Source organism: Zingiber officinale, chromosome 5A (genome assembly GCF_018446385.1).
Source record: "Zingiber officinale cultivar Zhangliang chromosome 5A, Zo_v1.1, whole genome shotgun sequence".
NCBI lineage: Eukaryota > Viridiplantae > Streptophyta > Magnoliopsida > Zingiberales > Zingiberaceae > Zingiber > Zingiber officinale.
Window position 1 is genome coordinate 125,437,434 of NC_055994.1, and position 70,806 is coordinate 125,508,239.

General features: G+C 38.1%; 6 protein-coding genes across 10 annotated transcripts in view; 2 read left to right on the forward strand and 4 right to left on the reverse strand.

Moving 5' to 3' along the window:
- Positions 1-35,871: 35,871 nt before the first annotated feature.
- On the reverse strand, positions 35,872-39,108 carry LOC121981614 (eukaryotic translation initiation factor 5A-2-like). Of its 3 annotated transcripts, XR_006111885.1 has the most exons (7): positions 38,947-39,107; positions 38,696-38,823; positions 37,492-37,614; positions 37,349-37,405; positions 37,164-37,238; positions 36,105-36,258; positions 35,872-36,028 (listed from the first exon to the last, which is right to left on the reverse strand). XR_006111885.1 is itself a non-coding variant. In XM_042534218.1 (6 exons), exons 2-6 carry the CDS (start codon positions 38,816-38,818, stop codon positions 36,157-36,159), a joined length of 480 nt encoding a protein of 159 aa, XP_042390152.1. In that variant the 5' UTR covers positions 38,819-38,823; positions 38,947-39,107; the 3' UTR covers positions 35,872-36,156. The 3 variants fall into 3 exon arrangements, 2 of the variants coding, with proteins under 2 accessions (XP_042390152.1, XP_042390153.1); XM_042534218.1 differs by having other exon boundaries at positions 35,872-36,258; XM_042534219.1 differs by lacking the exon at positions 37,164-37,238 and having other exon boundaries at positions 35,872-36,258; positions 38,947-39,108.
- A 3,163-nt stretch (positions 39,109-42,271) lies between these two features.
- LOC121981612 (eukaryotic translation initiation factor 5A-2-like) lies at positions 42,272-45,769 on the reverse strand. Of its 3 annotated transcripts, XR_006111884.1 has the most exons (7): positions 45,583-45,769; positions 45,328-45,455; positions 44,146-44,268; positions 44,003-44,059; positions 43,819-43,893; positions 42,538-42,694; positions 42,272-42,461 (listed from the first exon to the last, which is right to left on the reverse strand). XR_006111884.1 is itself a non-coding variant. In XM_042534215.1 (6 exons), the coding sequence occupies exons 1-6, from the start codon at positions 45,752-45,754 to the stop codon at positions 42,593-42,595; spliced, it is 657 nt and encodes a 218-aa protein (XP_042390149.1). In that variant the 5' UTR covers positions 45,755-45,769; the 3' UTR covers positions 42,272-42,592. The 3 variants fall into 3 exon arrangements, 2 of the variants coding, with proteins under 2 accessions (XP_042390149.1, XP_042390150.1); XM_042534215.1 differs by having other exon boundaries at positions 42,272-42,694; XM_042534216.1 differs by lacking the exon at positions 43,819-43,893 and having other exon boundaries at positions 42,272-42,694.
- A 135-nt stretch (positions 45,770-45,904) lies between these two features.
- LOC121981613 lies at positions 45,905-47,334 on the forward strand. The gene is made up of 2 exons (XM_042534217.1): positions 45,905-46,246; positions 46,553-47,334. Exons 1-2 carry the CDS (start codon positions 46,067-46,069, stop codon positions 46,976-46,978), a joined length of 606 nt encoding a protein of 201 aa, XP_042390151.1. The 5' UTR covers positions 45,905-46,066; the 3' UTR covers positions 46,979-47,334.
- Positions 47,335-48,914: 1,580 nt separating this feature from the next.
- LOC121981615 (translocon-associated protein subunit beta-like) lies at positions 48,915-51,354 on the reverse strand. The gene is made up of 6 exons (XM_042534220.1): positions 51,071-51,354; positions 50,370-50,468; positions 50,180-50,288; positions 49,409-49,480; positions 49,280-49,285; positions 48,915-49,187 (listed from the first exon to the last, which is right to left on the reverse strand). Exons 1-6 carry the CDS (start codon positions 51,262-51,264, stop codon positions 49,074-49,076), a joined length of 594 nt encoding a protein of 197 aa, XP_042390154.1. The 5' UTR covers positions 51,265-51,354; the 3' UTR covers positions 48,915-49,073.
- Positions 51,355-55,109: 3,755 nt separating this feature from the next.
- LOC121983208 lies at positions 55,110-55,965 on the forward strand. The gene is made up of 3 exons (XM_042536163.1): positions 55,110-55,299; positions 55,381-55,656; positions 55,759-55,965. Exons 1-3 carry the CDS (start codon positions 55,163-55,165, stop codon positions 55,823-55,825), a joined length of 480 nt encoding a protein of 159 aa, XP_042392097.1. The 5' UTR covers positions 55,110-55,162; the 3' UTR covers positions 55,826-55,965.
- Positions 55,966-68,231: 12,266 nt separating this feature from the next.
- The window catches only part of LOC121981617 (respiratory burst oxidase homolog protein C-like), a 3,408-nt gene continuing 833 nt past the window's right edge, over positions 68,232-70,806 (reverse strand). The window contains exons 2-7 of the mRNA XM_042534221.1: positions 70,701-70,749; positions 70,511-70,624; positions 69,610-70,431; positions 69,220-69,534; positions 69,047-69,129; positions 68,232-68,964 (exon numbers count right to left, since the gene is read on the reverse strand). Coding sequence (XP_042390155.1) covers positions 68,331-68,964; positions 69,047-69,129; positions 69,220-69,534; positions 69,610-70,431; positions 70,511-70,624; positions 70,701-70,749 — 2,017 coding nt within the window. The 3' untranslated portion in view covers positions 68,232-68,330. The remainder of the gene's footprint in view (positions 68,965-69,046; positions 69,130-69,219; positions 69,535-69,609; positions 70,432-70,510; positions 70,625-70,700; positions 70,750-70,806) is intronic.

Consider the following 70,806-nt stretch of genomic DNA (forward strand, 5'->3'; position numbering starts at 1 on the left):
AGGTGAAAATCTTAGTGAGTGAAGCTAGGTGAAAGTACTGGTGAGTGAAGCCAGGAAGAGGAAAATCTAGGTGGGTGAAGCCATGTGAAAATCCTAGTGAGTGAAGCTAAGTGAAAGTACTGGTGAGTAAAGCCAGGAAGAGGAAAATCCTGATGGATGAAGCCATGTGAAAATCCTAGTGAGTGAAGCTAAGTGAAAGTCCTGGTGAGTGAAGCCAAGCAGATGGTAAGTCCTGGTGAGTGAAACCAGGCACGTGGAAATCTAGGTGGGTCAAGGTTGACTAGACACATGGTGTTGGGAAGTCCAAGTAGGTCAAAAAATTGACCGGATACTTGGCACGAGGAAATCCAGATGGGTCAAGGGTGACTGGACATCTGGTGGAAGTCTAAGTGGGTCATGGAGGACCGGATACTTGGCACAAGATGGTAAGTCCAAGTGGGTCAAGATTGACCGGTCACATGGCACGAGGAGAAAAGTCCAAGTGGGTCAAAGAGATTGACCGTACACTTGGTGAAGGAGTCCTAGCAGGTCAAGGTTGACCGGATGCTAGGCATGAGGTTCTAACAGGTCACGGTTGACCGAATGTTGGATTTGGATACCCTAGACTTAGTTTAAGCAAGTCAAGGGGAGACCAATAAATCAACCGATCGATTGAACAGTGGTTCAATCGATCAGCCGATCGATTGGCACTATGCTGTGATAAGCAGTGGTCCAATTGATTGGTCGATCGATTGGGAGCCTTTGTCATAGGCACATAATGCTTCCCAATCAATCAGCCGATCGATTGGGCACCTCCAATTGATCGATCGATCGATTGGGGGCTATTTTTTCTCACGCGATTGCGAGAAAGACTAAATCGATCAGTTGATCGATTCGGGCATTTTCCAGAGAGCATAGAAGAAGGCTGAATTGATCAGCCGATCGATTCAGCCTCCCCAATCGATCAGTCGATCGATTGAGAGGCGATCGTTGCGTAGGATAAAGTCGTTGGCGAGCGTCTTTCTCCGCAGTTCTTCCACTCCACTTCCAGTGATCACTCTCAGAGATTCACGCCAGTTCTTGAAGCTTTCTTGGAGCAAAGTGTTGCTGCACTTCCAAGATCAAGAGGTGTTCTACACAAGAAGAAGAAGCTATGGTTAGGGTTTCATGTTGTAAATCTTGTAAGATTTTACTTGTATTTGCTTCCCTTTTCTTTCTTCTTGTATTGAGAGTTTGTACACTGCTTCTCCGCCTTCGATAGTTACCGAGAAGGAGTGTTTTGATTAGTGGAGTACATGTCACATGTGGATCCTTGGATTAGTCACCTCTTCTTAAGGTGGATACCAAGTAAATCCTATTATTAGTATTGTGAGCATGTTGTGAAGACTATCCACTGCAAATCATCATCACGGAGCAAGCAACCAAAGCGCGACGAGCTATTCACCTCCCCCCTCTAGCATTAAATGATCCTAACAAGTGGTATCAGAGTGAGGTCACTCTTTACCAAAATCATCGCTGAAAGGGGCAACAAGGCTAGAGGGTGAAGAAGTTAAAGCAAGTTCATCAAAGTCAAAGAATTCAAAAACTCAACTTCAAGATGGAATTCCAAGATGGACTTGGATTCGATACAAGGGTGCCTCCACCATTCACAATGATGAGCTTCGATTCTTGGAAATCAAGGATCAAAAACTTTCTTATGATGGGCATAGAGCAATGGTTTGCTCTAATGGAAGGTTTCCAAGCTCCAACAAATAACAAAGGCAAAATTCTCAAGCAGAGCAAGTGGAGCCAAGAGCAAGTCCAAAGGTGCGAGGCGAATGACAACGTAACTAAATTATTGGTTAGTTTATTGTCAAGCACAATTCTATGCAAAATTGAAGAATTTGAAGATGTAAAAGAATTATGGAACAAATTAGCCAAGCTTCATGAAGAACCCTCCACTACACCTAAATCCAAAGAGGAAAACTCATTGGAGCAAGACCAAAAGGAGGAGGACACCGAGGTTGAGAGATGCTCAACATCGGAAGAAGAAGAAGCTTCATCCTCAACGGAGTGCAACGAGAAGGGCAAAGAGGGAGCATACTCTTTATTCCATGTAGAGGATAAAGATGAAGAGGCCTCCACCTCGAGGATTGAGGGGGAGCGACCTTTTTTGACACCGGTTCAAGAAGAAGGAGAATCTTCTACATTCAGGTCAAGTGGAGAAAAAGATAATGTAACCTCCAAAAGTCATGAATAATCAAATGGAAAATCGAGTGTCATCCCTACACATGAAGGTATAATTAGTTCAATTAAAAATAAAAATCATATTATATGTTTTTAGTGTAGGGAACATGGGCACTACAATAGTAAGTGCCCTAAATTGGTCAAGAAAAAGGGTCAAGTGGTATTTAAGGGCAAGGAGAAGCCCAAGGAGACCGCCTCTACAATAAAGAAGAGCAAGGAGCACATTGTGTGTTTTTCTTGCAACCAAAAAGGACATTATCAGAGTCAATGTCCTAAGGGGAAGAAAGCAGTCAAAGTCAAAGGAGGAAGCACGAGTCAAGAGGGAACTTCCAAGGTAAAACCCAAGGTATCATTTATTGAGTCTATTCCTTTAAATCATGGTAAAAAACATGTTAGTTCTAACTTAGATTATTTTAATGCTATTTACCATAAAAATAGGAGGCATGATAGAATTAATGAAAATCATGTGACTTTTCATACTAAGACTACCTCACCTAAGGTTAGGAAGGTAGATAAACTAGGCAAGAACACTAAGGACCGTAGTTATAAGCCTAGAAATAAAAATACTCAAGGACAAAATGAAAAACCAAAATCTAGGGATTTATGGAAAGAAAATCAAGTCTTGAGGTCAAGTCCTGATAAAATGGAAAAGACCCTAAAAAGGATGGAAAATATCCTAAAAAGGTAAAATGAGTATAACCTAGGTCTGGGAGTACAAAAGTCATCCAATGGTTATAGAGGTTTGGGATACAAACCTAAGGCTAAGAAGAATGTGACTTCTTACCATAGGGTTCCATATAGCTATGGAACCAACTCTAGGTCTAGGAGTCAAGTCAAGGATACAAGGAAAGTTAAGTCTAAGCAAGTCACTAAGAAGGTCACAATGGAAGCAATCCCTAGAGTTGACCAAAAGGAGGTGATCAAGGCTTCTAAGAAGCCTAGGAAGGTAACTATGAAGGTTATCCTTAGTGAGTACTTAGAACATCCAAGGAACACCAATAGGTTTTGGGTTCCTAGGAGCATTTTCTCTACCCCTTAGATGGGTTAGAGAGTGTTAACTCTAATTGGAAGGGTAGTTAATCCAACTTTGATGAAATTGACACTCAGAGAGTAATTTCAAGGTTATTATTAACTTTTGAAAATGAAGTGGATTATTGATTTACTCTTTGTAAGAGTAAAATATGTCATAATTTGATATAATTTTAATTGACACAACAAATTAAGAGTAAAAGAAATGTCAAGTTGGGATTTTGGTATTTTCTTAAGGAATTAAGGGCAAAATTTAGGCATTAATTTAAGATGTTTACTCTTGTAAGAGTAAAATGTGTCAAACCTTGAGGAATTATGCTTAATTTAAATTGGCAACAAATTAAGAAAAGTAAAGAAATGTCAAAATTAGGAGTTTGATATTTTCTTAAGAAAAAGTGGGCAATCTAGGATTTAATTTTAGGTTTAGCTAAGGATTAAGGATACTTAAATAGATAATCTAGGTATATTTTATTTATGCTAAATCTTGTCATGATTGTTTGTCCATTATGTTATGATATCATATTTATCATTCATTATTATCATGAAAAATAACAAAAATACCATGGCATGTCATACATACATCATGTGGCTATAGTATATTTTTTAAAAGTATTCCTTTTTTATGTATGTCATACATCATCATGCATTATTTTTAATTCCTTGCAACTAAGGACAATGGTATCTACTAATGAGTGGTGAATCCCCTAACAAGTGGGATCCTAACAAGTGACATCCTAGGTAGATGATCATAACTCTCAAAATGCCTAAATAGATATACATGATCCCTAGTTTAGGTAAAATCAAAATCTACATCTCACAAAGACCATAAGGTGACTTGTATGTATTTTAATACACTTTAGATACAAGTGAGATGTTAGGATGATGAAAATGATTCAAGATGCTAATTCAGTGCATCTATTTGAGTCTTGATTTTATCAAAACACATAGTTATGTGTACTTCAATTATTGGGAAAGCTAATGTACAAGTCATGTACATTGAGCTCAAAGAACATGGTTGGAAATTGATTTTGAAAAATATTTTAAATATACTTTGGAAAACATCGGTGAAGAATATCTTTTAATAGTAATCATCATTGAAAAGTTAGACACAAACTTGGAAGAAACATTAAAGTTTTTACAAGTTTCTCATTTTGTTGAAAATAAGATGTATTTTTTAGAAAATTATTTTTCCATGATAGTATATATCCTATATAGTGTCTACAAGAGTTTTCATGATTTTTAGAATTTTGTAAAAAATTTAGGGCATTTCTGAAATTCGGCTGAAATTGGATTTTAGAATTTCAGAAACTCAATCGATCAGCCGATCGATTGAGCTACGTTTCTTCGTGAGCAGAGCCTTGCTAGATCGATCAATTGATCGATTCAACCTACCTGGATCGATCAGTGGATCAATTCAGAGGAAATTTTCGTGAGCAGGCGCTCACTCGATTGAAATGGTTTCAATCGATTGAGTCCCAACTTCAATCGATTGAGAAGGTTATTTTTTACTATAAATGTCTGATTTCAGTACTTTAAGTCATTTTTAGTCTAGGTAACCATTCCTAACCCCTTGAAACACATATAGATACATTTAGGGAGAGTTTTCATGATGAAACCAAGGATGGATTGGTTAAGGAAGACTAAGTAGAGGTTTAGGTTGAGGTTTAGTTTCAATATTGGATTTTTGAACCTCAAAACTTCTAAATTTGGATTTTCTAAAGATTTAAAGATTCCAAGTCATTGTTGGTGCAATGACAGAAATTACGAGCATGTCTCTAGGGGTAGTTACTCTTTAAGGATATGAAATTTAATTTTTTTTCCATACACCTTGGAAGGTGGTTAACCTTCCTTAGCGTAAATGCTTAAGGTCAAGCATTTAAACACAATGGAGAGTGGATATCTTCATTGTTTAGTTGTGTATGCTTAAAGGCGAGCATTGGATACAATGAAGGGTATGAGCCCTTCATTATGTTTGCGAAGTGGTTAATGCTCACGGATGAGCATTGGATACAATGAAGGGTATGGGACCTTCATTGTGGTGTTATGAACAACATGTGAGATTGTAAACAACGTTAGATAACTCTTCAGGGGGAGAGTTTTTCATGTGTGCCAATAGGGGGAGAATGTAGAATTTAAGTTAGGTCTTTGCCCCTCTAGGAAAGTTAGGGGGAGAATACAGGGTCTGTACTATGCCTTCATTACCTTAAGAGGGAGTTTGTCCTCTAGGAAAGGGAGAGAATGAAGAAAACCCTCATTCATGTTTTGGCATGTGGAAGAAGTTGATGTTACGGATTAGCCTAACTTAAAGGTATTGTCAAACATCAAAAAGGGGAAAATTGTTGGTACAATATCCCCTGGGTCAAGGTTGACCAGGTTGACTAGGCTTGAGTTGGCTCAAGCCTGAGTCTTGATGTTTGAGTTTCAATGTTTGACAATACATGGAGATTGCAGGTGCAATCATCCGATTGGGGAGATTGTTGGTGCAATTCCTCTCTGGTCAGGGTTTGACCAAATTGATTAGAATAAGAGTCAAGTCGGTCAAGGCTGACCAGATACTTAACTAGGAAAGTCCTAACTAGAGGTTAGTGTTGGTTGCTACTCGGAAAACCTATAGGTTCCACTGTACAAAAATTTTGTACAAAGGTCTGAACCTTTTCCTAGCTACCATGTGTTCTTTTAAATTAAATTTTGGATCGCCTGCGGAACTTAACACGTTTGATCCAAAACTTAATCTATTTGTTCTTTTAGGTTTTGACTTGGATCTCCTGCGGAACTTAACACGTTCGACCCAAGTCTCCTTAAGTTATTAATTCCATTAAATATTAATTTCCATAAAAGGTTCCCAGTACTGACGTGGCGAGGCACATGGCCTTCTTGGATATGGGAGCAACCACCACCGACTAGACAAAACCTTTAATAGAAAGCTAATATTTAATTTCCTAAAATAACTTTAGGTTAACCAAAGAGAACAATCAAATCACAAGGAAAAGAAAGAAACAAAAGAACACAACATCGAAAAACATATTCGAAATACTAGGTGCCTCTTGTATTTGGTATTATTTCCATAAATAACTAGCATGATGGAAATAAAATTACTAGTTATACCTTGTAGAAAAACCTCTTGATCTTCTATTCCTCTTCTAACCTCGGACGTTGTGTGGGCACGAGATGAGAAACCACCAACCACCTTCTTCTCTCCAAGCGGTTCCAAGGAAGAACTTCACCAAGAAGAAAACCAAAATACTAACCAAGCTCCAAGAGATGCTAGCTTTCTCCTTCTTCTTCTTCTCCAAGTAGTATCCACCACAAGAGCTCCAAGGAAGGGAGAGAGGTCCACCACAAGAGGAAGAGGATGGCCACCGAAGAGAAAATAATAGAGGTTGTGTCTCGAAGGCACCTCTTCTTATATTCCTTGGCTAAATTAGAAATTTAATTACAATAAAATTTCTTAATTTTCTTGACATGAATTAATTGAGAAAAATAAAACAAAATTTCCAAATTAACTTGAGATGGCCGGCAACATCATTAGAAAACCAAAGAGGACAAGTTTTAATCAACAATTAAAACTTCCTAATTTGTTTCCGGAAATTTTAAAAAATAAAATTTCTCTTTAAAATCTCTTCATGGTTGATAAAGAAATTTCTATAATTTTAATTTTATCAACATGTGAATAATTTTAAAGAAAAATAAAACATCTCCAATCTAAAATAAGGAAAGAGATCTAATCTCTTTCTTTAATCAGATCTTACAAGAGATATTTTAATTTTAATTCTCTTTAAAATATATCTTCCACATAATAATAAAATTAAAATTAAATTTCTTTTTTTTTATTTCCCTACTAGCTTGGGTTCAAGCTAGGGCCCCACCTTGGTTCCCAAGCTAGCTCCCTTTGTGGGTATAGGTGGGTATAGGTGGGTATAGAACTCTATAAATAAGAGGCTACGATAGGGACCGGAGGAGGAATTGGTTTGGTCTGATAAAATTACGTGTTGCACACAAACATTTATCAATGATAATTCATTCCACTAGAGAACTATCATTGAACTGCACAATCCCAAATTACATTTTGCTCCTTCTTATTATGGTGTTAGTCTTGTTTAAGATATCGAATGTCCACTAATTAAGTGAGTTACTGACAACTCATTTAATTAATATCTAAGTCCAAGAGTAGTACCACTCAACCTTATTGTCATGTCGGACTAAGTCCACCTGCAGGGTTTAACATGACAATCTTTATGAGCTCCTCTTGAGGACATTATCAACCTAGTATCTCTAGGACACAGTTTCCTTCTATAATCAACAACACACACTATAAGTAATACCATTTCCCAACTTATCGGGTTTATTGATTCAATGAACTAAATCTCACCCATTGATAAATTAAAGAAATAAATATCAAATATATGTGCGTGTTATTATATTAGGATTAAGGACACACTTCCATAATCGAGGTCTTTGTTCCTTTATAAAGTCGGATAAAAGCGACCTCAAATGGTCCTACTATACACTCGGTGTACTAGTGTAATTATATAGTCAAGATAAACTAATATCTAATTACCTGACCTTCTAATGTTTGTTCCTTTTCCATTTTGGTTGACTCTTATAATTTATAAGGTGATAACATCATCTTCGTATGTGACACCACATACTATGTTATCTACAATATAAATTAAATGAACAACTAAACAAATGTAGATAATTAGACCAAATGTGATTCTTTATTCATAATAAATGTTTACAAGCTTAGGCTTTCTACATCAACAATCTCCACTTATACTAATGACTTTGCTATCTTCACCATACATCATTCCTTCCATGGATCAAGCTTGGAAGGGCCTTAGTGAAAGGATCGTTATCCGATGCAATCTTGCGATGACAACTTCTCCTCGCCGATATCTCATATCGTGGTACTTGCTATATGTTTACTTGCCTTATGAGCTCGTGGTTCCTTAGTTTGCCTATTATCACAATAAATTGTGATGATCTTAAACCGAATCACATCTAAGTCCATTAAAGTTAGCCATACGCTTCTTTGCGGAGGTTCATACTCTCCATGGTTGAGTCAGCATTCCTCCATGAAATGGCTCCACCTCCTAAAGTAAACACATCGATGTAGACTTCTTATCCCTATCGATTGAAATCCTGTAACCCAGGACGATCTCTGGTAAACTAGCAATAATCTCTAGTCCTTCTGTACTTAATATATGCTTTAATGTGTACTACCACAGATATCGGTCTCGTATGTATATACATTAGGCTTCCTCAAAGGATTTGTCCTCTATCTCTTTTGATGTCTTTGGAGACATCTCTTTAGATAGAGCTACTCCGTCTAAAGGTAAGAAACCTTTCTTGAATCCTGCTAAAGAGCAAGTTGTATCTATATAAGCTTGATGACACAACATTCTTTTCGATCCCTTATAACTTTGATCCCAAGAATGTGTGACATTCTCCTAAGTCCTTCTATCAAATTGTTTGGACAACCATACCCTTACATTTGATAATACCTTGACATTGTTGCCAATTAACAAAATATCATCTACGTATAGTACAAGAAATACCACCACGTTTCCGTTACACTTCTTATATACACAAGACTCATCCGGACTTTGAATAAATCCATATGACTGGATTACTTCATTAAACCGGATGTTCCAAGAAAGCTTGCTTATCCATAAATGGACCGATTGAGCTTGCACACTAGATGCTCTTTGCCTTTTTCAATGAACCCTTCTGGTTGCTTCATATGGATGTTCTCTTCAAGACTTCCATTAAGGAAAACTGTCTTGACATCCATTTGCCAAATCTCATAATCCATATGATGGATAAGAGTATCCGATAGACTTAAGCATGCTCGTGAAAATGTCTCTCATAATCGATTCCCTCTTTTGAGTGTACCCTTTTGCAAAGCCTAGCTTTGAAGGTTTCTACCTTCCCGTCTCCTCTTTTCCTTTTGTAGATCCACTTGCATCCGCTTTTACACCATCGTGGTTCTACTCCCAAACCTTATTAGAGTACATGGACTCTATTTGATCATTGCCTTTTGCCAAGATCTGCATCTATATCTTGGAGTGCTTCATATGAGGGATCGTTCATGTTTGGATCAGTCCAAGACTCTCCAAAACATGAATCTTTGGCCACAACCCTCCCACTCGCGAGGCATTGGTTGTGTATCATGTGTGACACGTGTTGCTCTCTTGTGGTACTTCATCTTGTTAGTAGACATGTCCTCTCTAAGTTCTTCTAAAACAACTTTACTTGGGCTTGTGATCCATTATATAGTCTTCTTAAAAGGCATTGGTGCTTGACCTTGGTCTTAGGACTATAAAATAAACCACCTTTCGTTCCTTTGGGATATCCTACAAACACGAACATAGATTCTAACTTATCGATCGGTTTGACATGACTACAAATCGAATATGTCTTGGGTTTCCATTCCACAATTCTATGGGAGTAGAAGAATTAGAAGGTACTAAGTTCAATTCCTTGCATATCCCAAAAATTTGTAATTGAATAACTCATCATCGATCTAACCATTTCCATAAGAGTCCTATTCCCGCACCATTCGGGTGTCGTAATTGGGATTGAATCACCGATAAGTAATTCCTAAACTCTCTAAGAGATTACCCGATCGACCGTAGTGTCTTGATACTTTTACCTAGTCGTTTCTCCACATCAGCCTTGTATTCTTTGAACTTATCAAAGCACTCAGACTTGCGGCGCATTAGGTAAATGTATCCATATCTTGAATAATCATCTATGAAAGAGACAAAATATTCAAAACCTCCTCTTGCCTGGACAGACATAGGACCACACAAATCAGAGTGAACCAGCTCTAACACTTCTTTGGCTCTATACCCCTTGGCCTTGAACGACCTCTTGGTCATTTTACCTTCCAAGCAGGATTCACAAGTTGGAAAATTTTCCAACTCTAATGAACCCAAAAGTCCATCGGCTATAAGCCTCTGAATCCTACTTAAGTTAATATGACCAAGCCTTAGATGCCAAAGATATGCTTGGTTCATTTCTGAAGGTTCTTTTCTCTTATTAGAATTAGAAGATGAGTTATAAATTTCCATGTTTTGCTTTGTGGAAGAAATTGGATTTAAAATATACAAATTGCCAACTAATGCACCAGAACAGATAATCACTTTATTTCTTTTAATAACTACATCGTTACTGAAAGAAACTGAATATCCATCTATAAACAGTTTAGAAACTGAAATTAAATTCTTTCTAAAACTGGGTACATAAAGATAATTTCTTAAAACCAAATTCCTATTTCTATCAAAAGATAAGTAGACGTCTCCCACTACAACAGCTGCCACCTTAGTAGATTGCCCATGTAGACAGTAATCTCTCCTTCAGATAGTCGTCGGGTTTCTGGAACCCCTGCAAGGAATTGCAGACATGATCAGTGGCTCTCGTATCTACACACCAGGTGCTGGTAGATAACACGCTAAACATGTTTCAACAACTAGATATACTGGTTCCGACTTCCCCATGAAGCACTCTTTTCATTCCATTCGAGTTTATTCACTTTCTTTGTTTCTTCTTCTTTCTTTAGAAGTAGAACCATTTAGTGAATTTAGTTGAATATTGGTCGTTCCGCTAATGAACCTCTTATTCATATTATAGTTCCAAACTTTAGGTAGCGTGGAGATCATATCGATCGGTTTCCATCAATTTCTCCTCAAGGATATCTTTATGCCCATCTTTAGGATATGATCTAGTACCCTCTGCATGGTGGATTATCTTTCTCATGGCTTCTTGCCTGAAGCCTATCTTGATGAAAAGAGTTCCTTGAGATTGTTCATAATATCATATCTGATGTTGCAATACATTTGACATTGAAGCAAATGTAACACCGCCATCTCATTTTTACCCATTTCTATGATATTCAATCTCCTCTTGTAGATTCAGGTGCATCGCAATATTTATAGCTTCAGAAGAACAATGTGTTTCTTTTCCAATCTATGTAGTTTGGTCCAAAGTCTATTTGAAGTATGATGGAGGTTGAAAGACATCCTAAGAATCCAAATAACTTTTGGTCCAAATTTAGAATAATATTGATTCCTCAAACAATACTATTTTAAATTAACCAACATCATAACAGTGAATTTTGTATGTCACGTTAGATACAAATTCAACATTTAAAGGGGTTTAACCCATTAATTTTATTATCTTGTCAACCTAACTTTTGACAAATAAAATTAATAGTTGGTATTGGTCACCAAATAATAGCGACGGAGGATACTATAGATGTTCTGTGTATACCATTATGACACTAAGTCCATTAATAAGATTATGCCCCTTGTTGAAGATCCTTAATTAACTTCCTAGTCATCCAAAATGGAAGTGTCTAGTGATCCAAACAAGCTCATCCGTTATGGAGGAAGGCACTGAGCCAAGAGCTTGTTTGCATCACTTAAAACCAATGGAGACCATGGGATTTATTTAAAACTCTCCCATAGTTATTTATAAATGAGAATTTTAACTATGCTAGCCTACTTAAACTTGTAACTAACATGCACACACAATATAAAGCAATAAATAGAAAATTTAATTTTCAACTATTATGCTTTATCTCTAATTCTCCGGTGTTGTCATCAATATTTGGCCACCCAGGTCTGTCGATCCATCTTGCTCCTAGTTCCCCTGGTCCTTAGAAGGTTCGCTGCAAGATTGATCCGACATAAATAGAATTTACATTTTGATCCTATATTCCATAAAAGGAATGTACATGTATCTAGATTAAAATAAAATCCTAATAAAACTAAATCTGTTTTTAATACAATCATGACACATATAAATTGCCTTGACATGTCCAAGGTCCAATCACACACATAATTAACTAAAGCCATAATAGTTGGATCCTGATCCAAAGTTACATCCTACTATTATCCCTAAATTATGTATGACAATAATTAAACTAAATACCAAATACGAGGCAAAACCCTAGCTCGATACCAATTGTTGGTTGCTACTGAAAACCTATAGGTTCCTGAAAAATTTTGTACAAGGTCGAACCTTTCTAGCTACCATGTGTTCTTTTAAATTAAATTTTGGATCGTGAACTTAACACGTGATCAAAACTTAATCTATTTGTTCTTTAGGTTTTGACTTGGATCTCTCGAACTTAACACGTTCGACAGTCTCCTTAAGTTATTAATTCCATTAAATATTAATTTCCATAAAGGTTCCCATTGCGTGGCGAGGCACATGGCCTTCTTGGATATGGAGCAACCACCAGACTAGACAAAACCTTTAATAAGCTAATATTTAATTTCCTAAAATAACTTTAGGTTAACCAAAGAGAACAATCAAATCACAAGGAAAGAAAGAAACAAAAGAACACAACTAAAAACATATTGAAATACTAGGTAAGCCTCTTGTATTTGGTATTATTTCCATAAATAACTAGCATGATGGAAATAAAATTACTAGTTATACCTTGTAGAAAACCTCTTGATCTTCTCGTATTCCTCTTCTAACCTCGGACGTTGTGTGGCAGCGATCTACCGAGATGAAACCACCAACCACCTTCTTCTCCTCCAAGCAAGGTTCAAGGAAGACCAGAAGAAAACCAAAATACTAACCAAGCTCCGAGATGCTAGCTTTCTCTCCTTCTTCTTCTTCTCCAAGTAGTATCCCCACCACAAGAGCTCCAAGGAAGGAGAGAGGTTCACCACAAGAGGAAGAGAGGGAGAGGATGGCCCCAGGAACAAAGAGGGAGAGAAAATAATAGAGGTTGTGTCTCATGAAGGCACCCCTACCCCTTCTTTTATATTCCTTGGCCTAGGCAAATTAGGAAATTTAATTACAATAAAATTTCCTTAATTTTTCTTGACATGAATTAATTGAGAAAAATAAAACAAAATTTCCCAATTAACTTGAGATGGCCGGCCACATCATTGGAAACAAAAGAGGACAAGTTTTAATCAACAATTAAAACTTCCTAATTTGTTTCCGGAAATTTTAAAAAATAAAATTTCTCTTTAAAATCTCTTCATGGTTGATAAAAGGAAATTTCTATAATTTTAATTTTATCAACATGTGAATAATTTTAAAGAAAAATAAAACATCTCATCTAAAATAAGGAAAGAGATCTAATTCTTTAATCTTTTAGATCTTTTACAAGAGAGATATTTTAATTTTAATTCTCTTTAAAATATATCTTCCACATAATAATAAAAATTAAAATTAAATTTCTTTTTAATTTTATTTGGCCGGCCCTACTAGCTTGGGTTCAAGCTAGGGCCGGCCACCCAATAATATACCTAGCCTGTTCCCCAGCTCCATGGGTATGAGGTGGGTATAGTGGGTATAGAACTCTATAAATAAGAGGCTACAATAGGGAGAGGAGGAATTGGTTTTGGTCTATAAAATTAATCCTGTTCAACACAAACAATTTATCAATGATAATTCATTCCACTAGAGAACTATCATTGAACTAAATCCCAAATTATATTTTGGGCCCTTCTTATTATGAGTGTGTTTCTCCTTTAAGATATCGAATGTCCACTAATTAAGTGAGTTGACAACTCATTTAATTAATATCTAAGTCCAAGAGTAGTACCACTCAACCTTATTGTCATGTCGGACTAAGTCCACCTGCAGGGTTTAACATGACAATCTTTATGAGCTCCTCTTGAGGACATTATCAACCTAGTATCTCTAGGACACAGTTTCCTTCTATAATCAACAACACACACTATAAGTAATATCATTTCCCAACTTATCGGGTTTATTGATTCAACGAACTAAATCTCACCCATTGATAAATTAAAGAAATAAATATCAAATATATGTGCTTGTTATTATATTAGGATTAAGAGCACACACTTCCATAATAACTGAGGTCTTTGTTCCTTTATAAAGTCAGTATAAAAGAAACGACCTCAAATGGTCCTACTCAATACACTCTGAGTGTACTAGTGTAATTATATAGTCAAGATAAACTAATATCTAATTACACTACGACCTTCTAATGATTTGTTCCTTTTCCATTTTGGTCGTGAGCTACTGTTTATAATTTATAAGGTACTGATAACATCATCTTCTGTATGTGACACCACATACTATGTTATCTACAATATAAATTAAATGAACAACTACAAACAAATGTAGATAATTAGACCAAATGTGATTCTTTATTCATAATAAATGTTTACAAAGCTTAGGCTTTCAGTATACATTCCAACAGTTAGGAAGTTGAAAAGTCCTGGTGAGTGAAGTTGGGCAGAGGAAAATCCTGGTGAGTGAAGTCAAGTGAAAATTCTAGTGAGTGAAGCTAGGTGAAAGTCCTGGTGAGTGAAGCCATGCAAAGGAAAATCCTGGTGGGTGAAGCTAGGTGAAAATCCTAGTGAGTAAAGCTAGGCGAAAGTCCTTGTGAGTGAAGTCAGACAGATGGTAAGTCCTGGTGAGTGAAGCCAGGCACAAGGAAATCCAGGTGAGCCAAGGTTGACCAGACATCTGGTGTTGGGAAGTCCAAGTAAATCAAAGGATTAACCGAATACTTGGCACGAGAAAATTCAGATGGGTCAAGGGTGACCGGGCATCTGGTGGAAGTCCAAATGAGTCATAGAGGACCGAATACTTGGCACGAGACGGTAAGTCCAAGTGGGTCAAGATTGACCCGACACATGGCACGAGGAGAAAAGTCTAAGCGGGTCAAAGGAATTGATCGAACACTTGGTGAAGTGTTGGTTGCTACTCGGAATATCATACTGGTTCCCCTGTACAAAAATTTTATACAAGTCTCGAACCTTTCCTAACAACCTATTGTGTTCTTTAGAGATTAAATTTAGAATCGCAAACAGTATTTAACATTATTGATTCCAAATTCAACTTATCTGTTCTTAGAGGTTTTGACTTGGATCACAAACGATGCTTAACATTATTGATCCAAATCCACCCATGTTACAAAGTTGATTAAATATTTATTTCAAAGATCGACTTCCAGGTTAAACATGGTGAGGCACTAGGCCTTCTTGGGTATGGGATCATCCACCACTTCCTAGACAAAACCTTTCAACGAAAATTAATATTTAATCTCCTTATAGTAACCCTAGGTTTAACCATTAAGAACAATCGAATCACAAGATCGAAAAACAAAAGAAACACAAAATCAAAACATAAATTCGATTGCCTAGAATCGTTAGCCTCTTGTGTTTGGTAATTCAAAATCCGTATAAAGAAAACTAGTATGATGAGGAACAAGACAACTAGTTATACCTTTCTTTGTTAACAAAAACCTCTTGATCTTCTATTGTATTCCTCTCCTTCTCTTGGTCGTCGTGTGGGCGACGATCTACTAAGAAGAAATCCACCAAAGCCTTCCTTGCTTCCAAGTTTCGGCCACCACCACAATGCAACAAGGGATGCTAGAAAACAATGCCTCCTTTCTCTACTTCTTCACCTCCAAGCAACTGGCCACCAAGAGCTCCACAAGAGATGATGTCGTCGGCCACAAAGAAGAAGAGAAAGAGAAGAGGAAGGGTCGGCCACCATGGATGAAGAGAGGAACAATAGAATAGGTTGTGTGTCTCATGAAGACACCCCCTCCCTCTCTTTTATAATCCTTGGTGAATCCAAAAATGGAAAGTTTTATAATAAAAATAAAACTTCCTTTTATTCCTCTCTATGGCTGGCCACACCATGTTTAAACAAACAAGGAAATATTTTAAACAAAAATTAAAATCTCTCTTTTAAAAATCCTTTTTTATGGTTAGCTATAAAAGGAATGTTTTATAAATTAAAATCTCTCTCTTTTAAATCCTTTTATGGATATCTATAAAAGATAAGATTTAAAAATAAAACTCCTTTTATATCATGGTTACAAAAAAAGAAAGTTTTCTTAAAAATTAAAATCTTTCTCTTAACATTATATATATCTACAAATAAGGAAAGATATCTAATCTCTTTTTTAATCCTTTGTAGAAAATCTATAAAAAGAAAGATCTTAAAATTAAAAACTCTCTTTTTAAAATCATGTGGATAAAACACAAAAGGAAAGATTTTATCAAAATTTTATTTTTAATAAAATCCCTCTTACCTTTCACACTTGGTCGGTCCCTTGCTTGGGCACCAAGCAAAGCTTGGCCGACCCTAGCCTTAGCTCCAAGCTTGGCTTGGTCGGCCCCTTGCTTGGGCTCCAAGCAAGGATAGGGGTCGGCCCCTAGCATGGGCTAAGATGTTAGGCTTTAGGTGAATATAAGGCTGTATATAAGAGGCTACAATAGGGACCGAGAGGAGGAATTGGTTATGGTCTCCCGATGAACTTGAGCTTCCCGTGTTCGCCCCGAATACCCAACTCAAGTTCATCAATAATAACTCATACCACTAAAGAGCTATTATTGAACTACCGCACCAATCCCAAATTACATTTTGGGCTCCTTCTTATCATGAGTGTGTTAGTCTCCCTGTGTTTAAGATATCGAATGTCCATTAATTAAATGAGTTACTAACACTCACATAATTAACGTCTAGCTCCAAGAGTAGTACCACTCAATCTTATTGTCATGTCGGACTAAGTCCACCTGCAGGGTTTACATGATAATCCTTATGAGCTCCTCTTGGGAACATCATCAACCTAGACCACTAAGACACAGTTTCCTTCTATAATTAACAACACACACTATAAATAATATTATTTCTCAACTTATTGGGCCTATTGATTTATCGAACTAAATCTCATCCACTGATAAATTAAAGAAATAAATACTAAATATATGTGCTTGTTATTATATCGAGATTAAGAGCACATACTTCCATAATAACAGAGGTCTTGTTCTTTTATGTAGTCAGTATAAAAATAAACTACCTCAAATGGTCCTGCTCAATACACTCAGAGTGTACTAGTGTAATTTTATAGTCAAGATAAACTAATACCAAATTACACTACGACTATTCGAATGGTTTGTTCCTATCCATCTTAGTCGTGACCTACTATTTATAACTTATAAGGAACTAATAACATGATCTTCTGTGTGTAACACCACACATCATGTTATCTACAATATAAATTAATTGAACAACTACACTTAGCATATAAATGTAGACATTTATCCAATGTGATTCTTTATTTCAAAATAAATGTTTACAAAAAACTAGACTTTTAATATACTCTCTAACAATCTCCCACTTATACTAAAAGACTATGCTGTCATAAACGTTGTCATACATCTTATCCCCATCCTCTCAATATGCAGATCAAAAGCTTTCACCAGAAGGGCCTTAGTGAAAGGATCTGCTAGGTTATCTGCTGATGTAATCTTGGCGACAACAACTTCTCTTTACTTTACGATGTCTCATATCAGGTGGTACTTGCGCTCAATGTGTTTACTCGCCTTATGGGCTCATGGTTCCTTCGAGTTTGCTACTGCACCACTATTATCACAATAAATTGTGATGATTTTGGGCAAACCAGGAATCACATCTAAGTCCATCAAAAAGTTCCTGAGTCATACAGCTTCTTTGGATGCCTCAGAGGCTACCACATACTCAGTTTCCATGGTTGAGTCTGAAACTCATTTCTGCTTAACACTCCTCCATGCTATGGCATCACCTCATAAAGTAAACACATAGCCTGATGTAGACTTACTATTGTCCCTATCTGATTGGAAGTCAGAATCCGTGTAACCCACAGGGAGCAAATCATCTGCTTGGTAAATCGGCATATAATCTCTAGTCCTTCTCAGGTACTTTAATATATGCTTTACGGCAATCCAATGTCCCTGTCCTGGATTACTTTGATATCTGCTAATCATGCCCATGGTAAAATAGATATCCGGTCTCATGCATAACATAGCATACATTAGGCTTCCTACAGCTGAAGCATAAGGAACTGCCTTCATTTCTTCTATCTCTTTTGATGTCTTCGGAGACATCTCTTTAGATAAAGATACTCCATGCCTAAAAGGTATAAAACCTTTTTTGGAGTCTTGCATGTTAAAACGAGCTAGGATCGTATCGATATATAAAGCTTAGGATAAGCACAACATTCTTTTCTTGTGATCCCTTATTACTTTGATCCCGAGAATATGTGCACATTCTCCCAAGTCCTTCATATCAAATTGCTTGGGCAACCATACCCTTACTTCTGATAACACTTTGATATTGTTTCCAACTAACAAAATGTCATCTACGTATAGTACAAGAAATACCACCACGTTTCAATCACATTTCTTGTATACACAAGACTCATCTGGACACTGAATAAATCCATACGACTGGATTACTTCATTAAACTGGATGTTCCAAGACCTTGAAGCTTGCTTCAGTCCATAAATAGACCGATTGAGCTTACATACTATATGTTATTTGCCCTTTGCAATAAACCCCTCTGGTTGCTTCATATGGATGTTTTCTTCAAGACTTCCATTAAGGAAAGCTGTCTTGACATCCATTTGCCAAATCTCATAATCCATATGAGCAGCAATAGATAAGAGTATTCGGATAGACTTAAGCATAGCTACTAGAGAAAAAGTTTCCTCATAATTGATTCCCTCTTTCTGAGTATACCTCATCGCAACAAGTCTTACTTTGAAGGTTTCCACCTTCCCATCTGTCCCTCTTTTCCTTTTGTAGATCCATTTACATCCAATATCTTTTACACTATTTGATGGTTCTACTAGCTCCCAGACTTTGTTAGAATACATAAATTCTATTTCTGAATTCATTGCTCTTTGTCAAGACGCTGCATCTTTATCTTGGAGTGTTTTGTCATATGTTCAGGGATCAGGTTCATATTTACCTGGGGTCAAGTCCGAAGACTCTCCCAAAAATATGAATCTTTCAAGTTGCCTCACAACCCTCCCACTATGACAAGGCATTGTCTGTGGTTGTGTATCATTTGTGATACGTGTTGCAGTTTCTTGTGATATTTCATCTTGCACTGTTGGTACTAAAGTAGGCGTATCCTCTCTCATTTCTTCTAGAACAATTTCACTCAAGGGCTTATGGTTCATTACATAGTCCTCTTCTAAAAATCGGGCATTTGTGCTAACAATGACCTTCTGATCTTTAGGACTATAAAACAAACCACCTTTCGTTCCTTTGGGATAACCTATAAACAGGCGAACTTTTGTACGAGATTCCAACTTATTAGTATCTCCCTTCAGCATATGTGTTGGACTACCCTATATCCGAATATGACTTAGACTAGGCTTACGCCCATTCCACAATTCCATGAGAATAGAGGGTACTGATTTAGAAGGTACCAAGTTCAAAATGTACACTACCATTTCTAAAGCATACCTCCAGAATGAATTTGGTAATTCTGAATAACTCATCATCGATCTAACAATTTCCATAAGAGTCCTATTCTTTCGTTCTACCACACCATTCTATTGGGGTGTACCAGGTGCAGACAATTGGGATTGAATCCCAACCTCTGATAAGTAATTCCTAAACTGTCCTAAGAGGTACTCGCCACCACGATCAGACCGTAGTGTCTTGATACTTTTACCGTGACATTTTTCCACATCAGCCTTGTACTCTTTGAACTTATCAAAGCACTCAGACTTGCGGCGCAACAAGTAAATGTATCCATATCTCAAATACTCACCTATGAAAGAGACGAAATATTCAAAACCACCTCTCTCCTGGATAGTCATAGGTCCACATAAATCAAAATGAATCAATTCTAACACATCTTTTGCTCTATACCCCTTGGCCTTAAAAGGTCTTTTGGTCATTTTTCCTTCTAAGCAAGATTCACAAGTTGAAAAGTTTTCCAACACTAATAAACCCAAAAGTCCATCGGCTATTAGCCTTTGAATCCTACTCAAGTTAATATGACCAAGTCTTAGATGTCAAAGATATATTTGGTTCATATTTGAAGGTTCCTTTCTCTTATTAGAATTAGAGAATGTGTTATTAATTTCCATTTATTGCTTTGTGGGAGTTATCAGATTTAGAGTATACAAATTGCCAACTAATGTACTAGAACATATAATTACCCTATTTTTCTTGACAATCACTTTTCATCAAAAGAAACAGTATATTCATCCAAAAATAGTTTAGAGACTGAAATTAAATTTTTTCTAAAACTTAGTACATAAAGATAATTTCTCAAAATCAAAGTTCTATTTCTATCAAATGATAAGTAGACGTCTCCCACTGCAACAGCCGCCACTTTCATAGCACTGCCCATGTAGACGGTTATCTCTCCCTCATATAGTCGTCGGGTTTCCTGGAACCCCTGCAATGTATTGCAGACATGATCAGTGGCTCCTGTATCTACACACCAGGTACTGGTAGATAACACTGCTAAACATGTTTCAACTACAAGAGAATAAGATATACCTTTATTGTTCTCTTTCCTATGAGGACAGTCTGCCTTCCAATGTCCAGACTGCTTGCAAATAAAGCACTTGTCCTTCGGCTTCTTTACTCCTGCTTTAAGTCTAGTACCTAGAGATTGTTTCACTTTCTTTGCTGAGCCAGCTTGTTTCTTATTCTTCTTCTTGCCTTTCGACTTAGAAGTAGAAACATTTTTAGCAAAGTGAATTTGAGAATTATGACGAAATAACCCTTCTGCTGCTTGAAGTTTTGTCAATAGTTCTGCTAATGAATAAATCCTTTTATTCATATTGTAGTTCAGACAGAATTGCTCAAAACTTTTGGGTAGCGTTTGGAGAATAATATCGACCTGAGTTTCCCCATCGATTTTAGTTCCAAGGATTTGTATCTCGTTCAAGTAAGTCATCATCTTTAGGATATGACCTCTTACAGGTGTCCCCTCTGACATGGTGGCTATCATTAATTTTCTCATTGCCTCTTGCCTAGCAGCCCGATTCTAGTGTCCGAAGAGTTCCTCTAGATTGTTCATCATGTTATAGGCAGTTGGCAAGTCCTAATGCTGATGTTGCGGCACATTTGACATTGAAGCCATAATGTAACACCGCGTCATCTCATCTGCTTTTACCCATTTCTTATGATACTCAATCTCCTCTTCACTAGAATCACTATTAGGCACATTAGGGTAAACCTTTAACAGTACAAACTTATAGCTTTCAACAGTTAGGACAATGTCCAAGTTTCTTTTCCAATTTATGTAATTTGGACCAGTAAGTTTGTTCTCTTTCAGAATAATAGCCAGTGGGTTGAAAGTCATCCTGAGAATCACAAAATAAGTTTTGGTCAAGACTTTAGAATTTAGAATAATATTGAGTCCTCAAACAATATTATTTAAATTCACCAACACCTCAAAACACAGTGAATTTTATATGCCACGTTAGTGTGAACGTATACAAAATCAAACATTTGTAAAAGAAGGTTTTACCCATTAATTTTATTCTTGTCATCCTAACTTTATGACAAATAAAATTAATAGTTGGTATTCCTTTGATCACACAAATAATAGCAATGACTCCGTTAGGGAGAATACTATTAAATGCGCCTAAGTATATACCATTACTTGATACTTAGTCCATTAAATAGGATTGTGCCCCTTCAGTTGGAGAAGATCACACACTCCTAAATAATTTCCTATAATCATCCATAAAGGAAGTTTGATCTAGCGATCTGCAAACAAACTCATCCGATGTGGAGGAAGACACTCAGAGCCAACGCGTAAGTTTGTTTGCATCGCTTACAAACCAGTAATGGAGCCCGTGGAATTTATTTACTAATCCCTATCCCACTTAGTTTTTTAAGATGAGGATTTTATCATGCAAACACACATCACAGCAAATAAAAGCAATAAATATGGAAAAATAATTTTCCAACTATTATGGCCTCTTCCATTATTGTCCTCCGTGTGCTGCCAACCTTAGCTGCTGCCATCTTTAGCCACCGCAATCAGGTCTAATCGTCGCATCTATCTTGCTTCTTATTCCGTTGTACCTCTGGTCCTAAAATAGCACCACGCCTCGCAAGGATATGATCCACGACAAAAATAGAATTTTACATTTATCGATCCTATATTCCAAGAAGGAATGTACATGTAATCTAGATCAAACAAAAAGTAAAATCCTAAAGCTAATACAGCTCCTGTTGTATTTAATACATACAATCATGCACACACATAAAATACCCTCGACATGTCCGAGGGTCCAATCACATACAAACACATTAGGGCCATAATAGTTGGATCTAGGATGTCTACAACCACAGAGTTAATCTATTTGCACATCCTACTATTATCATGCCTAAAATATGTATGACATGTGCATAATTAAACTGAAAAACCAAACACACAGAGGCAATATCCTAGCTCTGATACCAATTATTGGTTGCTACTCAGAATATCATACTGGTTCCCCTGTACAAAAATTTTATACAAGTCCCGAACCTTTCCTAACAACCTATTATGTTCTTTAGAAATTAAATTTGGAATCACAAACCGTACTTAACATTATTGATTCCAAATTCAACTTATTTGTTCTTAGAGATTTGACTTGGATCGTAAACGATGCTTAACATTATTGATCCAAATCCACCCATGTTACAAAGTTGATTAAATATTTATTTCAAAGATCGGCTTTCAGGTTAAACATGGTGAGGCACTAGGCCTTCTTGGGTATGGGGTCATCCACCACTTCCTAGACAAAGTCTTTCAACGAAAATCAATATTTAATCTCCTTATAGTAACCCTAGGTTTAACCATTAAGAATAATCGAATCACAAGATCGAAAAACAAAATAAACACAAAATCGAAACATAAATTCGATTGCCTAGAATCGTTAGTCTCTTGTGTTTGGTAATTCAAAATCCGTACAAAGAAAACTAGTATGATACGGAACAAGACAACTAGTTATACCTTTCTTTGTTAACAAAAACCTCTTGATTTTCTATTATATTCCTCTCCTTCTCTTAGACGTCGTATGGGCGATGATCTACCAAGAAGAAATCCACCAAAGCCTTCCTTGCTTCCAAGTTTAGGCCACCACTACAATGCTCCAAGGGATGCTAGAAAACAATGCCTCCTTTCTCTACTTCTTCACCTCCAAGCAACCGGCCACCAAGAGCTCCACGAGAGATGATGTCGTCGGCCATAAAGAAGAAGAGAAAGAGAAGAGGAAGGGCCGGCCACCAAGGATAAAGAGAGAAATAATAGAATAGGTTGTGTGTCTCATGAAGGCACCCCCTCCCTCTCTTTTATAATCCTTGGTGAATCCAAAAAAAGAAAGTTTTATAACAAAAATAAAACTTCCTTTTATTCCTCTCTATGGCCGGCCACATCATGTTTAAACAAAAATTAAAATCTCTCTTTTAAAAATCTCTTTTTGTGGTTAGCTATAAAAGGAATGTTTTATAAATTAAAATCTCTCTCTTTTAAATCCTTTTATGGATATCTATAAAAGATAAGATTTAAAAATAAAACTCCTTTTATATCATGGTTACAAAAAAGGAAAGTTTTCTTAAAAATTAAAATCTTTCTCTTAATATTATAGATATCTACAAATAAGGAAAGATATCTAATCTCTCTTTTAATCCTTTGTAGAAAATCTATAAAAGGAAAGATCTTAAAATTAAAAACTCTCTTTTTAAAATCATGTGGATAAAAACATAAAAGGAAAGATTTTATCAAAATTTTATTTTTAATAAAATCCCTCTTCCCTTTCACACTTGGTCGGCCCCTTGCTTGGGCTCCAAGCAAGGATAGGGGGTCGGCCCCTAGTATGGGTTAAGAGGCTAGGCTTTGGGTTGATATAAGGATTTATATAAGAGGCTACAATAGGGACCGAGAGGAGGAATTGGTTATGGTCTCCCAATGAACTTGAGCTTTCCGTGTTCGCCCAGAACACCCAACTCAAGTTCATCAATAATAACTCATACCACTAAAGAGCTATTATTGAACAACCGCACCAATCCCAAATTATATTTTGGGCTCCTTCTTATCATGAGTGTGTTAGTCTCCCTGTGTTTAAGATATCGAATGTCCATTAATTAAATGAGTTACTAACACTCACATAATTAACGTCTAGCTCCAAGAGTAGTACCACTCAACCTTATTGTCATGTCGGACTAAGTCCACCTGCAGGGTTTACATGATAATCCTTATGAGCTCCTCTTGGGAACATCATCAACCTAGATCACTAGGACACGGTTTCCTTCTATAATTAACAACACGCACTATAAATAATATTATTTCCCAACTTATCGGGCCTATTGATTTATCGAACTAAATCTCATCCACTGATAAATTAAAGAAATAAATACTAAATATATGTGCTTGTTATTATATCAGGATTAAGAGCACACACTTCTATAATAACAGAGGTCTTGTTCTTTTATGCGATCAATATAAAAAGAAACTACCTCAAATGTTCCTGCTCAATACACTTAGAGTGTACTAGTGTAATTTTATAGTCAAGATAAACTAATACCAAATTACACTACGACTATTCCAATGATTTATTCCTATCCATCTTAATCGTGAGCTACTATTTATAACTTATAAGAAACTGATAACATGATCTTCTGTGTGTGACCCCACACACCATGTTATCTATAATATAAATTAATTAAACAACTACACTTAGCATATAAATGTAGGTATTTGACCAATGTGATTCTTTATTTCAAAATAAATATTTACAAAAAGCTAGACTTTTAGTATATACTCTAACATGAAGGAGTCCTAGCAGGTCAAGGTTAATCAGATGCTAGGAATGAGACTACAACAGGTCACGGTTGACTGGATGTTGGATTTAGAGACCCTAGATTTGGTTTAAGCAAGTCAAGGGGAGACCAATCGATCAACCGATCGATTGAACAGTGGTTCAATCAATCATCCGATCGATTGGCACTGTACTGCGACAAGTAATGGCTCAATCGATCAGTCGATCGATTGGGAGCCTTTGTCACAGGAACGGAATGCTTCCCAATCGATCAGTCGATTGATTGGGCACCTCCAATAGATCGGTCGATCGATTAGGGGCTAGTTTTTCTTGTACGATCGTGAGAAAGCCTAAATCGATCGGTTGATCGATTCAGCCATTTTCTAGAGAGCACAGAAGAAGGCTGAATCGAGCAGTCGATCGATTCAGCCTCCCCAATCGATCAGCCGGTCGATTGGGAGGTGACCGTTGCGCAGGATAAAGTCGTTAGCGAGTGTCTTTCTCCGTAATTCTTCCACTCCACTTCCAGCGATCACTCTTAGAGATTCATGCCAGTTCTTGAAGCTTTCTTGGAGAAAAGTGTTGCTGCACTTTCAAGATCAAGAGGCGTTCCACACAAGAAGAAGAAGCTAGGGTTAGGGTTTCATGTTGTAAATTTTATAAGATTTTACTTGTATTTGCTTCCCTTTTCTTTCTTCTTGTATTGAGAGTTTGTACAAGGCTTCTCCGCCTTCGGTAGTTACCGAGAATGAGTGTTTTGATTAGTGGAGTGTGTGTCACATGTGAATCCTTAGATTAGTCACCTTTTCTTGAGGTGGATACCAAGTACATCCTATTGTTAGCATTGTGAGCTTGTTGTGAAGACTATCCGCTGTAAATCATCATCACGGAATAAGCAACCAAAGCGCGACGAGCTATTCACCCCCCCCCCCTTCTAGCATAAAATGATCCTAACACTGTAGACTTCACTCGGACCTACAACACAAACTACGTCAGTGCCGAACCATGGAAGGGGTCCCCGGCGTTAGGCCTCCGACACTCAAGTCAGTCACCGGCGATAAAGTATAAGGCGGAGCAACAAGAAGATTGTAGCGCAAACAGTGAATATCGCATCTAGCATACCTCCGTCGATGCTTGGACCCCCCCCCCTTTATATAGAGCTCCTGTAGCATGCATGCACGCTTCCTAAGGTGAGCACGTTTCTCGAAGTTTTCTATGAAAAGACTTGTCAGTAAAATGTCTCTGACACAGTACCTTAACGGACCGAGCATATCTCTGAAGTGGCAGTGGAAGTTTTCGTCGTACGATCTTTTGGTTGCCCATGCCTGGTGTCAGCGACACCAACTCCCAAAAGGTTGGCCGCTCGGCCGGGATCTCGCCACTTTGGTGTCCCGTCCAGTCGGCCAGAACCTCGCTATTCCTATGTGTGTGTCCGCTCGACCGAAGTTCCACTCTGCCACTGTTGAGACCTGCTACCGGGCCGAGCAGGGTAGTCGCTCTACCGAAGTTGAACTCTGCCCATGTCGAGCTCTGCTGTTTGGCCGAGCGGGGTAGACGCTCGGCCCAACTTCTGCACCTTGTCGCCTCCTCCGTTCGGCGTCCAATAATCCATTGATCGTCGGTCGTTTAACCCCTCATCGGCTTCTCCCCGGTCAGGGCATGCATGCTTCGCCCAACCGGCTGATGCTATCTGCACGTTAACCGCCTTGACTTTGACTTCCATCGTGGTCGTGGGGTGGGGCCCCTCATCATCACCGCATCACAACCTAAACAGACTAAGGTGGCGTTTGGTTTAGGGATTTAGGAATAAGGAAATGGATTCATTCTCAAACCTTATGTTTCGTTGATAGGAATGGAACCAAAATTTTATAATGAAACCCAAAATTTTGGATATTGATAAAACTCACCTCTTCCCTTGGGTTTTGATAGAAATGAGAATGAAAATTAAGTTTTAGATAAAAATACCTTTAATATATTTGTTCAATTTTTCTTTCATTTCACTTTCTCTCTCCTTATTCTCTCTCATCATACTTTCTCTCTCAACATACTTTATCTCTCCTAATTCTCTCTCATCACACATTCTCTATCATTTTCTCTCTATATTTTCTCCCATCACACAATCTCTCTCCTTATTTTCTCTCTCTTTATTCTTTTCTATCACATTTTCTCTCTCATCACACTTTCTTTCCATTACACACTCTCTCCTCATCTTTTTCATCACACTTTCTCTCTCTTCATTCTCTCCCATCACATTCTCTCTCCTCATTTTATCTGACCACACTTTCCCTCCCTTCATTTTTCCCATCACACTTTCTCTCTCATCATACTTTCTCTCTCCTCAATCTCTCCTCATTTTCTCTTAGCACATGTTCCCTCTCTTCATTTTTCCCATCATGATTTCTCTCTCAACACATTTTCTCTCTCATCATACTTTTCTCTCCTTAATCTCTCCTATCACGCTCTCTCTCTTCTCATTTTCTTTCATCACATTTTTCCTCTCTTCATTTTTTCCTATCATATTTTCTCTCTCATCATAATTTATCTCTCATCATTCTCTCATTATATTTTTCTCTCACATTCAACTTTCTCTCACATCTAATTTTTTTCTCTTATTTTTCTCTAAGGGTAAAAAAAGAAATTTATGTTCATTTCGATTAAAAATATTCAACTAATCAAACATTATTTTTAAGAATGATGTCGAAGCTCATACCCATTCCTATTTTATAATACTATGATATCCATGTCCATTCTAATTCCTAGGAAAAAACCAAATGTCACCTAATTTGAGTAAAAGCCTTCCGGTAAATCAACTCTCTAGAATTAATAGGAGCTTTGCACAAGTATGTACATATAGTAAATGCAATTAGGATATACAAGTGATCTATCTGAAAGCTGCGAAGATGGCACGTTGAGAATGGTGGCTCTGACGTTGACTTGGAGAAGACATTGCTTCGGCTCCTTTCTGCACACACTCGAAAGATCCAACAAAATATTAGGGCAAAAGTCAAGTAAGGGATCTTTGGCATAGATCCTTCGACACTCAAGTCAAGAGTAGTACAAAGTTAGAAGTGCATAATGAAGATGAACAGTAGTACTGTAGTAGATGCGTGTATGCGCCTCCCTGTCCAACGGATAGGACCTCCCTATTTATACTATCTCTTGTAGCCTACGTGATTATAAGCCATCAGAGAATGTCGGGTGTCAGGGTATGTCGGGTAATAAAGGATGTATGGCGGACTCCCATTGGATAGAGAAAGGTTCCTCTTCATGCATGTGGCATAGCATCAGAATATTCCCTGATGAATAGTCATTATTCTCTAACAAGTAGTTGTGATTCCCTAACGGTGTCGTCTCATGACAATAGATCAGCCGGCGCTTGGGCCAACCGAGGATAGACTGAGAGCTATTGTAGGATCGTTACGCTACATGGGGTGAATAGCGTTTGTGGCTAATTCATTCGTTTAAAAAGTTGAGCAATACGTAGCGAAAAGAAAAAGCAAACAACGCTACACGACCAAGATTTACTTAGTTCGGAACCTGTGACGATTCCTACTCCAAAGCTCTCACGTAAGAGTGCTTTCAATGAGCAATCACTAATCAATTCATAAAGATTACAAGTATAGTTTGAAATAATTATAAGTAATTCGAAAACTAAGAATACTGACGACTTTATAGGATGAAAGCCTCAGCAAAGTCGTAGTCGGAGCTTTCGGACATCATAGAGGCTTTATCGGAGCAATGCGCAAATGCAAAAGTTGTTCTGAATGTCGTTTTCAAGCTCCCGATCGAATGCTGCTTATATAGGTTGTTCCGGGTGCTTGAACCACGTGTTTCGGCCAATCGACGTGCTCCACGTCAGCTTGTGGATGACTTTTCTGGTCTAGACGCCTGGACTGAGTCCGGCCCCCCCCCCCCCCCCCCCCCCCCCGGTCTACCCGGGGCGAGCCTAGTCCGAGCGCCCAAACTGACTTTTTCTAGATTTTTGTTTTCTACAAAATAAAGTTACTCCTGACGATATAAAATATATGTAAAATATGAATTTGACAGCCTCTGACTATCTGGTTCTGACTTTGAGTTTCGTTGAAACTCTAGGTTGAACTGATGCTTACTGTTCCCTCTTCAAGGGAATGCGTCCTCACCTACTCCTCTCAGGAGAATTTACTTTTTGTCAAATCAGTCCTCCAGATTGTCTGGATTTTGTTCAGTGCCCAAGACTTTAGGTTTTCATGCTAAACGTCCGCTCACGACCTATCCAGACTTCCACCTGGTCTGCGACTACTAGGATTTTCACCTAGAGTCCCCGACTCTAGGATTTTCACCTAGAATCCCCAACTCTAGGATTTTGCCTAAAGCGCTCGACCTGCCAAGATTTTGCCTAAAGTGCTCGACCTGCCAAGATTTTGCCTTGCCTAACCGTAGGTAGGACTTTCCACCGCCTAGGGTTACCTCCCCGTAGGGTTTTCCACCTGCCTAGAATTCACTAGAACTTTTGCCTAAGAACACTTAGGGCTTTCCTACAAGCTCATTCAGACTTGTTAGATAACAAGACATCTTAACTTGGACCCTTTGCCATAATCAAAATTTAGGTTCGATTGTCTAGTGCTCCCTGCACCAACAACTATGCCTAGGAGAAGTGAGGGACTAAGCTCTGGGTACCCGACCGACTAAGAAGTCGATTGAGAGTGGACTGGGAGTTGTGCTTAAGAGAAGTGAGAGACTAAGCTCTGAGAACCCGACCAGCAAAGAAGTCGACCGAAAGTGGATTAGTTATGCGGCGTGGGAGACCAAGTCCCAGAGGCACCTCTCGCCTGCAATTACCCCCCCCCCCCCCCCCCTTCCTTCCTCTTCTTACTTTTGACTGGCACATAAGAAACATCAAAATCAACATTTAGTTTCAAAGTAACTCAAACTTGTATTTTATGTGAAAATTATGCTGTAATTAACTTCTCAAAAACCATGATGCCCTGTATACTCCTGAGATTCGACAGAATCTAGTTTCTGTTACTAATTTTCTTGATTTGGGTTATTATATAAACTTTTATAGTCGTTATGTGGAACTTTGCATTAACTCTGTGTTAATTGGGAATGATTATGTGACAAGTGGTTTCAAGGTTCTTGATGTAGAACTAAATAATAATAATGATTATTTTTTAAACATTGCTCTTACTAGTGATGCTGATATTAATGATGAAGTTTGACATACTAGACTAGGACATATAGAATAAGAACTAATGAATAGATTAGTTAAAGATGGTCTTTTAGATGCTCATACTAAGATTAAGTTGTCTATATGTGAGCATTGTCTTGTTGAAAAAATAATTAAGAAATCATTTGGTAAGACTATTAGACCTGAATCACCGTTGTAATTAATTCATTCGGATATTTATGGTCTAATGAATATGAAGGGTAGAAATGGAAGTTCTTATTTCATTACATTTATTGATGATTTCACATGTTTTGGGCATGTGTATTTGATTTCTTACAAATCTAAAGCATTAGATTGCTGCAATCGTTACTTAAACGAAATTAAAAATTAATTGGAGCATAAGGTTAAAACCTTGTGCACTGACTATGGAGGTGAATATTTATCTGATCAGTTTAAGACAATGTGAATAATAAAGGGATTATTATATAGCTAACTATCCTTGGAACTCCACAGCAAAATGGGATTACTGAAAGAAAAAATGTGACTCTTTTTGAAATAGTTAGGTCTATGATAGCACATGCTAATTTACTGATCTCCTATTAGAGAGATGCATTATTAGTTACGGCCTATATACTTAACAAAGTACCTTCAAAGTCAGTTCCATCTATCTCATATGAACGTTGGATAGGCAAAAAATCAGGTTTGAGTAATCTGAGACCTTAGGGGTCTACCTACATTCATGATAAGACTCACGAATATGGAAAATTTTGAGTAAAAGTATGTATCTCAATACTTCTGAAGAGATAGCCAAAATGAAGAAAAAAAATCTTATACTAGTGCAATTGGTAGTTTAATGAACACTATGTTGTGTACTTGTCCTGATATAAGCTATGTTGTTGGCTTAGTTAGTCGTTTCTAGTCAACCCCAGGATCAAGATATTGGAAAGTGGTGAAGAGAATATTTAGATATCTCAAAAGGACTGTAGATTATTGTCTCTATTTCCAAGAATCAGATATGAGTCTGAGTGACTAGACAGATGCAAATTAAGCAAGGGAGCTCAATGACAAAAAATTCATATCTGATATACCTTCTTACTAAATAGTGGTGTCATCTTATGGAACAGCAAAAAGCAGACTTGTGTAGCACTGTTGATAATGAAAGCTGAATATGTGGCTTGTGCAGCGGCTATACAAGAGGCTATTTGGTTAAGAAGGTTCTTGAAGCATTTGAAGATTGCTGAGGACAGTGGGAGTATGTTAAGTGTACTGTGGCAGTCAACCTGTTATAGCTTTTTTCAAAAATCCCAAATATCACAGCAAAGGCAAGTATATAGAAATTAAGTATAATTTTGTAAGGGATATTGTTGATAAGAAAAAGATAATTTTTTAGTACATCGCTACACGTAATATGTTTGTCAATCCTTTACTAAATCATTGACTAAAGAGGCATTTCTAGGACATATGAAGTCTTTGAGACTTCAAAGAATGTAACTTATTATAAAAACATTTAGATAAATGAAAATGTCATGATCTATTTAGTGTATATATCTTTGTTACATTTTAATAAAGTCTTAATAAACATGTTGGCAAATTAAGATTGGTCCACTCACATGGACAATCATCTCTATTTGTTAAGTATAAATAGACGTAAGAACATTGCTTATGGGATAGCTTATGTAACTGTGAATGGAGGCATACTCATAAGTTAAGGTCGCCTTGATAATTATGTCAAAATGAGATCATTTATGTAATAATTTAAGTAAATGAACTGTCATTTACTAAATCTGTTTAGAGTCATATTGGAATTCTTATGTTGAATTCAAAATTAGATATTAGATATGTCTAAATTAAAATCTGTAAAGAGAATAACATCGTAGCATGTGATTCATATTACATGTGCTATAGCGACAAGGAGGGTGGTAGGAGAATGGATCTCTGCTTCTCTACTATGTGAGACCCTTGAGATTATATGTTAATCTTAATCTTACCCTAAGTGACTATTTAGTTGTCTACTTGAAGTTATAATCAGCGTCTCCTACTTTACCATGTTTCCTATTGGCTATGGGTGATTTAGTCTATGGAGCATAATTAGGAAAACGACTGATTAAAATGAATAGATTTTGCCTAAAAAGGAAGATTAATTTTGATTTTCATCTTTGGCATTTATTCACTATACCAGTTACATTTTTATTTAGTACATAAAATGTAATTATAAATAATTATATTGATTAGAGATGTTGAATATGCTCTTGACATAATAGTAATTATGAGGGATTAAAGATGTTCATATTGATGTAAATAATTTAATCCGAGTAAAGGCAAGTTATTGATGTCTCTGATTCGTTCTATAGAGCAGCTATATAAGGCATAACAATTTTCTTAGCAATTATTGCTTAGTGTGCTTGCTATCGCACGAACCATTTTCTCAAATATATGGAATGGATGTTTTTATTTGGTATTTGTGATTAATTAGTGTTTTGTTCTAGTCTTTGTGATATGGTCATCTCTATGTGACTTACATGGTCTTTGTGACTATATAATATTTTTGAATTGACTTGGACAAGTGGGAGATGTTGGACGTTGAGGAGAAGAAGGGGCGTCTCTTCCCCTTCTTCCTCCTCATTGAAGCAAACGTTAAGGAGATGAAGGGGCGCCCCTTCCCCTTCGTCTTCTTTAGACTTCTTACATATAGGCGTCCAAGCCAAGGATCCAAGGACAAGAGAACAAAAGCTTGAGCGTGTGCAAAGAGAACATCCTATCGAATTTGGCTTATGGAATTCGAAGAGCTTTTCGATCTTGTGTCGTGATTGTTTTGCCGACATCAAGGGGAGATCAAGATCGTCTCAGAAGATCCTAGTGAATTGTTATTTACTTATATATTTCATATTATTAGATGCAACAAATTCATCCATTTTAATCCTACCTTTTCTCTTTGTTTCCTTAGCACACTAACGTTGTTATTTTTGCACTTGAAGAGCGAGAAATTGGAGCAGAGTACTTGTTACAGTGTTGCTGATCCATGTCATTCATAACTTACAGTTGAAGAGGAAAGCTGCCTCCTTGGAATTCATCAGTGAAAAATATAAGCAACACGAGGTAACTTTTCTTTCCATCAAATTATATGTTGCTAGGTTTACAAGAAAACTCTGCATTTCTTTAAAATCTACATTTCGATTGTAGTGTTTGAAATAAGTCAAAGTAAATTTAGTTTTACTCTAATAATTTTATTCAAGATTGTTCGTAAAAAAATTTATTGAACTTATAATTTAATTGAATTATTGATTAAATATACAAAGTTATCATTAGAAATAGTATTATAAATACATATAATAATGAAATTTTAGATAAGTCTATAAAAGACTTTCTTTATTGAGTTATTTACAAATTCTAGAATGAAGTTTAGTCAATACAGTTTTTGTTTGTTTTATTTATATCTCTGATTGAATGAATGGAATTTATTTATTTTTATTTAGCTAAACACTAGTTTTTATGATTATTTGGATAATTTACAGTTCAAATGGTCTTTCATTTATTTTGAACAGTGCAAATGCATATCTACATTAGTTGCACCTGTACGGATTCCTACAAAGTATCTTTCAAACGATAACAAAGAGTTGATCTGAAATGCAAAGTGACAAGGGCAATCTACTTGGGAGCAAGCCCCAAAATGGGAGCATCAAACCATTTTAGCTTAAATCATTAATTTTGAAGAAACGTGGTTTGGTGACTTTGATGTATTTAGTAAGCATCAAAACGTTGCACCCGTTTTCTAAAGTGTAATTGTTGTAGTAATTAGGAGATACATCGCTAGATTTAGCCGGAACTCTACAAAGTTTGCATGGAACTTGAAATGTTCCTGTAAAGCGTTTATTTCGTGACTTTTTAGTCACATTGTTTGTTCCTTGATAGGAAGATAGGTTGAAAATTGTAATCAATGTACACTTAAAAACTAAAAGTTTTACAAAAAAAAGATCTTTGGGCCCACTAATTCTAAGGATGATCAATTTAATTTTAAAAAAAAAATCAAGATAAATTCGAAAATGTTCATAACAAATATTAAGGTAAATTTGAAAATGTTCATAACAGATAACCTAACAATCTAGTATTTTAAGTTTGTCTCACTAGAGAAAATTATCCTATACTATATTATAATTATAAGTTGTGGATGTTTTGATAGATGATATAAGCATCCTGCTATTGTACTATAATAAAGAAAGCAGTCCTCTCAGATAAGTCTAGTGACTAGTGCATGAAGTGATGTCACAATAAGATATGGGGTTCGAATCTCGACAAAAGTCGAGGTAAATACCTCCCTTATGTGCTAGTCACTATTCCAAAGGCTAGTAGCCGCCCGTGATTTATCTCCTCCGTGTTGATCTTGAGACGGATTGACGGGGGCGCTGGGGACGAATGTATTCGCCTTTTACCACAATAATAGAGGAAGCAATTTTAAGCTTTCATTGTATAGTCATCTATAATTTATCTCTTAATAAATGACTGTAAAATCAATCATATGAGGCGTCCAAAACCAACAAAGGCATAGCTACTTGAGATCGGTTGCACCCCCAAATTTGGGTAAAAAATCTATACACGAAAGATAGTCATTAAATTAGATGATTTTATTTATAAAATATTATGCTAGTGATAGATTAAATGAAATAGTAATGTTAAAATATTTTTAAAATATGCAAAATGAATCTACTTCGAACAAGGTATCTATCCCTCCATCACCTCCGCCTCTATCTCCTTCATCCCTTAATACTGACTTGAATAAATATCCAAATAATCATAGACTAATAAAGAGATATTATTATAAATTATATTTTATTAAATTACTAATCACATCGGTTTTTTAGTCAGGAATGTGTCATATATAAAAAGGGTAAGGAAATAAAATCACAAAAGATTGTTCAACTTTAAATTATCTTCATTATTTCAACTTTCAACTAAAACTAAGAGCGAAAATTAAAATTTTCTACCCTAGACTATAATACAATGATAAAATATTCAAATTATCATCTAGACATCCGCGATTCAAATCCTAACTATGACGAATTTGTAAAAAAAATTTCATTCAAATGGAACACACAACTAAAAGATGTTGGGCTCCTGGACTACCCGCTTACGCAAGCGCTTCCCGATTTACTCTAATGACCGATAGAAAACTTCCATGAAATCAAACCAATTATCCCAAACTTCATTACCCAGCCTGATTAATAATGAAAATCAAAATTTTCTAATTTAAATCCATTTTTAGCTCTTGAATTTAAAATTTTTTATGGTAAAAATTGATTTACAATAATATTTGAAAATTTTAAAAATCATCCCTCCTTGCTTAACACCTGTCTACGCCACTTGGAACCAACATATGACCTTTTAGTCTTTTACAGACGAGTTCATGACACAGCCATTGGACAGCCATGGCCGAGCTCTAATTTATTGAGTTCAATGGATGTTGGATTAAAGGTGAATTGTTCAAAGAGAGCGAGTAGAACAAAACTCAAGTCTGCGACATTTTCATTTTATGTTAACCATGACTTACCGCACTAAAAAATGAATAAAAAATACATTTCTGGAGTAAAAATAGTTCTCATAAAAAGTTGAAACTAGAAAATATTTCTCCTATTAATCAATTTGACGCTGAAATATTAACAAGAACACTTAACAAGGACTTCGAATAAATGGGACCAGTTTCAGACATGTGTTGCATGTGATCATAAAACAACCAAAAAAATATTCCGTGTGACGAACAAGCATAAAAAATCTCCAGAAACTCTGGCAACCAATGACATTGGTCTACTCAGGGAGAAAAATGTAAATAATCAAAGATATCTTTAAATATTATCAAAACAACACTCCGCCCACCTGTAAATTTCTTTAGCGCCAGGATTCATGAAAGAAAGAGCTGACACTATATTGCAGTTACAGATAAAAATCACACTGAATGCTGAGTGTTCATCGAATAAACCATTCAAATGTATTTCAAGATCGAAACATAACACTTACAATAAATATCTTATGCTTGAAGATTCATAATCAAAGAGGACAGCTACTTGGGGCAGTATAGGATCGAAAAATACTGCATAATAGCCCCAATGATCAATCATAGGAAAAATCCCTTGGAAGTATTTCGAATGTGAAGAATAAGCACTCACTATAAATATGTTTTTGCATGAAGTTTCATGATAAATGATGGCAGCTACAGAATTACTTGGGGCCAATCTCCTTGAGGGCACAAATCTGCTCTTCACCCATTGCCGACATCACAGAGACAACTAGGTCCTTTCCCTCTGCGAAACCATCTTTGATCTGCAATGTTAATTGGGTTAAATTGGCACAGGATGAATACCTTAAGGTGAAGGAAATATTTTCTTAGATATAGTTTTGAAAATACAGGGAAAAAACAAAGGTAAAGCAATAAGCCTAATTAAATTTGAATATACTGAGGAAACAAAATCAAGTGGAAGCGATGCATGATATCTTACACATTGTTGACATAGAAGAATTGGGTAAATCTGAGGTTAACCAACTACTGAAGACTCATGCGGGCATAAGTATGATGCCAAACATATACAGAAACTAGAATTCAACATTTAATGACTTATTGATGACTCAAAGACAAAAGATGAAGTCAAGCATGAGACATTTCCACTGAAAATATAGCTTAGACACAAGAAGGTACAGGATAGGTACAGGATGCTCTTTTCCCAATCCTTGCTATGCTTTAGTCAAGCAGTCGAGTAAGAGAGGTCAAGTAAATCAAATCCAAACACTAACTAGGTAAGAGATGAAGAAATAATAAAATATCAGGTAGCATCAATACAAGCATTGAAGTTGATGAAATCAGTTGCAAAATAATAAGGTTAAAAACCACTAAAACCTTTCACAACAAATTTTAAACTTTCATACAACTGGGCCCAACTATAACTTCTGCACCAAACCATAAAAACATCCTCGTTCAATCATCACATCTTTCTCAATTATTTTCAAAATGGATAAACATCAGCAAGACCGGCCATATATTCCCGATATATTCATACAAATGCAAAGAATGGTTAAACTTATAAACTAAATCAATCTAGGTGGACTAATTGAAGATTGAAGTAGACCAAGATTGGAACGGTGATATGTTTTAAAAGTAAATCTTACACACACACACACACACATATATATATATATAATAAATTTATACATGCATATCGACTTTGCCAAACCTGAGTAACCAAATTTTCATCTGTTGGGAGCCTCAGATCATCTTTGGTATTACCGGTTTCGGTCAGAAGGCTCAACTGACAAATGCATGTGTTAATTAGAATGAGTCATGAAATTTAAAGAGCACATTAAATATCAAATTACAAGAAAACAGCATATTGATAATAAAAAAAAATATAAAACATACAAAGCCATCCTCGGAGATGTCAATCAACTGGTAGTCTGTGCGATTAACATGAGGTACCTGTATACAGATTAAACAAATTTAAATATTGAAGATATAAGTACAAAAAAAAACTACTTTTCTACATAATAAGTTTGTAAACACACATCACAATTATGTGAGGATGGCACAATATCCTCAAGCTTCTTAGCATTGAAGATGTCTATTGCAACAAAGTGACACTTTGCATGACCATGCTTTCCAGTCTTGCTCGTTGAAACCTCAACAACCTAAATTACAAAATCAAAACTATAATGCTTAAAAACACTGAAACAAAAAAGCTGTGCATATGAAAAGTTGATATCACATATCATAAACGTGAAAATGTGCACTCCAAATTGCTTTAAAATTTTCCAAATAAAATTAACAAAAAAGGATATCTAGGAAAGAAGTAAACAACCTGAGAAGAAGTAAACCAAAAACTTCAGATGATAACAAATGTAGAATATCATGATAGGTATTAGCACACTACTTATGGAGTTAGAAACCAAAGTTTTGTCCCCACGGGAGTGGCCAGTTGGCTAGAGGGTGGCTGGCATCTTTGCTACAATGGGACAAGCGGTCAATTCCCGACAGACACATGCCTTCGAGAAAAAAAATACTCCCACCCCCTAGCCACTTGTCGGCTATAAGCTCACCTCGTGATTTACCTCCCTTTACATAACATGGGGACAGCGTGTGAGGGGCGCCTGAGGTTAGCGTAATCACTTTTTGCTACAATAGAAACCAAAGTCCCATGCAATAAGAGGAAAAATAACCTCCAACAATTTTAAATGTTAATTTCCATCCATGAACTAAAAAAGAACACATTAAAGTCAATAACTCCTAATTTCCAGTTTATATTGCCCCTTGAACATTTTCCTGTCAATAACTCCCAAATTTCTAGATCCTATTGCTCCTGTGGCAATGTGTCCATTGTCAAAGTAACGCTTATTCCACTGAGAAAAAGGAAGAACCTTGAGAAACTCGCATATAGATGAATCATCCAATGGAATTATCAGTGACAAGCAAAGACCATTACTACAGTGCAGAGTGACAAAAAAACAATAACAATAAATATTAGAGTGCAGTTTATTTAATCACAGATCCATTGTTTAGATCACCCTCATTCCCTCAAAATGAGATGGACCAAACCACAAAATACGTAATAACTCAGTCAAAGCGCCAAACAATTATCACAGCAAATCTCCAAGATAACTGGAAAGACATACACGGGAAATGGTTTCAAAACAAGTAAATTAATTTAACACACAAGAAAATGCATCAATAATCGAAGAAACATAAATGGATGGAGAAGGGCAAACCAAAAACCTTGCAGGGTCTGCCCTTGATGACGATGTATCCGTTCTTCCGGATCGTCCCAGCCTGCTGTGGATAAGTCTTGGAAGCCCCGGCGTCGGCCTTCGACTCGAAGTGATGCTCCTCGTCCGACATGATCGCTGATGCGACAGAAAAATGTTTAATGAATCAAACAACACATCGAAGAAGAGGTGCATCAATACTTCACCCAGATCGATCAAGGGTGAAGGGAGGATCAGGACGACCGATCGAACGCTCAGTACCTGGCAGGCGTAGGGCGGAGGCGTAGAAGCGATGAAGCGAAATGCAATCAGAGAAGATCAGAATCCGCTTGAAGCATCGAGCTAGGGTTACCTTTCTATAGATGCGAATACGCCTTGGGGAGACTGTAACCGTTAGATCTGGAAATAACGGATGGATTCAGAGAGACATTTCGTTTCATTTTATTATCAAAATAATTTAAAACATACTTTAAAAATACGACAATATACTAAACAGCGCATCTAAATTTTTAAATTTACTAAAAGGCATTAAATTTACTAAAAGGGATACGTTATTTTACAATTTACCAAAAAATATACATTTTCAAGTGTCATTATTATTTTACCCTCCTGACAATCTGATTTTTTTCTACCGTTTTTCTTTTTTCTACTTTTTTTTCTCTCTCTCTTCACTTTTTAACCAGCATACAAAATATATGAATAACATTACATAAGGTTTAGTCAAATTTTTAATAACATTTTAATACATTTGAAGAAGTCAAAATCAATATTTGAACTCCTTGAAATCTCAGAAATCCACTGAAATTGAAATGAGTGTAATTGGAACTCTCTAGGTCCATCAGTAGGTTTCGGTCAAAACTCACTGATGGACCTAGAGAGCTCCGATTGCACTCATTTCAGTTTTTATGGATTTATGATATTACAAGGAGTTTAAATATGGTGTCAATTATTTATTTCGACTTTTCATATATGTTAACATGTAAAATAAAAGAATCATCAAAAATGTCCACGTTGGACCTGATATTGAATCATATCAGGCCCACGTCATATGAAATCATATCAGGCCCAATGTGGACCTGATATGGAATGATATCAGGCTCATGTTGGGCCTGATATGATTTCATATCAGGCATAATATGAGTTTTTTTTTACGATTTTTTCACTTTACATGTTAGAATCTATGAAAAATCGAAATAAATAATGGACACCATATTTGAACTCCTTGCAATTTTAGAAATCTATAGGAACTGAAATGGGTGCAATCGGAGCTCTCTAGGCCCATTAGTAAGTTTCGGTCAAAATACACTGATGGACCTAGAGAGTTCCGATTACACCCATTTCAGTTCCTATGGATTTCTGATGTTCCAAGAAGTTCAAATATGATGTCCATTATTTATTTCGACTTTTCATAAATGTTAACATGTAAAATCAAAAAATCATCAAAAACGTCCATATTGAGCCTGATATGGAATCATATCAGTCTCAAAGTGGGTCTGATATGATTTCATATCAGGCCCGATATGGGCTTTTTTGATGATTCTTTGATTTTACATATGAAAAATCGAAATAAATAATGATCACCATATTTTAACTCCTTATAATATCAAAAATTCGTAGGACTAAAATAGATGCAATTGGAGTTCTCTAAGTCTATCAATCGTCCTGATGTGGGCCCGAGTAAGCATATGCTGCCTACTCTGAGCTTCAAGATGTTGTTGCCACGAGAGCTTCAGATTTATCGCAAGATTTTGATAGGATGCTTAACCTAACAATCTAGTATTTTAAGTTTGTCTCACTAGAGAAAATTATCCTATACTACATTATAATTATAAGTTGTGGATGTTTTGATAGATGATATAAGCATCTTGCTATTATACTACAATAGAGGAAGCGGTTTTAAACTTTGATTGTATAGTCATCCATAATTTATCTTTCAGACTGTAAAATCAATCATATGTGGCGTCCAAAATCAACAAAGGCATAGCTACTTTAGATCAGGGGGTGCAATTGCACCCCTAAATTTGGGTAAACAAATCTATACACGAAAGATAGTCATTAAATTAGATGATTTTATTTATAAAATATTATGCTAATGATAAATTAAATGAAATAGTAATGTTAAAATATTTTAAAAATATGCTAAATGAATCCACTTCGAACAAGGCATCTATCCCTCCATCACCTTCGCCTCTATCTCCTCCCTCCCTTAATACTAACTTGAATGAATATCCAAATAATCATGGTCTAATAAAGAGATATTATTATAAATTATATTTTATTAAATTACTAATCACATCGATTATTTAGGTCAAGAATGTGTCATATATAAAAATGTTAAGAAAACAAAATCACAAAAGATTTTTCAACTTTAAATTATCTTCATTATTTCAACTTTCAACTAAAACTAAAATTAAAACTAAGAGCGAAAATCAAAATTTTCTACCCCGGACTATAGTACAACAATAGGATATTCAGATTGTCACCTAAGCACCCACGATTTGAACCTTAATTATGACGAATTTATAAAAAATTTTCCTCTAAATAGGACATGCAACTAAAGGATACTGAACTCTTGGTCTGTCCGCTACGAACGCTTCCAGATTTACTCTGATGACGGATGAAAAATTTCAATAAAATCAGATCGATCACCTAAGTTTGACGTTACTCAACCTGATTAATAAAATCAAAATTTTTTAATTTAAATCCATTTTTAGCTCTTGAATTTAAAATTTTTTATAGTAAAAATTGATTTACAATAATATTTGAAAATTTTAAAAATCATCCATCTTGCCTAACATCCTGTCTACGCCGCTTGGATCCAACATATGACCTTTTACAGGGTGCTTGGTTGGAGGGAATGAGAGTGGGGAATGGGAAAGGGATTGAAAGTGGAAGTTTGGTTGGGAGGATTAGTGATGGGTCCCACGGATTCATTACCCCAAACATGGGAATGAACCATTCCCTAGCAAAAGGAGGGGAATGGGAAACCCCCCATTCCCATTCCCCACTTCTATCAATTTCATTCTCATTCACATTCTCTTATGTGAACCAAGCACCCCCTTAGTCTTTTACAGACGAGTTCATGACATAGCCATTGGACAGCCATAGCCGAGCTCTAATTTATTGAGTTCAATGGATGTTGGATTAAAGGTGAATTGTTCAAAGAGAGCGAGTAGAACAAAACTCAAGTCTGCGACATTTTCATTTTATGTTAACCATGACTTACCGCACTAAAAAATGAATAAAAAATACACTTCTGGAGTAAAAATAGTTATCATAAAACGTTGAATCTAGAAAATATTTCTCCTATTAATCAATTTGACGCTGAAATATTAACAAGAACACTTAACGAGGACTTCGAATAAACGGTACCAGTTTCAGACGTGTTGCATGTGATCATAAAACAACCAAAAAAATATTCAAAAATATTTCGTGTGACGAGCAAGCATAAAAAATCTCCAGAAACTCTGGCAACCAATGACATTGGTCTACTCAGGAAGAAAAATGTAAATAATCAAAGATATCGTTAAAAATTATCAAATCAACCACTCCGCCCACCTGTAAATTTCTTTAGCAACAGGATTCATGAAAGAAGAGGAGCTAACACTATATTGCAGTTACAGATAAAAATCACACTGATTGCTGAGTGTTCATCAAATAAACCATTCAAATAGTAGTTCAAGATCGAAGAATAAACACTTACAATAAATATCTTATGCTTGAAGATTCATAATCAAAGAGGACAGCTACTTGGGGCAGTATAGGATCGAAAAATACTGCATAATAGCCCCAATGATCAATCATAGGAAAAATCCCTTGGAAGTATTACGAATTTGAAGAATAAGCACTCACTATAAATATGTTTTTGCATGAAGTTTCATGATAAATGATGGCAGCAGCTACAGAATTACTTGGGGCCAATCTCCTTGAGGGCACAAATCTGCTCTTCACCCATTGCCGACATCACAGAGACAACTAGGTCCTTTCCCTCTGCGAAACCATCTTTGATCTGCAATGTTAATTGGGTTAGATTGGCACAGGATGAATACCTTGAGGTGAAGGAAATATATTCTTAGATAAATAGTTTTGAAAATATAGGGAAAAAACAAAGGTAAAGCAATAAGCCTACTTGAATTTGAATATACTGAGGAAACAAAATCAAGTGGAAGCGATACAAGATATCTTACACATTGTTGATATAGAAGAATTGGGAAAATCTGAGGTTAACCAACTACTGAAGACATAAGTATGATGCCGAACATATACAGAAACTAGAATTCAACATTTAATGACTTGTTGATGGCTGAAAGACAAAAGATGAAGTCAAGCATGAGACATTCCACTGAAATTATAGTTTAGACACAAAAGAAGGTAGAGGATAGGTACAGGATGCTCTTTTCCCAATCCTTGCTATGCTTTAGTCAAGCAGTCGAGTAAGAGAGGTCAAGTAAATCAAATCCAAACACTAAGGGGGTGTTTGGTTGATGGGTTTGGGAATGAGGGAATGGAATGATAGTAAAAGATAGTGTTTGGATTGTGGGTTTGGGAATCACATTTTGGGAATGATTACCAGATTTATGGGAATCAACCAAACCCATATAACTTGATGGGTTTCATTTCCATTCTTATTCCTATTCCATCCTACTATCAAACCCATACCCATAGTCATTCCCATCATTTAACCAAACACCCCCTAACTAGGTAAGAGATGAAGAAATAATAAAATATCAGGTAGCATCAATACAAGCATTGTAATTGATGAAATCAGTTGCAAAATAATAAGGTTAAAAACCACTAAAACCTTTCACAACAAATTTTAAACTTTCATACTACTGGGCCCAACTATACCTTCTGCACCAAACCATAAAAACATCCTCATTCAATCATCACATCTTTTTCAATTATTTTCAAAATGGATAAACATCAGCAAGACCGGCCATATTTTCCCGATATATTCATACAAATGCAAAGAATGATTAAACTTATAAACTAAATCAATCTAGGTGGACTAATTGAAGATTGAAGTAGACCAAGATTGGAACGGTGATATGTTTTAAAAGTAAATCTTACACACACACACACACACACATATATATATAATAAACTTATACATGCATATCGACTTTGCCAAACCTGAGTAACCAAATTTTCATCTGTTGGGAGCCTCAGATCATCTTTGGTATTACCGGTTTCGGTCAAAAGGCTCAACTGACAAATGCATGTGTTAATTAGAATGAGTCATCAAATTTAAAGAGCAAATTAAATATCAAATTACAAGAAAACAGCATATTGATAATAAAAAAAATATAAAACATACAAAGCCATCCTCGGAGATGTCAATCAACTGGTAGTCTGTGCGATTAACATGAGGTACCTGTATACAGATTAAACAAATTTAAATATTGAAGATATAAGTACAAAAAAAAGCTACTTTTCTACATAATAAGTTTGTAAACACACATCACAATTATGTGAGGATGGCACAATATCCTCAAGCTTCTTAGCATTGAAGATGTCTATTGCAACAAAGTGACACTTTGCATGACCATGCTTTCCAGTCTTGCTCGTTGAAACCTCAACAACCTAAATTACAAAATCAAAACTATAATGCTTAAAAACATTGAAACAAAAAGGCTGTGCATATGAAAAGTTGATATCACATATCATAAATGTGAAAATGTGCATTCCAAATTGCTTTAAAATTTTCCAAATAAAATTAACAAAAAAGGATATCTAGGAAAGAAGTAAACCAAAAACTTCAGATGATAACAAATGTAGAATATCATGATATTAGCACACTACTTATGGAGTTAGAAACCAAAGTTTCGTCCCCACAGGAGTGGCCAGTTGGCTAGAGGGTGGCTGGCAGCTTTGCTACAATGGCGCAAGCGGTCAATTCCCGACAGACGCATGCCTTCGAGAAAAAAAATACTCCCACCCCTAGCCACTTGTCGGCTATAACTCACCTCGTGATTTACCTCTCTTTACATAACATGAGGACAGCCTGTGAGGGGCGCCTGAGGTGAGCGTAATCACTTTTTGCTACAATAGAAACCAAAGTCCCATGCAATAAGAGGAAAAATAACCTCCAAAAAATTCTAAATGTTTATTTCCATCCGTTAACTAAAAAAGAACACATTAAAGTCAATAACTCCTAATTTCCAGTTTATATTGCCCCTTGAACATTTTCCCATCAATAACTCCCAAATTTCTAGATCCTGTTGCTCCTGTGGTGATGTGCCCATTGTCAAAGTAACGCTTATTCCACTGAGAAAAAGGAAGAACCTTGAGAAACTCGCATATAGATGAACCATCCAATGGAATTATCAGTGACAAGCAAAGACCATTACTACAGTGCAGAGTGACAAAAAAACAATAAAAATAAATATTAGAGTGCAGTTTATTTAATCACAGATCCACTGTTTAGATCACCCTCATTCCCTCAAAATGAGATGGATCAAACCACAAAATACGTAATAACTCAGTCAAAGCGCCGAACAATTATCACAGCAAATCTCCAAGATAACTGGAAAGACATACACGGGAAATGGTTTCAAAACAAGTAAGGTAAATTAACACACACAAGAAAGTGCATCAATAATCGAAGAAACATAAATGGATGGAGAAGGGCAAACCAAAAACCTTGCAGGGTCTGCCCTTGATGACGATGTATCCGTTCTTCCGGATCGTCCCAGCCTGCTGTGGATAAGTCTTGGAAGCCCCGGCGTCGGCCTTCGACTCGAAGTGATGCTCCTCGTCCGACATGATCGCTGATGCAATGGACAGAAAAATGTTTAATGAAACAAACAACACATCGAAGAAGAGGTGCATCGATACTTCACCCAGATCGATCAAGGGTGAAGGGAGGATCAGGACGACCGATCGAACGCTCAGTACCTGGCAGGCGTAGGGCGGAGGCGTAGAAGCGATGAAGCGAAATGCAATCAGAAGAGAAGATCAGAATCCGCTTGAAGCGTCGAGCTAGGGTTACCTTTCTATAGATGCGAATATGCCTTGGCGAGACTCTAACTGTTGGATCTGGAAATAACGGATGGATTCTGAATGACATTTCGTTTCATTTTATTATCGAAATAATTTAAAACATACTTTAAAAATAAGTATTTTTAATTTTAGTTTTAAATAAGTGTTTTATAATAGAAAAAGTTTACTTGAAGAAGCATTTTTCATGCAATTTGCATCAATTTTTTTTTTACTCTCGTTAGAGAAAGGAAGAAGCAGTCAAGCAGACACTCCCACTCGTCATCTTCCTCTTCTTCTCCTCCACCAGAGCCCCCTCTCCTTATAACTGCGTTCCCTCCCTCGCTTCCCTCGAGCGTTCGCGCGCTCCGTCTTCTACCTTTTCCAGGCTTAGCCTGTGGCAATGGACTTCCCTTATATAGACCAGATCGCCGCATCGCTACGGAGCTGCTCTCTGGGCGAACACCGTCCTACTCCGTCGCCGCCGCCCAACATCCCCGATGCGAGCGCCGGGAGGATCACAGTGGAGTTGAACTCGGAGATACCCCTTCCCTTCTGCTGGGATCAGCGGCTCGACATTCAGGTGCGATCTGTTTCTCTTTCCTTCCTCAGAATCTTCTCGTCGCGCCGTTGCTTGATCTAAATGCCCTGAATGCTTTGGCGTCGATTGCAAAGTACGATGTTGAAACCGATTTTGGTGTCAAAATGCTTCCTTTTCTTCCTTCTACCATTACTCTGTTAGTGAAGAACACTGAGTTCTGATCGATGATGAGCTTCTGCGATTGCTTCTCCTTGTTTTTCTCTTTACCAATTCAAATGTGTAAATGCTCGTTTGTTTTTTTTTTGTTGACTTGTTACTGATCTGACCTCCGTTGTTTCCATCATGAAGACAGGGGAAATCCACTACATCAACTGGGAGACCGGCGAGAGGACCACCGCCGACCCTCGCTCCGCAGCCACTGCTTCTATCTATTCATCGAGCTACTACTGCACCGACGAAGAGGAAGCCTCCGGTACCGGAAGCGGCAAAGAGGGATGCGAAGAGGAGGAAGACGACGACAATGGCAACGGCGACACAGCCGACCCCGATGAAGACGAATCCTCTGGTACCGGCAGCGGCATAGAAACGCGCGACGAGGAAGAAGATGACGACAGTACAGCCTGCTCCTCCGGCCCTTCCTCTACCGGAGACGACCGGCGAACCCTCGTTGCCGCCGGTTGCAGCGCCTGCTTCATGTACTTGATGGTCCACAACGGCACTCCCGCCTGCCCCAAGTGTGGCGCCGCCCTCATCCACCTTGGCAACTGCCTCTGAGAATGATGCGTGAAAACAAAGATCAGAATAACAACGTTAGCTTCCATTTTCCCCTTTCTCATTCTTTCTGTAGAGTGGTGGCAATAGTTGAGGAACTTGCGATCTGAGGATGAGATGTTGATTCGATATTTGATCCTACACTTGCTGCCAATCTGCTTGCCACCTGAGTACAGGGCACACAGCAGAGTGATAGCGGAATTATGAGTTCGTTTTTGCTTTCATTTTTCGTAAATTGTTTTCTTGAATTGCATGTGTGGTAGTTGATTATGTTTTTATAGTCCCTAGTGAAGATAAATATATTAACAACAAAAAGAATTACAAAATGTTATAACTCAAAGACTAAACACGGATAAATTGCAATTATATATACATAAACAATTTAAGACAAAGGAATCTGGCTCAGTAGGAAAAGCCACTGGGTGCAGATCCACAACCCAACAGAAGACAGTTCAGCACACAGTCTGGGCGCGTTTCAATGATTGTGATTTCTATCAAGTCACGCACTGTCTTCTTGACCAAATCACTTTTGTTTTAGCAAATCATTTTTCTCCTAAAACACCCTTCATTTTAATTTTGAATAGATCTAAAATTTAAACTTATTGCATGTTGATATTAGTTGTTCTTCATATCAGCTTACATAAAAAAAATAAAAATTAAGATACAAGAACATGTTAAAAAGAATATTTTGATTTTTAAAGGAATCTAAAAAAAACATAGTAACTGAAGAACAAATTAACATCACTTATCTGCCTATCTACATTCAGAGCAGGCTTTAGTGAGTGGGGAAAAAAAATCTAGCAGGATCCAACATGGTCCTTGTCAGCACCAAGCAGTCAGTAATAACAAAAGTTGATGCAGGATTTTCCCTAATGCTTTGTTTAGTCGGAGGCTTGGATCCATCAATATATTTTCTTAATGGAAAGGAAGGGAAGGAAAAGACAACGATATAAAAGAAATAAAAGTAAGCAGAGTGATGTCATAACGTCGCTGTCGGACTCCCTAGGGCGAGGATTCCTTCTCCAGCAAAAACCTGACTCAGAGCTCATCGCTCCTTGGCACCCGTGCCCCACCCAAGAAGGCCGCGAAGAGGAATGAGCCGGCCGGTCTCACCTCCGCGAATGAGCGCCGCTGCGTCCACTTCTGGACTGACAAGACGCCGCAGTGGCGGACGGGGCCAATGGGCCCCAAGAAGCTCTACAGCGCTTGCATTGCCCGCTTCAAGTCTAGCCCGCTGCAAGCCCCACCTTCGTCGTCTCCAAGCACTCTAACTCCCACGCAAGGTCCTCGAGCTCTGCCGCCAAAAGAAACTCGACCAACTCACCACCCTACCTCGAGAGAGGTCACGCACGCGGTTAATTCGATCCTGCCTGCCGGTACAGACACTGCCCCAATTTCTCACATTGGGCTGGTGAAACTCACACTTAAGTAGTGGGTTCCATCATCTCATTGTGAGATATTGAGACAGTGTCTATACAGGGAAGATGAAATTTACCCACGCATGCCCCGACCTCACGAATATGTCACACATTTCCGATATGAGATCGCAGAGAGCTTGTGAATTCACGGCCGGCTAGGCCACGACCAATATACGGCCCTATCATCGAGATATTGAAGCAATGAGATTGAGATGAGATCGCGGAGAGCCCGTGAACTCATGGCAGACTAGGCCATGCCCAATTTGTAACCCCATTGACAATATATTGCCAAGTGAGGTCGAGTTGAAAACGCAATGACACATGGAAAAGTTGTTCCGTCCGATTCGGACAGATAAGAAAACTAATTAAATTTGATCGGCGGTTGAAGTTAGAATCGATCTGTCCATAGTTTTTTTCCGGAGTAAACAAAGGAAAGTAAGTTGAGTCGTGTGTATCACTCCTTTATATACACACACTGACACACTCCTTTATATCATCAGCGCTTCTAGGTAAACAGGGCATAAGAGAAAAACAAAATTGTTTCATCCAGAATTAAACACTTCTTAAAAAGTTTGCTGCTTTGAAATAGAGTAGTTCTCTAGGTGATGGTACATTGAATAAAAGTAATAAAAAAAAACCCTAAAAACTCAGCAAGTGAAATCTCCACAGGAGATTAGTTATCAACGCTTCTTCTTACTTGCCTTTGCAGCCCTTGATGGAGTGGCGACTAGATAGATGAACACTCCAACAAGCGATAGAACAGACACCAAAGATCCGCATTTAGCTACTAGCCTCTGCATAGTAGGTTGGTTCATTTTAAGCAAATAGATCAAACAGTAAAAAAAAAATAGAACTGTAATGAAGAATTAGATATCATGGGACTCACCTTCGCCTGGCGTGGTAGTTGGATCATATTGAGTAAGATCAATTGTATCAGTACATGGAAGTTGAAATTGCACATTAGATGTTATGAGTTAGAAAGAACTAAATAATAGTGGCAAAATTGGCAACTCACCCATTCAAATTTCTTTTCAGGAGGCTTGTCAGCGAGAACAGCTATAGGCAGAATTGGGGTAGAATACGCTTCCTACATTAGGCGAACAAGTTACAACATTCAGCCATTGAAGTAGATTAAAAAAAAATTAAGGACATAACTAGAATTTAAGAGTTGATAACATTATAACTGTGATTTCCTTGTCGTTCAATAAGAAGTCCTAGTAGATTACTGCATGTATTTAATATATTCAGACCTGTAAGGGCAGGTCTACTTTTTGTGGAATACAAGTCAAACTAATAATGAAAATATTCTAGTGAATATCTTTCACAACCCCTAGAGAAAGTTCAGTAGTAGATGGTTCACGTATCATGAATGTTTGGAATCAAAATTATGCAAGGGCACATTTCACTTGCTAAAACAAATTGAAAGGTGATATCAGAAGAAGTAAACCCAGTACATAACCTATTGTACTTTAAGAAATCATATGGGTGATGATTCTCATTCATTGTTCCTGTAGCAAAATGGCAGAGGTTCATAAACAAGAAAAAAAATAGCATCCTAATAAGCTTTAGCGGCCAAGATGTTCATAACCATTAATTCTGACAGAATAACTTTTTCATTCAAATAGTAAACAGTATAAATTACTAAATAATATGAATCATTTTCTCATAAACATTCTATGCCCAATTCTTTGAACGAGGTGCCAAAGAAATTACAGCAAGGATTCATAATGTATCACTCCAAAACTTTAGTTGAGTTCCATTCTAAACAGCACGAAGGAGAAAATACCTGTAGGGCAGCCTTTGTAGGAACCCGGAATTTGATAACAGCAGGAGAACCATAGAATATGCCCTTTGATTTGGACTCCAGAACAAAAGAGTGAGAAGCAGAGGTGCCACTAAAAGTAACAAAAAGAAAATCATATTATCAGATAGGCTAATGGATTTATGATCAATAAGGTTTTCATAGATTTACTCACGCATCAATTGTCTCCCACGTATTTGATGGGCTGCCGGAGATGAGATCAAATTTATCTTGGGACCAACTATCATCGCTCAGGCTCACATCATAAGCAGTTCTGTGATGTTTTCAATTGGCAATCATTATACTAGAGAAATTTTAGATAGGATAGATAAAAGTAGAACAATATAGCAAATGTACACACTAGAAAATAGTGAATGAATGAACAAATTTCCATTGGTTATAGACTTCTAGTGCAGGTCTATTTGGTAATTACTAAATAAATCATCATGGACATATATTGCCTAACTTTTCCAGAATAAAAACACAGCGAAAGCTCTTAGGAAGTGAAGATCAATGCTCAAGGCGTTACAAATTTAAAATTGGACTAGGAGGCTTAAGTTTGGATGGTCCCTAGCCGCTATAATCATTATTATCAGCAGATCTGGAGGCAATAGGCACAGCGAAGTAACATATTTCATTCTAAGCTAAGGTAGCATTAAAAAAAATAAGGAAATTACAGTATAACTCAATCAAAGATCATTGAACAAATTTTGAAGGAAAAATAAGAGATCACATTGATAAATAGAAGTATCGAATGGAAAATCGTTAAGGAAGATCTGAAACACGACGGATAATACCCAATTAGATCAGAAGATGATTGTTATTAAAATCCTACAAAATAAAGAAAAAACATGTAGATCATCGAGGTTAGCTCACGAGGATCCTTCGTTGTAAAGGTCTATCGAGACGGAGACACGTTCGATGCCAGATTTGAGCCGCGCGAGGCTCACCTTCTTGTGAGCGACCACGAAGGGGGTATCAGTGTCAGCTAGAGATGCTGAAAAGGCGGAGAAGAGGATCGCAGCGATGAGGAAGAGCAAAGAAGATCCTGATCTACTGGCCTTTGCCATGCCTAGGGTTTCTGGTTCCTAGGAAGGTAGTCCCAAAGGGAGAACAAGTGCGAGAGGCGAAGTATCGAATTTACCACCATTTCCCTATGATTTATGCAGTTAAGACCCCAAGAGGACAGCTAAATTAACCTTGTAAGTTTTTTAAAATTAATTGTTTTTAATTGCTAAATTTTAACTATTTCAATTTTATTTTTTCAGAATGATTATTTACACTTGCAATTTCTAAAACAATCTTATAAATTATTTTTTTCATAAAATATTATCTCAAAGTTGTTTTTATTGAATTTTCTTCATTACAACAAATACTAAATAGAAATATATACTTTTTTTTACTAAATATGATCTCTAATTATACATATTATTAAAAGAATTTTTTAATTTATTAAAATAATATTGCATCTATAATTTAATATTTGGATCTAAAATTTTTTATATTTTATTGATTTGAGGTCATCAATTTTAATTAATCTTTTTAAAAGTGAGATAAACAATCTTATAAATTATTTTTTTCATAAAATATTATCTCAAAGTTGTTTTTATTGAATTTTCTTCATTACAAAAAAATACTAAATAGAAATATATACTTTGTTTACTAAATATGATCTCTAATTATACATATTATTAAAAGAATTTTTTAATTTATTAAAATAATATTGCATCTATAATTTAATATTCAAAATACTCTTTTATACTATCACTTATTTTTATAGTAAAGTAATCTCACTTTTAAAAAGATTAATTAAAATTGACCTCAAATCAACAAAACACCATCCCAACCCTTTAGATCCAAATTCTTATAGTTTTATTTTTAAATTTTACCTAAAAAAAACTCATAATAATAAATATATCTCTCACCTTTTAAATGTATAATTTCTTCATATATTTTTAATATGAAATTTTTATTATATTCTAAATAATACTCCCCTCAAATTAGAAATTCATATTACTCTCATGATCTAGATTTTTCCGTAAGTATCCGATCACTCTTAATATTCTACGGATCTTCTCGTAAACATCTGATTACTCATGACCTATTCCAGATCTCACCTTAATTTTGTTCAAGACTATTTCATATGACATCCGATTTAAACTATAACTCTATATTATTTGTTAAAGTTAAAAGATTTTATATATCTTTATTTCATAATTATATGATATTATCTCAAACGGTTCATAAGTTATTTAGAGCTCAATTTAATAAAAACTTCGTTCGAATTCGTTCGTTTAGCTTATCGAGCCGAGCTCGAGCTCGATTTTAAGCTCGACAGTTTTATCGAGGCGAACTCAACCTTAAGGATATTCGGCTCGTGAGTTCACGAATATGTTCGTTTATAAGCTCGCAAGCTCGAACTAAAGCTCAGTTCGTTTAATTAAAGGGCTCGAAAACATGTTCGTTGATGCGGAGGCAGATTGAGGGCATAGTAGGGATTAGGAGAAGAGGAAGGGGTGTTTTGGTCTTTTCGCATTTAGGGTTTTTTTGGTGCTTAAAGAGCACTGTTCACAATAGCGTGAGAGGGGGTTGAGTTCGTTTTTGCCGCCGCCAACCTTCTTCCTTCTCCCTCACCGGTGCGGGAGCTGGCCGCTGGCTGCTCCTCTCCTCCACCTCCTGCCCTCCGGCCTCCACTACAGCATCACCACTAGGAGGAAGAGGTGGGTTCGAGTTTCTCCACCGCCGCTGCCGCAAACAGGTTCATGTTTTGGCCTTCCGCCATCGACACGAGGAGGCCTCCTTCGTGCCTTTTACGCCGCCACCGAGTAGAGAGATGGGAAGCTGCTGCCTCCGCCTGGTCCGTCGCCACCGGATGGACCCGACACCTCCCTCCCTCACACTCACAGCCGCAACGTCCAGCGGTCTTTGCCGCCACCGAGTCCAGCGGTCGGTGTCCAGCGCCGCCACCTCTTTAGGTGTCCTGCTGCGTCATCTCCTCTTCTGGCGTCCAGCGCCGCCGTCTCTTCCGACGTCCTTCTTCGCCGCTTCCGGCGACTACTGTCGCCACCACCTTAGGCGGCTATTGTTTGTCGCAGCTGCCGACACCTCCTAGCAGCCGTCGCCATCCTCCAAGCAGCCGCGCGCCCGAGGACTCAGGTATCGTACTATGCCTATATGCCGGCCTACGAGCCGAGAGTGTATTCGGCCTTCGTGCCGTTATTGTATCCCGGCCTGCGAGCCGATGGAGTGTTCGGCCTTCGTGCCGCTGTGGCGTTCTGGCCTGCGAGCCGAGGCTGTAGTCGAACCGTGTGTTGTCATCCGAATCCATATCGCATCCAGCTTTGAGTCATAGGAGTCAGCTATATAGCCGGTGGACGTCTATCCACTCTTCCCGGCCTCGACGACTCGATCAGCGCCACAGCCAACTCATCCATCCATCCGAGGGCGCCCACCGGGGCCAGGGTACGTCATCGTACCTTTCTTGCATTAATTTCACTATTTTGTCATTAGTGTTCAACTACTTATATATTTGTGGGACTCACTTCGAGCATCGGGGCGCCAGGGACCGGGGGAACCCGGGCACTGGATACAGGTATTGTCGACCCGGGGACTTCGGACGACTTGGTCAGTCAACACAGAAGATAACTCATCATCCGGGTCATGGAGATGCGGTCAACATTCCGGACACGACACACCGACATGTCCGTTTTCTCAGCTTCCCGATAGGATCATTCGTTTATATGCTTGTGGACTCAGGCTCGAGCTCAGCTCATTTAAAGGGCTCAAGAATATGTTTGTTTATAAGCTCATAAACTCGGGCTCGAACTCGGCTTGATTAAAGGACTTGCGAACATGTTCAATGATGCGTTGAGTTTGGAAGTTTAATGTATTAGTCTGAGATGTTAAATGATGTGTTGAGTTTATATTATTTTAATTGTTAGGTTTATTGAATATTTATTCAAATGAGTTTTCGAGCTTGTTTTACCCGCTTGCAAAATGAACCTTAAAATAAGTCCAAAAACGAATTCTAAAATGAGTTCGAAAACGAGTTCGAGTTCACTTAACAAACTAGGCTCATTAACTATGATAATCGAGCTAATAACGAACTGAGCTTGAATTGTTCACGAGCTTAATAATTCCAAAACTAAGCGAGCTCGAGTCTTATGATAAAAGTTCGATTCGAGCTCGAGCCGAGCTCGAATCCGAATATAACTTAAACGAGTCAAGTTCAAATTTAATATTATTTGACTCGATTCGACTAATTTACATCCTTAAGATTATCCACTTTACATCTAAAATTTTATCCTATTATTTTTAAACTTCTTAATGATTCGTCCATTGTCCGTCAAAATTCATTTTTTAAATTGATCTATAAAAAAAAAAGGAAAATTGATCTATAAAACTTCCATGGGATGCAACTGATATTAATCGGCTCGTCGCAGCCTCTGTAAGGCTCTCCTTAAAGCCGACGTTGATTTCTGTTCCCATGGCGGCCTCTTCCCGCCGCGGGATCCCGGCGGTTCTGGGAGGCTGGTGCGACGCGGCGGAGTTGAGGGGTTAGGGGATCGAACTCGCACGGGATATTCTCCGAGGAGGTTACATGCAGGCCCACTGTTTGAGCCAACGCCCGCAGTCGACGACACCTTGGCATGTAAAGTTTCAGTAGGGTGGAATAATTAATTACAGTGTTACCGCGCCCGTTGGCTATGGATTGGGCTCTTCTCGGCATGGCAACATCGACCCACGCCGAACCTTTCGAACAATTAAAACCCCTTCCGGTTCCTTCTCACCACTTCCAGTACTTTCCTCACTCATCGTGCTACGTGCCCTTCTAGCGCCTACTACCTGTCCCATCAATCTGTCCCCTTCCTACCACGTCGTCATCTGCTTCCCCTGCCGATATATTGCATCCCCTGCTCGGCACTCGAGAGCCAAGAACACAGGCCAAGCTACTCGCAGCTCGTCCTCATGGCTTCAAAAGCTTTGGCAAGACTGTGGCGGCCACTCGCCGGCGCTCGCCCTTTCACCACTGCGACGCAGCCGAAGTTGCGCCCCGTTGCCTTGCCATTCGTCGAGCACCTCGGCTTCTCCGAGTCCAAGCGAAGGTAATTAACAAATCGATATATCAGCGAAAGTATAACGACTTTGTAGTTTAATGGAAATAACTGTTGGTATCGGGCGACCAGAAAGGCGGAGTTTGTGCCGGTGTACGTGGCGCTAGGTCTGATCTTGACGTCGACGTCGCTGGGGCTCCACATAGCGATGCAGCAGCTCCGCCACGCGCCCAACGTCCTTGTGAGAAAGAATAAGCGGGAGACGCTGCCGGAGGTGGTCGACCCGGACTGGGCCGCTGACAAGGCCGAGCGCTTCATCTCCAGCTCCATCTTCCGCCGGGTGGCGCAACTGCAGGACTTCGACGCCGTCCGTGCCGGTATCTCCGATCCCACCAGAGAAACCAACGCGTGAGCTAATCATCTCACCCTTTTTTACCATTTACGGAAAGAAAAATAACGTGTTGGCTCGAATTGAACAGTTTGGTTTGATTTGATCTGGATCGACTGCAGGAAAAAGCACGTGGTGACGCTGAAGACGGTTGGAGTTGATCCGATCGCAATTTCCACGCAAACTTGAACTACTAAATAACGTTGTTCGATTATGTAAATATATAACAAGTTCATCGCTGTGAGCTCCACTTTGTTGTGTTATGTAAATAGATGCAAGCTACTCGCTGTGCGTTGTTAGGGAAACTAAATTCGAGCTATTTCCTGCGTTTTTTCTTTCCCAAAATGATTTTACACTTATTAACTTTAAAATATTTATATTATAAATGCGAATATGAAGCGACCAAAATGACATGCTACGAAAAATAAAATTTGTGAAAAAAACGTGAAATTATTTTCCAAAAATCTTTGTTTTTATAGGCCTCGGTCCATTATGAGGCTTAGCCTCAAGGCCGTCGGCCTGCTCGTGCCCTACTTCTCACGAGCCGCCTGTTTGTCTCTTCCGAAGTGCTGGCGACTGCTCATACTTGGCGACGGTGGCGGGAGTGTGCGCCTAAGATCAAACGCGGAGCTCCAGAAGGGCCTTCGCTCCAAGTGGTCGGGTTAGTTATCTTCATTTCTACCATGCTTCTGTCTCCATCCATGGCTCTGATCCAGTACTGCTACATTGTTTTGAATCCATAGATAAAGAAAGCGTCGAATGAAGATTTATCCGTCTTTTGTTTTTAAACCATGAATTTGAATCGAGAGATATGTGGATGGATCATCACTTTGCTTGTTTCTTACTCGAATAAAAATAGAGGACGAATGCGATGTGATGGATTTAAACATTCATCTTTCTTAACTGGTAGCCTAAAACAGAATGGAAAATTAATTATGCTCGTTGATCATTAGCGTAGAAAGATTTGAACACTGTTTTTTTTTTTTTTTGTTTTCATTCAATCTTTTGAATCTATAATCTAAAATAAGGTCTTAGCTTATGCTCTGTTTATCAATTGGCACGCATTGGTGAATGCAACTTTTGTTTGGACTAGAGCTGTTAGTTTAACACACTATGGTAATATCATGGCACAATTTAGTTGTCACTCGGATCAATGAAACTCTCGTAAACAATTCGATTCTTCAATTTAAAAGGTCAAACCGTAAGGTGTTTCTAAATATGCAACATTAAGGAGATGATCAAATACAAAATGATGCGTTTATTAGGACTATCTTTTTCTTGTTTGACGAAGAAAGGGTAACATAGAAAATAATTAACAAGTCTGAAACACGAATGAAATTTTAAGATTAGATGTCAAAGAAGTACAAGAAAATTCACCATGTTAAAAAAATTTATGGAGTTTCTTAGCAATAATAGTTTTAATACCTTCAATTATCTTACTTTTGCTTTGAGAAATAAGTAATTCACTCAATCCTTGAAGCATTATACCTACTCATCCCCTTCATAGAGCCTTTGCAACTTCCATGTAATATTTGGTATATAGCCTTTGCAATCTCTATGTAATTGTTCCATCACTTTGGTGACACCTCTAGGGTTGTCTTTACATTTTTTTGGAAGGGGGTAAATTATGGAGCAATCATTTGCACGAGGAGATTAGGCACCAAACAAGATATTTAGTATCAGGAATTGATCTGACGATCTATTAGAGTAATCACTATGTAGGGCACGGATCGGTGGGGGCAATCTCCATGTAATCGTGAACCCTCACAAGGAGTATCAAGCCCATGAGCGCCATGAGAAAGCTATTTTTGTACTATGTATATCTTTTTTCTACCTTGAAGACGAGGGAGAGGAGAGGAATTAGAAACCAGTGATTGATTCTTTGTATACATGGCAAAATGACTTCCTACAATATCTTTGACATTAAACTATCTCGATCTCATGCATACTTTAGACTTTTACTGTGCCAACTTAAATATTGGAGGAGTCTAACCAGAGCACTTTCTTGTTCTCAAACTTTTCTTTTTAGCATTTATAGCGAGATAAATTTCTTGAAGGAGACCTCTTGTTTGTTATCCTTTGAATAAAGTTTTCATCAACCGTTAGGTGTAGACTTATTCTCAACATCCACTCACCCTAAATATCATGATATCGCACTACTAAAGCTTAGTTGAACTCAGATTAACAATGAGCTTGACTTGTCCGAACATGTCAAATCTATAAAACCTCCAAAGCTCATGCTAAAGTTGCTAAGTTTTATTTCATTCATGAGTTAATGTGATCGTATCGATGCTACAATCTTTCATACTGCTGAAGAAGCAATAAGACTAGTGATCCTAAATGGGAGAAAGCTGGCCTGCCTTCATGAAAACTCAATGTTCTTTGTCATGAGCTGGATTGATTCTGTTTGTTTTATCTGTTGCAGAAACAAACACATACCAAAGTTTCTGTTTTGGATGTTTCAGTGTACACCAATAGTGATCTTGATAGAACTTTATGACAATAAACTAAAGAAATACAATTTGTGAACCCACACAGGTTTTACGTGGAGAACTCTTGACCGGGAAAAATCATGTGAAGAGAGAAGTGAATATTTTGCTGTCAAATAATTTTTGGTACAATTATCAAAGAAAAAGATAAAAACAACGGCTAAAGAAGGTTAGCCTTCTTTGAAAAGTCGGATTGGTTTAATGGGTTGTTAATCCATAATGTTGCACTACAAAACTTTTGGGCCGATTCAAAGTAGAATTCAGGTCACCAAACTCTAACAATTTCCACCTTGAAACGAATGCCAATCTTCGATAAGAGAACGCAAACTCTTCACCTCTTCCACACAAAGCCCTTTATGGGTAAAACTCACCAATAAAGACCAACCAAGGTCAAGCAATGCTCAAATTTGGCAAAAGGGAGTGACTTGGTTATCATATCAGCAAGATTATCGTGCGTACTAACTTTGCTCACAACAATATCACCACGAGCAATCACATCACTCACAAAATGATACCGCACATCAATGTGTCTCATCCTCTCATAAAACATCTAATACTTCATGAGAAAATAGTACTTTAACTATCGTAAAAAAGTATAGTAGTCTGTAAGTCTTCACTGAGTTCACCAAATAGGCTCTTCAGCCAAATTGCTTCTTTACAAGTTTCCGTAATGACTATGTATTTAACCTCTATAGTTAATAATGCAATGGTAGCATACAACATAGCCTTCTAGCTAATAACACAATCATCAAAACTAAAAATATAACCAGTGAGATAGCTTCTCTTATCAATATCTCCAATAAAATTAGAATCCACACAACCGACAACTTCATTTATAGTTGTCCCAAATTGTAAGCAAACATCAGTAGAATCACGTAAGTAACTAGAAATCCATTGAACTGCTTTCCAGTGTTCCTTACCAGGGTTCGTCATATCCACTAACAACACTTACTGTATATGCTAAACAGGACATGAACAAGCCATGACATACATAAGGGAACCAACTGCATTAGAATATGGAACTCGTGACATATAATCTGACTGTGGTGACAAGGTATATAAAAGTCTAAAATGAGCAACTAACGGAGTACTTATAGGCTTGGCATTCTACATATTAAACTTGTTGAGGACCTTCTCAATGTACCCTTTCTAACTTAGGTACAATTTACTTGTCGACTGATCTCTCACAATCTCCATTCCAAGTATCTTCTTTGTTGCACCTAAATCTTTCATTTTAAATTCTCTGTTCAACTGAGCTTTCACCTTTCTGACATCTCTATGATTTTTGGCTACAATCAATATATCATTGATGTATAATAATAGATTAAAAAATGATTCATCGCCATTCACTCTGAGATATACACAATTATCATAACTGCTTCTCTTGAAGTCATGAGTGGTCATAAATGCATCAAATCTCTTATACCACTGCCTCAGTGATTGCTTCATACCATAAAGTGACTTTTTCAGCTGACAAATGTAGTCCTCCTTTCTTAAGACTACAAAACCTTCTTGTTGATGCATATAAATATCTTCTTCAAGTTCTCCGTGCAGGCGCGATCTTCATATCTAACTGTTCAAGCTCAAGATCGTGCAATGCCACGATACCAAGTAAAGCCCAAATGGAATGGTGTTTCACAATTGGAGATAATACATCAATAAAATCAACACCAGGAGTTTGACTGTAGCCCTTTGCAACAAGCCTTACCTTGTACCTTGCTTCTTCACTTCCCGGTGAATCTTTTTTTCTCTTATACACCCATTTGCACTGAGCAATCTTCTTACCCTTAGGTAGTTTCACTAGGTTCAATGTGTCATCCATGTGAAGCGACTCCATCTCCTCCTGCATTGTTATCATCCATTTACTAGAGTCGTCACAACTAACCGCCTCTGAGAATATTGTAAGTTCTACATTGGAATCAATCTTTTCAGCTACATTTAGGGCATAAACAACTAAATCAACCTCTGCATATCTCTGAGGAGGCCTAATATCTCTACGAGGCCTATCTTTCTAATGGAATATTATGGAGATGCTTGTGAAGAGCCACTAGCATCCACTAAATTTGAATTAGACTGCAGAGTAGACTATTGTGTAAATCCAATATGAAACTCCACCTATGTTCTTGACTTTTGTTTATCTCATTTAGAAATATGTTTGGAAGTGAAATCATTAAGAATGTTAGCTAATCTCATCAAAAATAACATCTCGACTGATGACTTTTCTAGTCTTTGGACACCAAAGCTTGTATCCCTTCACATAGACTTAAAACCTATAAAAATTCACTTCATAGATCGGGACTCCAACTTTCCATTATCAACATGAGCATACGTAGAATATCCAAAAAAAATGTCAAATCAAAATAATTAGCAAGAGTACCAGAGTATACCTTTTGTGGAGTTCTCTTGTCAATAGCAACTGACAGAGATAACAAGTGTACGCAGTAGATTCGACCCAAAAATACTTCGATAAACTAGCATTGAGGAGCATACATCGAACCTTTGCCATCAAAGTCCTATTCATCCTCTCTGCCACACTATTTGTTGAGGGTTATGCCGAACTGTTTTATGCCTCATAATTCCTTCCGTTCTTCATAAGGCATTGAACTCATCAGAACAAAACTCCAAACCATAATATGTTCGGAGACGCTTGACTTGTCTGCTTTTCGATCATAATTTTCCACTTCTTAAAAGTAGGAAACACATCACTCTTCTGCTTCAGAAGAATGCTTACACCTTTCTAGAGAAATCATCAATAATAGTGAACATATACCATGCACCTCTCTTCAAAGGCACCCTGGATAGTTCCCAAAGATCAGAGTGAATATAGTTTAGTGTCCCCTTTGTGTTGTGGATGCCTACCGAGAACTTGACTCTTTTCTTCTTGCCAAAAACATATTGCTCGTAGAATTTCAATTTCGCAATACTTTGCCCACCAAGTTCTCTCTTATTCAATTCAATCATGTCGTTTTCACTCATATGACCCCGCATATGCCAAAGCCTCGTGATGTCATTATCAAATAATGGACTAGCAACAGCAGCATCACCCATAACTATAGAACCCTGCAGAACATACAAACTAGCAGTATTTCTATATCCCTTCATCACCACAATAGAACCTTTACTGACCTTCACAACTCCACCTTAACCAGTGTACTTGTATCCTTTTGAGTCAAGAGTACTTAGAGAAATCAAATTTCTCTTCATATCAAGGATGTGCCTCACATCACCTAGTGTCTGAACAACTCCAACAAATATCTTAATTCTGTCAGTTCCAATACCTGTAATTCTATAAGATGCATTATTACCCATCAAAATAGTGTTGAACCCCGTGGTTGTTTTGATGTGATCAACCAAGTTGGTTAGGTTCTGTTTTGTGTTTGATCATTGTGTCTGAGTGTGCAGGAGTTTAGGAGCGCAGGAAGTCGAGAGGAAGACGCAGCTAGCGAGAATGACGGTACGGGAAGTGAGCCGACGGGCTCGGTGCATTCGAAGGACGAGAGAGTTGCGGAAGAGTACACTGGTGGGCGAGAAGAACGTGCGCAGCGTTCGAGGGACGTTAAGCCGAGGAGGAAGGTTGCTCGAGGAAAAGGCCGGGAATTGGGTTCGGGTGAGCCCTATTCTGGTTGGTCGCAATCACCCAAGTTATCGGAGCTTCGGAGGCTAAAACAAAGTCAAAAGGAGCTAAAAAGCGAGTTGTAGGCGCCTTAAAAGAAGTACTCGAGGCGCCTGCGCAGTCCTCCACCTTGGAGGCGCCTTCAATAAGTGTTGAAGGCGCCTTCAACAATGGAGGCGCCTTCCATAATGTTGGAGGCGCCTCCAAGCTAGTCAAATTGACCGTTCGAGCACAGGATAGAATTTTATCCACTCACCGAGTTGGAGGCGCCTTGAACCTTATTGGAGGTGTCTTGGACCCTCGGGATAGACTTTCCAGGCGCTATATAAAGGCCCATGGAGCTAGGAATTAAAAATCAACTCAGTAACCAATTATGTATTCATTCCTAGCAACTAGTGAGCGCTCTAAGTGTGTAAAAAATGCTTCTCCGCCTACAGTGAAGTAGACTCTGCTAGTGCGATTTTCGAACGCTTTGGATTAACAACCCCCTGGGTTGTAACCAAGTTAAAAGTCTGTCTCTATTCTATTTCTTCTATTTATTTTTTATTATTGTTGCTATCTGTTTGAGTTGAAAGACGAGGAGGGTATAGTTTTTATTTTTCAGGCAATTCACCCCCCTCTTGTCGGCCTCCGCTGCACCAACAAATAACACCTCTAGAATCAGTTTCATATGTTGAAAAATAGTCCCGATTGGGGCACATATGAAACGTACAGCCAGAATCATGAATTCACTTGCCGCTCTGTTTAGAATCATCATCAGACGCAACTAGAAGTTCCCCATCACTGTGATCTTCTGCAATATCAGCTTTACTAGATTTCTCTGGTTGTTTTCCCTTTTGATTTTCGCCAACCTTGTAACACTCTAAAATAATATGACCATTTTTCTCACAATATCGACACATCTTATCCTTATTACTCCTAGATTTCGACCTGCCTCTGTTATTACCATTAGAATTTCTTTCTTACAGTCTCCCTCGTGCAACAAGACCCTCACCTTTGGCCTCAAATCTACTAATGAGTTTATCCATCTTCTTCTTAGAGAATAAAGGATCATAAACCTCATCCAGAGTTAGAGAGTCACGACTATGTAAAATAGTATCTCTGAAAGTAGCATACGAGGTAGACAATGAACACAATAATATCAAACCTAAATCCTCTTCGTCATACTTAACTTCCATGGATCTCAAATCAGAGATAATGTTTTTAAAAATAGTTAAATGATCTTCTAAAAATGTACCTTGGGCCATACGATGAGATTATAAACATTACTTTAAGTATAGTTTGCTAGTTAGACTTTTCGTCATACACAACTGTTCCAATCTCAACCACAACGTCGTAATGAATTTTTCTTTCAAACAATCCTGGAGAATTTGATTCGACAGATGCATATGAATCTAATATAAGTCTTTTCAATTCTTGCGTTACTTTTCCTAAGTACTCCTTGAAGATGACATCTTTTCAAACTTTAACAAACCATCATCCAAATCCATTTGTGCCACAACAATCCACATGACTTGCCACAATGAAAATATGTTGTTTCAATCCACCAGCGGAATATCGTACTTCATGGTCATCGTAATTCTGAAAATAAATCATGCTCTGATACTAATTTGTTAGAACTTTACGACTGATACGGTGCATGATTGTGGGGTCAGTAAGATGATGTGGTTAGGAGTCAAGATCACAGGATGATCGGAAGTCAAGCTTACGTGGAGGTCAGAAGTCCAGCCTCCGTGGCTGATCAGAAGTCAAGCTTATGTGGCTGGTCGGAAGTCAAGCTTACGTAGAGGTCAGAAGTTAAGCTTACGTGGCCAGGGCCAAAGTCTCAGATAACGGGGCGATCAAAGGAGAGGATCACAAGTCGAACAAAAATCAGCCTCGATAGCGATCAAGAACTGGGCCCACAGGTCAGGCACAGCTGAGGACTGAGCCCACAAACCACACAAAGGCTAGGTAAGGAAGGCCTCTGAAGTAGATCAGGATACAGACCTAACGTACAGGTCGGGACGTACAAGCCATGGATAACAGTAGGACAGAAGCAGGTCGGGATACAGACTCGGCGTACAGGTCGGGACGTACAAGCCATGGATAACAGTAGACAAATACAGGTCGGGACATACCAGCCATGGATAACAGTAGACAAATGCAGGTCGGGAAATAGGTCTAGCGTACAGGTCGGGACGTACCAGCCATGAATAATAGACAAATGCAAGTCGGGAAACAAATCTGGCGTATAGGTCGGGACGTACCAGCCATGGATAATAGAACAGATGCAGGTCGGGAAATAGACTTGGCATACAGGTCGGGACGTACAACCCATGGATAACAGTAGACAAATGCAGGTCGGGAAACAGACATGGCGTACAGGTCTGGACATACCAGCCATGGATAACAGTAGATGAGTGCAGGTCGGGAAATAGACGTGACGTACAGGTCGGGACGTACAAGTCATGGACAACAATAGACAAATGCAGGTCGGGAAACAGACGGCGTACAGGTCGGGAAACAGACCTGGCGTACAGGTCGGGACGTACTAGCCATGGATAATAGTAGGACAGAAGCAGGTCGGGATACAGACCCGGCGTACAGGTCGGGACGTACAAGCCATGTATAACAGTAGACAAATACAGGTCGGGACATACCAGCCATGGATAACAGTAGACGAGTGCAGGTCAGGAAACAGATTGGTCGTGCAGGTCGAAACGTACATGCCATGGATAACAGAGGGCATAAGCAGGTCGGGGAACAGACCGGTCGTGCAGGTCATAACGTACAAGCCATGGATAGCAGCGGATCGAAGCAGGTCGGGATGCAGACCTAGCGTTCAGGCACTACAAGACAAACAAGCCAGGGAATCGTAACTGCTTGTCAGAGAATGTCAGAAAATAATCAATGTGTCAGGGAATATGCTAACAGTCGGGGCTCATTCCCTCTTTGGTTCTGTCGCCAGCCTATCAGGAGAAGCCACGTGTCATTCACCGCCAGACAAAGCCTGACAGCCGACATTCCCTGATACCCGCCAGGTCCTACAAACATCCGTTGCAGTATAAAAAGGGATGTTTTGTCCCTTATGCAGGTATACTCACTCGTCATATCTCACTAGTCTTTACTTTTCATCCTTTCTCTGTGCTTTATGGGGAAAAAGTACCTGACTTGAGCGTCTGGGACTTTTCCTCTGGTTTCTGATCTCTAACGACTCGTGGGCTCGTCTGAGTGTGCGCAGAGCAGCAGTGTCATCGTCCTGGTCATCTTCCTTTGTCAGCTGCCCGTGCGAATCTTTCAAGGGGGTGCTAGGTAGATCCGACGCCGCAGCGACTTTCCGTCAACTTCCAGTACATCAAGTCTCGTCTCCATCCGACTCAACTTCCGGACGGGCTCAACGACAATAAACGAAAAATGAAGTACGAAAAGAAACAAAATTTTTTAACGCATATAGATTTATGTGGAAAACTTGTGATAGAGAAAAACCATGGAAAAAGAGAAGAGACTATTTTACTATCAAATAATTTTTAGTACAATTATCAAAGAAAAAGGGAAAAACAACGGCTGAAGAAGGTTATGCCCTTTACCCTAAAAATAAACTTTATAAATATAACTATAGATTAAAAAATTGGATTGATTTAATATTTTGTTAATCTATAATATCGCACCATAAAACTTCCGGACCGTTCCAAATAGAATCTCGGCTCACCAAATTCTAAAATTTGTTTCTGCAATGGATGCCGTTCTAAATCTGTAATTCGTTTTCGTCAGTTTGCCATTAAAACGCGATGATTAAATTTGAGAGCTGAGGTGATGCTGATCTCAACTGGGCATCATCACGAACCAATCGGTGAGTCTGGAACTTTTGCTCTTTCTATACTAAAGAGGTTAAAATTTATCTTATTTTCAACCTTGTTAGACCAGTGGATCATACTCTGCTCTGCTACGACCCAAGTAAATAAATATTTAGTTGAAACGGTGGGTTGTTTAAGAAATGCAATAGAACTCGACGACAACACCACTGGTGGTCTATAGCAAAAATGTCAGACGTCTGGAAATTTGTCATATGTTTTCTTGGAGTATAGAAAATTTAAAAGTTTCCTCTACCTCTCTTATCTTTTGAAAAAAAAAGCTTCAAAGGGCCATGTGACTGTCTTAGGAAGTGAGACTTTGTAACGAGCTTGTCTAATTACATTGAATTAGGCAGGACATTTAGATACTTATAGCATCACTTCGAAAATGTTTTTTTTTCACCCCTGATAATGATTAGGTACTTGAGGAATATGAAAAAAAAAAAAAAAATCCTTATGAGAAATGGATCTAAGAATAAATTTCTATAGATTTAAACTTATAGTATTAATTAGTTCAAAAAATTAGATACGTAATGTCAATTTTAAAAATATATATATTTTTAAAAATTCATTGATATTAAATTTTCTTCTTTCTTATTTTTATAAATGATAATATAATTGGTAATTTTTTATGCCAATAGTCTCACCTTTGATAGTTTGTTCTGACTTTTTATTTATGCTTGTTGGACTTTTCGTTCATCAATTATTTGCTACCTTCATGTTGTTACTAAAAAACGTAGTATCTTAATTTATTTTATTATTATTTTTCTTAAATTAATGAATAATAGTAGGATTGAAATCTTCAATCGTCTATAATTTCCCACTAGTTCAGTCAATATCCAACTCGTTGTTTCCTGACTATTTGATTAGGTCAGCATTAATTTTTTTAATTAAATATTTAAATCTTCTGATCAATTAATTTTGAAAGTGACCATTCACTTATAAAAAAATTTCATTAGCCATTGAGGGCGCGAACGACGCGTACTGAGCATCCTAGAATTATCTTTTTTTTAAACAAAAAAAAATCATATTGTGTTGATTAAAAAATAATTCATGAGGGCTTCATTAACGTGCGGTGGTGGCTCGGCACGTCGAAGTGTATTTATTTGGAGGAATATAGTTCTATTCAAGCGGTCTTTTGCGACCATATCCTCTGTTCTATCCTTTATAATTATAATTGAATCATGATAAATCTAATAGCAATTAATTATATATTTTTTTAATTTATTGTCCTCTATATTATAGTTTAGATCGAGATAGATAGTTAGAAATAATTTGAAGAACCTCCAACTATTATAATCTAGGGAGACGATGATCTCAAAGAGGAGTCACCATCAATTATAATTAGATCGTAGTCACGATCTAATTACAATTGTAAGTTGTCCATCCCCTGATCCATTTTTTTATGGACAAGGGATTTGGTCTCTTAATATTGATATAAATATAAAGAAGCTGGATTCTCCGTTCCATTTTTTATGGATTAGAGAATTGTTCACAATGTAATTATCGTGATTCGATTGCAGTTGATTGCGATCCTTCTTTGAATTTATTTTCTCATCCAGGTTATAGTTTGGGTTGAGATAAATAGTCGGAAGTTGTTTCTTGTTTACCTTGACCCGGCCATCCATCCATTATCGGTGGCTTCTGACTATTTACCCAGACTCAAATTATAACTTAAATGGGATGATAAATTTAGGGAAGGTTTATGGTCAAATTATCACAATAATTATATGGTAAATCATCTTTTAATCTACTAAAAATAGATCAAAGGTTCCTCTCTTAAAACATAAATTACGAAGGATATTTTATGATAATACAACGACTCTTTAGATACAGATGAGAGAGATCAAACTTTTAATGAGATATTTTTATATGAATGAAAAATTAATTAAAAAATTATTAGAGTGGATATCTATGTAGACACTATTTTTGCTATTTCTATATGAACTGAAAGTTAATTAAAAAATTATTGAAGTAAATATCTATATAGATATGGTATGAAGGAAGGAAGGAAGGAAGATAAATTATAAGGTTAATTTATAATGAACCTTAAGATGATTTAAGGATAAAAGGAATTTCATTATGAATTGGTTTCTTATTTTATTATAAAAAATTGACATCTTCTAATTAATCAAATATCTTAAGGAATATTGATGAATTAAATAATATGAACCGCCGATTCCGAATGAGTTTTATAAAAACTTTTTACTGACTCAGGTTAAATTAAAAAATGGACTTTGACACGGATGCATCCCACCCGCCTCCCGTGGTTGCAAATGACACAGTTTGTTTTGGATGATCTAATGATTAAGGTGTTTTTTATCATAAGATCTGTTGACTTTTGATAAAGTTAAAATAAATATTTTTTTTATTTATTAATCACTATTTTAAAATAACTATGTTTTACTTTCTCCGTAACCCTGGCATAGATTTGCCACCATTAATGTCCATACACCACATATATCACAATTTATAAATCAATTCGTCATGTGCCGCTGTTGCAATCGTTTCGTACAATTTAAAGGCCTTCACATTGTTATTAGAAGTAAATTAAATATCCCATTTTTTATTTAAAATTCACGCCGCTATAAATTGCTTGACCGGTCATTTTGTTGTGATTTGGTCAAAATTAAACACAAGAATCGTGATTGAGGAACATTGTCAAACTCGTTACGTTTTCATCAATCGTCATCATTGATTGCTTCCTGGATTTTTGTTTTAAATGAATACAATTTATTATTGTGGTCAGTGTTTTCATTTCAAAAGTTTTCTTTGTGGAACTCGAACTTCGTGGTGGTCTTGTGCGAGAAATCCTGCGCCAGCTGACGTAGCTCCTTCGTCAGCGTCGGAGCTCCGCAGTAGAACACCCCCACGCGTTCGTCGCGGTGGTTGAGGGCGATGCGCTTGTAGACGTTGCGCCAGTTGGGGCGGGCGAAGTGGGACTTGACGCGGGTGCCGGAGACGACGTCGAGCCCGCTCTTGGCGTGGTGCAGCGACTGCAGCATGGCGATGAGGGCGGAGCGGGCGTCGCCCTCTTCGTACACGCTGGTGCAGTAGTTGTGCAGCTCGATCACGCGCTTCTTGTCAGTCTCCGCCACCTCGTTCATCACCCCCCGGAACCACTCGAACGACCCCTGCTCGCGCGTCACCCAGTAGAAGTACGCTCGCCGCGTCTTGAACGACGTCGACGCCGATGATGACTGCGGCGGGCCGTCGCCGGCTTCTTCGTCCGGCGTCAGCGAGTCCAGCTCCTTCATGTTGTTGACGATGTCCTTGACGATGCTGATGAAGGGGGTGGCGCCGATGCCCAGCCCCACCAGAAGCACCACTTTGTACTTCTTGTAATCCTGCGCCGGCGCGCCGTATGGCCCGTCGATTAGCACTCTCGGGAAGCTGCGCGCGCCACAAAAACATCAAATTAAAGTTGGTCCTTTTTTTCCAGATCTTCTTCGATCGATCGACACACTCGACTCACCTTGGAGCGAATCCATCGCTACTGCAATCGTCGTAGTCCGCCCTCAGCAGCCCGCTCTTCCCTCCGGTCGGTGCCTGACAAACCTGCGCAATTATTGCAAACAGAGCTCATCGATCGATTCATGGCTCTGCAAATCGAATAATTAAAGCGTCGATTAATTACAGTGCACAGACCTGCGAGAAGACAGCCTTGAGTTGCCTTGTCCAGTCGCCGAGCGTTCGAATGTGCACGCTGATGTAGTCGTCCTGTGGAGCAGAGGTGATGGAGAATGGATGCCACTGGAAGGGGGAGACGGCGGCGCAGTTGACGAAAATGTACTGCCCGCTTCTATACCTGAAGCCTTGCGGCTTGGAAACATGGAGGGTCAGCACGTTGCCAGGGTACACCGCCACCTTCTGTATCTTCACCGCCCTGATGCTTGATCTGAAGGCCCTGATTAAGCGTTCGCTCGCGTACACGATCAATGGAATCGCCAGGTACATCCATGTCTGCAAATTAACCATGGTTAATTTTTGGACTGGAGTTAGTAAATGAGGGAAGAAGAGATGATTCAGTGTGCTCACTGTTCGCTTGTACCATTTCTTGGTGAGGTAGAGGAAGTTGCCATGGACGAGGAGGAGCACGTAGACGACGACGAAGAGGTGGTGAGAGTACCAGAAGGCGTTGTAGCCGGTGAGGCGGTGGAAGGGCTTGGGGAGGCGAGCGCGGCCTCGCCGGAAGTAAGGCGTGGCCAAGGTGAAGGCCACGGCCATGAGCACCACTATGACGATGCCCGTCCAGCCTTCGATCCCCTTTACGAACCACCAGTAGTCGTCCGGCCGTGGGTCGCCGAAGAAGTTCTTCATCGAGCTGTAATACTCCTCGTCGCTCGCGTGGAGCAGACTCGGGAAGTCGCACGTCAGGTGGGAGATCGCGTGCAGCCCGACGCCCACGGCGATGCCGACGGCGATCACCTTGTGGAAGTTGAGATTGTCGTCGAAGGGTAGGACGCGGCCGAGGCGGGTCTTGGTGCGGAGCCAGGTGATGGTGTTACGGCAGACGGGGAGGAGGATAAGCGCCATGTTGAACTTGAGCGTCTCAGCGCCGCCCTTCGCCACGCAGACGCAGGCGCCCATCACGTGGTACGCCGCCCGCCGCCGGTACTGCACGTACTTCCAGGTGAAGAGGCCGGCGCAGATGCAGAGCCAGAGCGCCATCACCCATACCCGCTGCCAGTTGTCCTCCATGAAGTACCGGAACCGCTGGTACCACCGTCGCACCGGGTTCTCTTCCTTCGCCAACCGAAGCTTCTGGCTCAGCAGCTGGCTCAGGTTCCGACTATTCGTCGTCCCGATCTGCATCGATTCGCTCGGCACTTGCAGCAGCAGCATCTCCAAATTATATATCTGCATTCAGCACAATTGGTCAGCCTTGCCAAATCAATCATAATTGAATCGAATTCATGTATCGGAATGACTTAATTACCTCGATGTAACCGAGGTTGTCGGGATCCAACTCCTCCATGATCAGGGCGGCGTACTCCGCCGCCTGTTCTTGGATCGTCGACAGCTTGTTGGCCGAAGCGCTCAGCGAGATCAGCTGTTAAATTATCCGAATTCGTGAGTTTAGTTGATCATTCGCAGAGAGAAAGAGAGAGCTTGAGTTAATTAATCACCTCTTTGACTTCTTCCTCTGTTATTCTTCCGTCCAAGTCCTTGTCCAACCTGCTTGCGCAAGTCACTTTAGATCGTTGCAAGATTCGTTTTTTTTTTAAAAATTAA

Excerpts from the sequence above, each read along its gene's own strand:
- LOC121981612 (XM_042534215.1), bottom strand. The coding sequence starts at position 45,754 with ATGTCATTCAGAATCCATCCGTTATTTCCAGATCCAACAGTTAGAGTC. Across the intron at positions 45,456-45,582 it reads CTCCGCCCTACGCCTGCCAG|CGATCATGTCGGACGAGGAG; the intron begins GTACTGAGCGTT and ends CCATTGCATCAG. Across the intron at positions 43,894-44,002 it reads ACATCTCCGAGGATGGCTTT|TTGAGCCTTTTGACCGAAAC; the intron begins GTATGTTTTATA and ends TGCATTTGTCAG.
- LOC121981613 (XM_042534217.1), top strand. The coding sequence starts at position 46,067 with ATGGACTTCCCTTATATAGACCAGATCGCCGCATCGCTACGGAGCTGC. Across the intron at positions 46,247-46,552 it reads ATCAGCGGCTCGACATTCAG|ACAGGGGAAATCCACTACAT; the intron begins GTGCGATCTGTT and ends TCCATCATGAAG.
- LOC121981614 (XM_042534218.1), bottom strand. The coding sequence starts at position 38,818 with ATGTCGGACGAGGAGCATCACTTCGAGTCGAAGGCCGACGCCGGGGCT. Across the intron at positions 37,615-38,695 it reads TCAAGGGCAGACCCTGCAAG|GTTGTTGAGGTTTCAACGAG; the intron begins GTTTTTGGTTTG and ends TTTGTAATTTAG. Across the intron at positions 36,259-37,163 it reads ATGAAAATTTGGTTACTCAG|ATCAAAGATGGTTTCGCAGA; the intron begins GTTTGGCAAAGT and ends TTAACATTGCAG.
- LOC121981615 (XM_042534220.1), bottom strand. The coding sequence starts at position 51,264 with ATGGCAAAGGCCAGTAGATCAGGATCTTCTTTGCTCTTCCTCATCGCT. Across the intron at positions 50,469-51,070 it reads CTTTACAACGAAGGATCCTC|AACTGCTTATGATGTGAGCC; the intron begins GTGAGCTAACCT and ends AAAACATCACAG. Across the intron at positions 49,481-50,179 it reads CTACAAAGGCTGCCCTACAG|GAAGCGTATTCTACCCCAAT; the intron begins GTATTTTCTCCT and ends CGCCTAATGTAG.
- LOC121983208 (XM_042536163.1), top strand. The coding sequence starts at position 55,163 with ATGGCTTCAAAAGCTTTGGCAAGACTGTGGCGGCCACTCGCCGGCGCT. Across the intron at positions 55,300-55,380 it reads TTCTCCGAGTCCAAGCGAAG|AAAGGCGGAGTTTGTGCCGG; the intron begins GTAATTAACAAA and ends TCGGGCGACCAG. Across the intron at positions 55,657-55,758 it reads CCCACCAGAGAAACCAACGC|GAAAAAGCACGTGGTGACGC; the intron begins GTGAGCTAATCA and ends GATCGACTGCAG.